At 41.0% G+C, this 60,948-nt stretch overlaps 6 protein-coding genes across 9 annotated transcripts in view; 3 read left to right on the top strand and 3 right to left on the bottom strand.

The window, feature by feature from the left end:
• The first annotated feature begins 214 nt into the window (after positions 1-214).
• On the top strand, positions 215-9,643 carry ddx19a (DEAD-box helicase 19a). The gene is made up of 13 exons (XM_053642881.1): positions 215-254; positions 344-572; positions 1,703-1,757; positions 1,885-1,932; positions 3,714-3,849; positions 4,427-4,519; positions 4,959-5,061; positions 6,440-6,554; positions 6,650-6,827; positions 6,952-7,189; positions 7,279-7,441; positions 8,155-8,346; positions 8,424-9,643. The coding sequence occupies exons 2-13, from the start codon at positions 516-518 to the stop codon at positions 8,483-8,485; spliced, it is 1,440 nt and encodes a 479-aa protein (XP_053498856.1). The 5' UTR covers positions 215-254; positions 344-515; the 3' UTR covers positions 8,486-9,643.
• A 43-nt stretch (positions 9,644-9,686) lies between these two features.
• On the bottom strand, positions 9,687-12,394 carry ubxn10 (UBX domain protein 10). The gene is made up of 2 exons (XM_053642883.1): positions 12,246-12,394; positions 9,687-11,143 (listed from the first exon to the last, which is right to left on the bottom strand). The coding sequence occupies exon 2, from the start codon at positions 11,133-11,135 to the stop codon at positions 10,467-10,469; it is 669 nt and encodes a 222-aa protein (XP_053498858.1). The 5' UTR covers positions 11,136-11,143; positions 12,246-12,394; the 3' UTR covers positions 9,687-10,466.
• A 310-nt stretch (positions 12,395-12,704) lies between these two features.
• On the bottom strand, positions 12,705-15,135 carry cptp (ceramide-1-phosphate transfer protein). 2 transcript variants are annotated; one of them, XM_053642886.1, is made up of 2 exons: positions 14,995-15,135; positions 12,705-13,983 (listed from the first exon to the last, which is right to left on the bottom strand). In XM_053642886.1, the coding sequence occupies exon 2, from the start codon at positions 13,977-13,979 to the stop codon at positions 13,461-13,463; it is 519 nt and encodes a 172-aa protein (XP_053498861.1). In that variant the 5' UTR covers positions 13,980-13,983; positions 14,995-15,135; the 3' UTR covers positions 12,705-13,460. The 2 variants fall into 2 exon arrangements, with proteins under 2 accessions (XP_053498861.1, XP_053498859.1); XM_053642884.1 differs by lacking the exon at positions 14,995-15,135 and adding an exon at positions 14,690-14,970 and having other exon boundaries at positions 12,879-13,983.
• A 165-nt stretch (positions 15,136-15,300) lies between these two features.
• ints11 (integrator complex subunit 11) lies at positions 15,301-26,886 on the top strand. The gene is made up of 17 exons (XM_053642880.1): positions 15,301-15,573; positions 15,989-16,086; positions 16,200-16,273; positions 17,768-17,996; positions 18,176-18,274; positions 18,800-18,834; positions 18,914-19,052; positions 19,159-19,223; positions 19,519-19,708; positions 20,698-20,781; positions 21,278-21,367; positions 21,724-21,886; positions 22,592-22,702; positions 22,936-22,997; positions 23,147-23,289; positions 24,363-24,492; positions 26,410-26,886. Exons 1-17 carry the CDS (start codon positions 15,546-15,548, stop codon positions 26,470-26,472), a joined length of 1,803 nt encoding a protein of 600 aa, XP_053498855.1. The 5' UTR covers positions 15,301-15,545; the 3' UTR covers positions 26,473-26,886.
• Positions 26,887-27,874: 988 nt separating this feature from the next.
• LOC128619040 (lysophosphatidic acid receptor 6) lies at positions 27,875-30,758 on the bottom strand. The gene is made up of 2 exons (XM_053642882.1): positions 29,836-30,758; positions 27,875-29,039 (listed from the first exon to the last, which is right to left on the bottom strand). Exon 2 carries the CDS (start codon positions 29,015-29,017, stop codon positions 28,052-28,054), a length of 966 nt encoding a protein of 321 aa, XP_053498857.1. The 5' UTR covers positions 29,018-29,039; positions 29,836-30,758; the 3' UTR covers positions 27,875-28,051.
• Positions 30,759-46,520: 15,762 nt separating this feature from the next.
• acap3a (ArfGAP with coiled-coil, ankyrin repeat and PH domains 3a) overlaps positions 46,521-60,948 on the top strand; it is a 62,267-nt gene continuing 47,839 nt past the window's right edge. For 2 of the 3 annotated variants that reach the window (XM_053642719.1, XM_053642721.1), the window contains exon 1: positions 46,521-47,523. In XM_053642719.1, the coding sequence (XP_053498694.1) occupies positions 47,216-47,523 (308 nt within the window). In that variant the 5' untranslated portion in view covers positions 46,521-47,215. The remainder of the gene's footprint in view (positions 47,524-60,948) is intronic. The other variant, XM_053642722.1, reaches the window with a different exon arrangement.

Below are 60,948 nucleotides of genomic sequence, written 5' to 3'. Positions count from 1 at the left end.
ACAAATAAAACGCTCAATACACGTGTGTAATAGAGTTTGATGTTTTTACATTATTTAAGAATTTTTATTTCATTATTTTGTCCTACACTGACAAATGAATTTGATTAATTTGTATTAATTCACAGCTCAGACATTAAATTGTGATTCAGATGCGAGAAGAATCGGTTCATATATGCGACTCGGTTCTATAAGGGGTATTCAGCTAAGAGAGCCGGCTCATTCACGAACGACACATCACCACTGCAGCAATTTATGTACGTTAATGCCTCAGTCTTTGTAAGCTACATGATATTTTCCAGATAAAATGAGCTTATAATTTACTGGCGCTGTTTTTGACCAGCAGGAACTAAAGTTTCGTTTTTTCGAAACCAGACCGGACAACTGAAGAAGAGACACAAAAACCGTTAGAAACAAGTGGACCTCAGCATAGCGGCAAAGCCGTGTTTTGGAAAAAGTTGCCTGAATTTATAAAAGCAGTATTAAATATATACATATATATTGTCAAGCAGAAGGAAATGGCTACCGACTCGTGGGCATTGTCTGTTGATCAACAAGAAGCAACAACCAAAATAGTAAGAAGTTGGTTATTTATTTATTTGTTTGTTTATTAAGAAGACTCGCCGCATCATCATGCTGCACGTGCTAACAGGTTAGCTAACTGAGACCGCAGTGTTTGGGTCGCGTGCGCTGCGGACACACCTGTTTATATTTCTATTTTTCGGATATTTATCCGTTTTTAATCACATTTATATATATAAAATAGCTTGAATGTTCTTCTAATATCCTCAAAATATTGGCTAAAATAATCAATTATTCATCAGTATAATGAAATAACGGTAATTAATCGCGGTTAATCAGGCAAACAAAATACTTTTATACTAAAAATACAAAATCTATTATACTTTCAATTATTTCAACAGAAATCAGACTTTTCCTTCCCAGTACAAGCCTGTATTCATTTAAATGAATAAAATTTAATCGTGATATAGTTTTATATGTGTGTGTGTATATATATATATATATATATATATATATATATATATATATATATATATATATATATGCATTTTTTACAAATAAACTTTTCAGAGATTTTTATCCAAAAAGGCAAAAAAAAAAAAAAACCCTTCATGTATTATTTTCACAAAATATTTGTAAATATTATTTTGAATTATTCATTATTTAGATTATTTTATTTGCTATATATTTAACATCAAATCATCTGCCTCCAATCAGTTTGTAGTTCAATTTCTAAAAGAAAATGTAAATGAATATCTCATAATCAAACATAATCATTACTTTATATCGTCATATTTCCCAGCTCTGTGTTTAATGTCCGTTATTTAATGTATGTCAAAGTTAGTCATTTTTTACTAATTTTGGAAGCCAAGAATAATTGTATTTTTTGTTATCACGGTTAAAGTGTAATTAACCGTATAGCCTCATGTTCAGTTCATCATCAGGAAATATTTAGATTAGTAAATTAAATTACAGTGTGAATCACAATCTTGTATTATTCTATACTGTACATATGTTCTGTACGGTATATTAGACTTTTCTTTCCTGTTATTATTTTCCTGATAAACCCCACCCAAATGTTTTTATTCCTTAGATAATGTATTTTTCATGTTAGTGTTAGCTGTGCAGTAACTATCCGCTGTTCTAGACTGTTTTTAATCCTGTGTTATTTTGCTCTGAACAGTTTGAAGTGCTGCGGATTAGAGAAAGTCGAGTCGTCCAGAATGCTGAACTGAAAGGTAGTTGTTTATTGCGTGCGAACACACACACACACACTTTGGATGAGTTTTATGTTCTTAATGAAAGGTCAGACAAAGTAGATCTGAACTGTAGTTTGTGTGTGTGTGTGTATTCTTTAATGTTCAGAAACAGAAAAACCTACAGATGGTGACACATTGGATGAAGAAGAAAAAGGTGAGTGCTTTCTCTTCGCCCGTGGTTAAAGTCAGACACCTGGTATTTGCAAAGCTTTATTGTTTGCAGTCAGATTTATATGGATAGCTGACCGTGACCGTCATGTGACAAGTGTTTCCCAACATTACAAATTGATTTTCCGGCCTATGCAGCGTGGAGAGAAGTCGGAATTGTAGCCAAAAATTTAGTTTCTCACACTTTCACAATTTTTTTCTATAAAGAGCAGTAAGCACCGTATAATCAGGGTCGGCTGCTCAGGCTCAGAATGCTATGGGTGAGCTGTATGGCAGGAATATTATATCATGACACTTATCAGTCCTTCCAGGATTTTGTGCGGCGGGACAGAGAAGTGAAACGAACAGATGAGAAACGAACGTAAAATCAAGCAAACTCGATAATATTCGGAGGAGCTTGCAATTTTTTGAAATTACCGCCGGTTTCGGATGAGATGCGTCACGTGACGTCATCAGCAATCACAAAAAACACTACGAAATCCCGTATGAGCTGGACTTATAATCCATAATACACAATATACCTATCTATTGATATTAGGGAAGCCAGTTCGCTAAATACCATTAAAAGAAAGTTAAAAACTTTTCTTTTTCAGTTAGCTTTTAACTGACTTTATTCTGAATGATTTTATCTTATCTTGTTATTAATATTTTGGTTTTATCCTCAATTTTCTGTGACTATGGTATTTGATCAATTTTTAGGTGTAGCACTCTGTGCGTGTAAATTCCTTATTGTGAAGCACTTTGAGTTGCTTTTTTTGTATGAGAGGTGCTATTCAAATAAAGATTATTATTATTATTATTATTATTATTATTATCACAATGTTTGAGTGTTCAAGTGACGTACGGCCAAATCCAGTAGTCCTAGATTTAAAAGCTGTTACGGGGGGAAAAATTCAGTGAGGAAGAGTTACTGTTACAACCCCAAAGTTAATTTTCAAATAAATGGTAAATGGTCTGCACTTATATAGCGCTTTTATCCAAAGCGCTTTACACTGTGTCTCATTCACCCATTCACTCACACACCAGTGGTAGCAGAGCTGCCATGCAAGGTGCTAGCTTGCCATCGGGAGCAACTTGGGGTTCAGTGTCTTGCCCAAGGACACTTCGGCATGTGGAGTCACGTGGGCCGAGAATCGAACCACCAACCCTACGATTAGTGAACAACCCGCTCTACCAACTGAGCCACAACCGCCAATAAGGGAACCCTTTATTAATTAAAGAAGAACGTGTCCTATTATTATAAACAGTCATTCGTTCCCTCACCAGCCTCTCTTACAGTTAATAAGATATCAATTTACAAAAGGCAGCTTGCCATGTCACCAACAAAAGCAGAAATCACAAAGTCATCTATGCTGAAGATTTTCCCGTCATGGGAAACAGTGCTGACACTGGAGACTCCTTCCATAAACGTTATAAAATAAAGTCTCCTTACGCCATATAAACCATTATTCTTTTGTTAAATGACAACACCTTTAAAAAAAAAATCCATTCATTATTAGTCTTAGATTATATGTAACATATAATGTAACAGAAATAATTTCATAGAATACCAGATTGTAATGCTTAATAATTTCTTTAGTGTTTTTTTATATATATGTATGTGTGTAATAGATGAGATTGTGTACCATGAGATTAGTGTACCATGACGTAATTCATCACAAGATCTAAATCATATCACCCTGGCTTGTGGGATCTTGTGGGAACTTCATATGAAGTTAAATTCGTGTGGTTTAAATGGATTCAGCTGTTGTGGGGTTTGTGTTCTAGAGGACCGAGCTGCACAGTCTCTTCTTAATAAATTAATCAGGAACAGTCTGGTCAACAACACGAACCAGGTGGAGGTGCTGCAGAGAGACCCGAATTCACCACTCTACTCGGTCAAGACATTTGAAGAGCTGCATCTGTAAGTAAATACACCTTAAAGACTAGCGGTGGAACACAATGCCACTGTCTCAGTATCTGTATTCAGACTGAAACACAGATATAGCAATCTACAGAGCTTAGCTTTATTCAGCTCCTGAACTTTCTACAGTTCCTCAGCCTCAGCTACTTCACCCGAGTTTATACTCGGTCTCAGTCAGACACCCAGTGGACACTTCTGGCAAACTTTCTAACGTAATCTAGTGTGAGTGATGATAGACCAAAAAAAACAAAACAAGTAATGTGTCTCGTATTTGTGTTTCTTTTAGAATATATTACCTGTTTATTCGGAGTAACGTATTGATATTTGGTTAGGTCTGTAGTAAAGATACTCGCAGTGACCGCAGTTTCCTGGAAATCAAACCCATACTGTGATTTTGTGTGGGACTGTATGATTGTATGACTGCCTGGGAAAATAATTGATTATATTATTGCATAATTCTTCGCTCTTGAAATGTCCTCCAACTTTGGCGTACTCGCCGTGTGTGTCGTGTGTAATGAAATCGAACTGGCTTGTCAGATGCCAGTCCCTCACGAATTCACACCCACTGTGTTTCCAGAAAACCTCAGCTGCTGCAGGGAGTCTACGCAATGGGCTTCAACAGACCTTCGAAAATCCAGGAGACCGCACTGCCGATGATGCTGGCAGAACCGTGAGCGCACCGTTTCTACCTACGCGTCTGAGCCAGCTACTGATCTGTGCTCAAAGGCGTTTCATTATGATGCACAGAGTCTAACTCTGACCCGAGGCATGCGTTTGAGTATTTTATTGTAGAAATGTTATGTAGCACGGAGCGAGAGAGAGAGAGAGAGAGAAGGGAACAGCTTTGGAGGATGGGAAGAGCAGACAGGGGAAACAGAGACAGACTTCCTGGTACACTTAATTAAACGCAAAAAGGTTTTAGATCAGACCCACCATCTTTTAAATCCAGTTAGAAATATTTCGAATCTCGGACTTTGAACTGTGTTGATTGTTTTGCCATAATATCTTTGGAAAACAACATATGGGACTTAATGATTTTAAGCTCTACTAAGCCTCTATTTGCCCAGTGTGTGTGTGTGTGTGTGTGTGTGCGTGCTGTGTGGTTGCAGACCTCAGAACCTGATCGCTCAGTCTCAGTCCGGGACGGGGAAAACCGCCGCCTTTGTACTGGCCATGCTGAGCCACGTCGACCCGGCGAACAAGTGGACTCAGGTGAGCAGGAGCGGTTTGTGTATATCCTCACGCCGCTGCTGAATACTCGATTCCGATTGGTCAGAACGTGCCGCTTAATTTTCCACTGGACTGCAAGGTTCGTAATAATTGGCTCCTTCTGATGTTATAATTTCTAGGAAAGTCTTGATGACTTTGCACTGTAACTATATGTATTACATAATTACCTCGATTTAACTAGAAACATGGCATGTGCATGTTGTTTTTGAATAAACAGAAATCATCCGCACTAGCAGATAGCTGTGGTATAAGAGGAATAAAACACTCCCGGACATGCTGTGGTAACAGTAACTCCACTTCATGGCAATGTTTAACCACTGTTTATTATTTTCCTCTAACAGTGTTTTATTCCTTACTCATTTAGATCTCTAATGATAGCCAGACAATGCTATAAATGCGTTCTTATTTTATTGTAAAGCTGATGGACGTACTCACAGTTTTAACCGATCCAGGTGAACCAGTACTCTGGAAATCAAGCTCGGTCTTGCATTCAATTTGTGCTGTTTAGTGTGTCGTTAAAATTTAGTCGCTGCTTCCAGGTTACAAATCTGTTAAAGCATGGAATCGAGGTGGTAAAACAGCCGGTTGGTGCCGGGAGCTCAATAACGATTGGATCTGCTCGGCTTTGGTTGGATTCCTCTTCCGCTGTCGATTACTAGATAATGACAAGTGTCTCTTTGATTAGATTAGAGGTCGACCGATTGATCGGTTTTGACGATTAATCGGCACCGATAACCGATTGCTAGAACTATCGGTTATCTGCAAAAATCCACACCGATAGGTTTTCCCGGCTGAGAAGAGTCCGCTGTCGTTATACAGTACGAGAGCGGCCTCTAGAGGCGAAATAAAAACTACATCTGACATCTACTTTTGATTGTGTTATTTGAAGTGGGGTTTTTTTTAATTAATTTTGAATGTCTCTATTTTTATTTGTTTATTTGGAGTGTTACTTTTTGGTTCACTTTAATATTTATTAATAGTTAATATATATTCATATTTATCTATTTATTTCATTTTTAAAAAAGTACAGTACATGTTCATGGTACAGTAAGTACTGTTTATTTTTGTAATAAAGTTATTACAAAAATATTTTAATCTGAGTGTTTCAGTTTTAAAAACTTAATCGGTTAATTAAACGGTTATCAGGACGTACCTGTCGATCGGTAATCCGTCGACCTCTAGATTAGGTATACAGAATAGGACATTTTGGTGCTCTCCTCTTAGCATGTTGAGCTGCCCTCAGACGTTGCCTGAGTGATGATGGGACCGGTTTTCGAAAACTGGGAAATCGGTATCACTGCATGTATCGTGTGTAAATGAGTAAATTGTACATTTTGGTGTCGTGTTGTGTCCCCTGCAGTGTCTGTGCCTGTCTCCAACCTATGAGCTCGCCCTACAGACAGGTAAAGTCGTGGAGCAGATGGGCAAGTTCTACCCTGAGGTGAAATTGGCATACGCCATTCGAGGCAATAGAAGTAAGAGAACCCCGTCCTACCATCCATTGTGCAGTGACTAATTTGAATAATGGAATTTAGCGGGAGTGTGTATAACTTCCTGTGCCGTTCCTCAGTGGACGGTGGGAGTAAAATCCAGGAGCAGATCGTGATCGGCACCCCAGGCACCATGTCTGACTGGTTAACCAAAAAAAAGGTGATCGACCCCAAGAAGGTTCGGGTGTTCGTACTGGACGAGGCCGACGTCATGATCGGCATGCAGGGTCACCAAGACCAGAGCATCCGCATCCAGAGGTGAGTGACGTGACCAGCAGGTGACACAAATAATCAATAACAGCTTTGTACGTTTTTTAAAATGGAAGCAGTAAATACGCATCAATGCTCACCAAGTCACGTGACCCGTTCCTCTGTCGCGCAGGAAGCTGCCCGAAGACTGTCAGATGCTGCTCTTCTCTGCAACTTTCGAGGACACAGTGTGGCAGTTTGCCGAGCGCGTCGTCCCCGATCCCAACGTTATCCGACTGAAGCGAGAGGAGGAGACCCTGGACACCATCAAGCAGTATTACGTGCTCTGCAGAGACAGACAGGACAAGTTTAACGCGCTGTGTAACATCTACGGCGCAATCACAATCGCACAAGCCATGATCTTTTGCCATGTAAGTGCTACCAATGAGCTCATATAATCCATGACCTCGATGTGTCGAAGGGGAAAGATGTTTGTTCACGTCATGTCTCCTTGCTGCAGACTCGCAGGACAGCAGCCTGGCTGTCAGCAAAGATGGCAGCAGACGGTCACCAGGTGGCGCTGCTGAGCGGAGAACTGGCCGTCGAACAAAGAGCGGCAATCATTGAGCGCTTCAGAGAAGGCAAAGAGAAAGTGCTGATAACCACTAACGTGTGTGCGAGAGGCGAGTACTAGGACATGTTTACTATGTTTGCTATGTCATCATGAGAAATATTTACAGCGACTTTATTTACACATTAAAGGATTTTCATCAGTTTTAATAAATGTTTAGTCTAAACTCTGAATTTGTTCCAAAGTGTTGAACAATGCGCCAATAATTACTTTTTTTTTTTTAATGTCCTACAATTGATCAGTTTATATTTCCAGTTAATGTTGTGACACGAAACAGTCATTCCCTCACCTGCATCTCTTTCTTCTTTCTCTTGACCTTGAAACGACTAAGAAATAAAAGCGCAAAATCGTCTGTGGCAGAAAACTTACTGTTACAAAGAGCTGACACTGGAGACTCCTTCATTAAAATGCTAAATAAACATCTCCATACAGAAACCTTAGTTAAATAGAAACGCTTTCTAAAATCCGTTTACGTAAGTCCTCGTGAATTAGCCGTTAACGTAGAAACGATAACGTATGAGAACGAGCACACTGACGTCACTCGGATTACGGTTGGAAACTACTGTCCGAGGTGCTGTTACAGAACGTTAATGAACACCTTCCAACCAATCAGATTGAAGAACTCCGCCACGCCTGTGGTACAAGTCGATCACTCCATCGCTCACTCGTCTGTTCTAAACAGAACACTGCATAGAACAATGAGAGTTCAGATGCTGACCCACTACACAGTAAATACAAACCCAACTTGTGATTTGTGCTCAGTAGGTATCGACGTAGAGCAGGTTTCCGTGGTGATCAACTTTGACCTCCCCCTGGACAAAGATGGCAACCCAGACAACGAGACCTACCTGCACAGGATCGGCAGGACGGGGCGCTTCGGCAAGCGAGGCCTGGCCATCAACATGGTGGACAGCAGGCGGAGCCTGGCCGTGCTCCGAGCCATCGAGGAACACTTCAGTAAGTCCGTTAGTTCTTGCTGAAATTCCACAGAAAAGTTCGGTTTGGAATTTGAACAATTTATTTGTCTTTTGTAGATAAGAAAATCGTGAAGCTGGACACGGGGGACCTTGACGAAATGGAAAAGATTGCACACTGATTGAGGTGATTAAGAAGAGTTAACTGCACTACATAACATAACATCCGGCTTGAATTGAGTTTACTCTGAGCTAAGGACGTGTTTACATTTCCACTTACCTCGCCTTACCTTTAAAGAAAACATTTTAAACTTGAACCTTTGCCTTTGACTTTATCCTTAGCTGATAGTTAATAAGTTTTGAGGTTGTTTTGTTTCGGTTGATGCGCTTTCTGTTTTCATTAACAGGTCAGTGACACTGCTCACTACATTAAGCTAATTAATTACTGAGGGGTTTTTTTGTGTGTGTGGTTTTTTTTTTTTTTTTTTTGGCCAGACTAATTACATGCGATCGTAGCTGTATTCTGTTGTCGTTTTCTACTGTGAAACGAACACCATTCGGTGTCTCTAAAGGACTATATGCATTTTGATGTGATGTGGAAAGCACACGGGTCCAAAAACCAACCAAAGGAAGTATTAGTCTTATCAATATGACACTAATGTTGCACTTTGACTCTCATTTTGAGGATCAGGATTTGAAGAATGTAAAAAAAAAAACAAAAAAAACCTCCTTCCTAAAAAATACATATAGGCATTCCTAGTCATTTAAAGCACTCCTTTAAGTGAAAGACTGTTACCACCCATCTGTTCCGGTGAGACGTTTATCCCTTGCGATGACGTGAGGAGTAAAATAAAAAATAAAAACAGTTTCATTTTTGGATCTAAGATCATATCATTATGATAGGTTTTTTGTTCGTGTGTTTACCGACGTATTCCTGGATGATTAGAGATGGTTCCGTTTGTGTGATTTCTTTAAGATGACGGAACGGCTGATTTAATATTTTTTGCTTTGTTACTTGAAGAAGTATGCACTTTGGTTTGGTTTGTGAACGCTGTGTTTGCGTTCGAGCGAACTCGGTTACAGACGTGCCGTACGATTTTATTTGCGGCACTCGCTTTGTTTTTTTGTTTGTTTGTTTGTTTTTCCTGTTCTGCAGGATTCAGCTGTTTAGAGTTGTTTACTGATTTGTTGAATAAAAAAAAAAAATCCTGCCTACTGGAACTACTCTCGTAGTATTTTATTTACTTCCTAATTTGCGTGTATTTAGTGTTTATATATACCATACATGGAGTTGATGTTATTACTACCCTCACTGGTTCTACATGAATTGGCCATTTTATCATGTCATTAACATTTTAAAATAATAAGAATAATAAAACACTGTTACAGGAAAATCAACAATGTCAGGGTGGTGCGAAGCAGAATTTCTTTTACCACCCTAAAGTTCATTATTTTATTTATTATTATAACAGAACAGAATACTTATACTACAGAAATTTGCCACCAGTTACAATGGGGTTTTTTATTTATTTAAAAACAAAAAAACATCAACTTATAGTTACATTTAATGTGGTGGAACATCTGTGAATCAAGAAATGAAAAGCCACCTATCCACAAGGTTCTCCCGTGTTTGAAAAACATAAAGAAAACATCTTTACCTCTTACTTTTATAAAGCACTGACACTGGAGACTCCTTCCGTAAACGTTAAACAAATATCAACGTTTGCTCGTGACATTAATCCATTTATGCCCCCAAGTGAGTGTCCACTACACAAGTTCCTGTGACAGGATATCAGAATGAGCATGTTCATACACGACGGTGATTTGATTGACAGCCGGCACGACGGTCACAGCTGCTGTTGTAGGAGATTTGAGAATTCAACAGCGCCGTGGTGTTACTGAAATGATTATCTCGGTGACGGATCGTTCTCGGGACGTCCCGCTGAAGCATGTTCCTCTTTCGCAATGTAAAAAAACCAAACATTTTTAACTGTTTTAATAAATAACTGAAATCCAGGAGTGACCCTGTTATAAAAAATGTTGAAAAACTTTGACACGTTGTAAGCAGATGGTGTGATGTAGTGCAAGCAAATGTGCATTAAACCAATATTCTCCACTATTTATTATTAAAGACAAATTGTTTATAGGAACCATTTTGAAACGTTAAGGAGCGTCTTTGAAGCTGATGCATAAGACGGATTTATTAACGACGCCACACTGAGACAGAGTCATGTTCAGATTGGAGAAGCTCCTCCGAGGAACCTCCATGGTCTCGATCAGAACGTGTTTGTACCGTTTCCCGGATTTCTCCTCCGCTGTAGAAACGACATCCCGGAGTGTGTCTGTGGGTCGGAACTGGCACATCAGCCTCTGACCGCACGGAGTCCGGACAGCGAGCAGAACCCCTGTCTCGCTCTCCTGGCACCGAGATGTCGTCCTGACAGTCCCGCCAGACGCCCTCTCCGTCTCCTGATCACTCCTGAAGAAGTGACGGGTATGGAGCCTAGACCTTGAGGACTTTTCCTCCCTGTCAGCGCTGGACGCCGCCTCTTCTGATCTTTTCTCAATAGACGGGAGGACTTTGTATTTGTTTAGCGACAGCAGTGAGATGTCGAGGGTGTTCTCGACCGCTGAACTCGGATTATTGTGCCTAAAGAAAGCGCGTGGGGATGGAGATGAGTTCAATCTGTGGCTTGGCGTGGGTGGAGGATGAGAAGGAGGGTATGGGGGAAACGGACAATTCTCATGTAGTAGCTCGTCATCTGCGGTACGGGCCTCGGTCGCTTTGGGTCTGGTGCGTCCTTTGGCGGATTTTGGTCTGATCACATGCATGTTTCCTTCTAGAAAATGATAAGATAATACTTTATTAATCCCCAGATGGAGAAATTAGGGAAACAGCACTTCAAAATGCTTGTTTAAAAAAAAAAAAAACACTCTTTTTGAGTTGTACAGCTCTAAGTGCTGGAGATGCACACTATCGGTAAGGAATAAACACTTGTGGGTGTGCAGTTAGATGAAAATAATCAACGACGTGGTTGGTGTTTGGGTCTGAAACGAAGCGGCGTTACGGTCACCACCCCAAAGATGATTATTTTCCAATACCAGCACATCTTGACGCGTTTTATTTCTCTTGTACCACGATTATATTTTACAATAAACACATTTTTTTAGCGCAACTTTTACATAAGGTGCAAGCATTCACTGATGCTCAAGAAGGTAACACGATACATTAAGAGCCAGGGGCATGTAAAATAACAATTTACACTGATCATCCTGTTCAAAAGTTTACACCCCCCTGACTCTTAATGTATCGTGTTGTCTTCTGGAGCATCAGTGAATGTTTGCACCTTATGTAATAGCTGTGTACGAGTCGCTCAGTTGTCCTCAGTGTGAAAAGACGGATCTCAACATCATATAGCTGCACTTAAAAAGAAAGGGCTCAAATATGCAGAAGATACTGGAAAAGCGAAGAATGTGCAGGACCTGGAGGATTTTTCTGAAGAACAGTGGGCAGTTTAACTGCTCAGGACGAACAAGAGACTCATGAACAACTCTCACAAAACATAAACACAGTCGTCGATCCTCCAGGTAACGACACACAGTATTAATAATCAAGCGTGTGTAAACTTTTGAACAGGGTAATTCGTATTAATTCATCTATTATCTTGTCATGTGGACTATATGTAAACATGTGAAATAGCTTATTCTGGGCAGGACTAAATTTTTAAAAAACAACAACATGGGATTTTTATGATCCTCTTATTTTGTAAACAGTATTAAGATTTAACCGATTGTGCAAGGGGTGTGCAAACTTTTTGGCACAACTGTATACATTAAATATATATATAGTCGACTTTAACAGGAGGGATTATTTAATGGCGTTCAGCTTTACTATAAATAATAAACATATAGAAAGTATATAGATAAAGACTGTAACTTTACCTTAAGCTTTATTCTGTCGCGGAGTACTAAAATTTCGCACGCGGACATTTTCGGAGGCGTCATTCACGTTGCCAACACAGTAATGGCTCCTTGGCAACGACTCACGTGCGTCAAATGCACGCTAGACGTTTTTTGTTTTTTTTTTAGGACGCCGCGTTAGCCTTTATTGCTAACTAACCGCGATACGACAACGCGTCCGCCATATTGGAAAGGGCCAAATCTATACAAGTGTACAGAGAAATACTGACCTGACCTAGTTAGAATTAGCTGTGACTCGCTTTATATGAAACGGTATGTTATAGACGTGCGATATTGGCTGACGCTCTAAATACAACTTCATTCAATGAGTTCTTTTATTGGATTTGTTTTAATGGTGGTGCTGTTGACCTGTCTCTACACTCGTTTTCATATCTATGACGTGAACATCCAACATTAAACAACAGAACTAACGAGACTGTGACTGGTTCTGGTGGGATTTATTTTCATTTGCTTTCTATTTGGTTCGTTAAGACGTGCAAATATCTACAACGTCCACTGTTTTCAACTTTGATTACATACAGAACAAATGAATAATAATAATAATAATAATAATAATAATAATAATAATAATAATAATGAAACACGAATAATGATGTAGAATAAGTGATGTCATTTACGAGTGAGTCGGACTATTCACCTAAAAGAGTCGACTCAAATAGTGTGGCATATACAGGTTCATCTCAAAAAATTTGAATATCGTGGAAAAGTTCATTTTTTCCCGTAATTTAATTCAAAAAGTGGAACTTTCGTATATTCTAGATTCATTGCACATAAAGTGAAATATTTCAAGCCTTTTTTGTTTTAATCTTGATGATTACGGCTTTGAATGAGTCGACTCTTATTGGTGAGATGAGTCAAATTATCTGACTCATTAAAACGATTCATATCACTGGTGTACAGGCATGAAGCAGCAATAAAATAATGTACATTAAGGTACATAACATTTCAAATATGTATAATGTACTTTATTTCATAACTGTGTTGACTATGTCACAGAATAGTGTTAAGGTACATTCGATATATCCCTTTTAACCAATAAATATGTGATCTAATTTATTATTTTTTTAAAATAATAAACTGATCATATCCCAGTGTATTTAGAAAGTTACAGGAATAGCAGGAATATCACAATAACATCAAGTAAACACAGAATGCGTCAAGTAGTGCAGAGCCTATCTATGGTAATTCGAGCAGATTGTTTTTTGCATACAGGTCCTCTGTGATCTGATAAACTTCTGAGATGAGAGGTAAAGCTTCACCCAACAGTGTGACCACCTCCTGGTGGCTGCCTGCGTTCAACACCTCGAAGAACGTGTCACGGCCTGGAAGAGCGCAAAACGCCACTCCGGTTGCTGTCCGGATGAACCACGAGTGGTGCTGCGCCAGCGACGCATTATAGGCGTCGGAGCACATGACGGAGGTCTTACTGTCCTCAGTGCTGGTGCGCAGGCTCTCCAAGAAGAGCTGCAGCCAGCGCAGGGCACGGTGCAGACGCAGTAATGTGCGGCAGCCCGACTCTGGGTGGCTGCCTCGTTTGGTAAGATCCACCAGCTCGTTGTCCAACTCGTACTTCACCATGGACTGGACGGTGAGGTAATGCGTCCCGTTCTCGCCTGTCAGAAAGTTCTCCAGGATCTGGATTTTGTTGACTGCATCCTTGGAGATGAAGGCGAAGACGCTTCCCAGGCTGTTCATAAAGCTGTTGGGGGGGGAGAAGAACACAGAGACTTCTGACTATAATACTTAAGCAAGTGTCTCATTTTTTTTTTTCAGTTTGAGAGCAAAATGCAGAGATGACATCCCTCCAACATGTATATAAAACGGTGTTCTGTGATGGACTGGTTTCCTGTCTAAGGTGCATTCCTGCTTTGCACCCAGTGTCCCCAGGATGAAGTGGTTACTGAAGTTGAATGAATGAACTATTGTTGGTTTCAAAACATTTGCTTCAGTATTTTTTGAAAGCATCTTGGCTTTATTTAATTTCTTTACAAGACTGGCTCGGTACTTTATAAACAAATGTACAGTATCACAGTATGGAATGAGCAATATCTTCATCCATCTTCAGTAACCGCTTCATCCTGGTCAGGGTTGTGGTGGATCCACAGCCTAATCGACATGAGACAGGAATACACCCTGGCACAAAGTGTGATATATTTGGTGGAAACCCACAGTGAAGTATGGTGATGGTAGCTTCATGTTGTGGGGATGCGTTTCATCAGCAGGGACTATGAAACTGGTCAGGGCTTAGAGCAAATGCTTTTTCTTGTATAAGTATACGAACACTTACAATCCAAACAAAACTTTATAGTTCAAACACTGAGATGTATGAAGGCCAACATGCTCTACAACTGAATATAACATGGTACTAATGCACAGGAGCAAACAAATCGGTGAACACCACATACCTCACAAGCTCTCGCCATCCTGATATATAGTACTTTAAACAGACTTCCTTATTATCACTGAGACATGACTTGAAGTTGTCCAGAACATTCTGTAGACTGAAAGAATCTGCCATTTCTAGTTATTCTAGTTGTCTAGTTAATCCTGTTTTAACGAGTCAGAATCCAAAAACACTTAACACTATTATTTACAATCAAGCAGTCAGAAACAAACAAACAAAAAAACCTAAACAAAATCATTCAGATCAGTTAAAAAACTAAGCAGCTACTCTAATAACGCTGTATAAAACATGGATTACTTTCCTTACCGGTATTCCGTTTCCTCCTTCGGGTTGACAATGTTTCACTCCGCTGATTGGCCTGTTTTTTTATTTGATCTATACACTGTCCAACTAGTATCTGCGTTTCAGAGAAGAAGGCGGGATAAGTCAGAATACAGGTGTACAAGAAAGCACACATCCCGAATCTGTTGTACAGTATACATTCTTCCGGGTTTTGAGAGCTATGCACCAATTAAAGTGAGCCGCGGTGTCACGTGTTTGAATCAACCAATCGGATTGTTTTTGACGGTCGCAGCATTTGTACATCATGTCCGCTGATTTTTTTTGTGCGTGTGAGGTTGTTTTCATGCTTTGTACGCATGTTGTGTTAAAGTAATTGCTATTTTATGAAGAAGTTACATGAGAGGAGTTGTGTATAACTGAAAAGGTTTGAGGTTAAGTGATAAATGTAGTTGAGGGGAGTGTTGGTGCAGCAAGCACTTTCATTATCAGCTAACCAACTCACCCAGAAAGACATACTGAGCTTTCAAATAAAGTCATTCAGAATATATCAACTATATATATATGTTATTTGTAAGATGCCGGACATCAAAGTGACGCCACTGGGTAAGAACCGTCCGTTTCTAATGTTATACAGTGTCACATTACAGTAGTGTAATATGTCTCTGTAAATGTATAGTGAGGAATAAAACATTTGGATAGCGTGCTATAATAGAAAAATAATCAACGACAGAGCGGTGGGATGCGGACCGAGTTGCAACAAGTGTTTTATTCCTCTTATACAACAGCAATATCCCAATATTACAATCTTTTATCAAATACATAACCACACATAGATAGAAAATGAATCAACACCTTCTGACCAATCAGATTCGAGAATTCAACAGCGCTGTGGTGTACTTCATAAATCAATTGTTTGCCTGAATAAAGGCTTCTTGTCGTAATTTGTTGTTCATTTGTTAGAGCATGGAGTTGTCGAGGATCCGGCCTTGAACTGTTTCGCTGGTGTTTTGTTTTGTAGGTGCTGGACAGGATGTCGGACGCAGCTGCATTCTGCTCTCTATAGGAGGCAAGAACATAATGCTGGATTGTGGGATGCATATGGGATATAACGATGACGTAAGTTACTGAACAGCAGAACAATGTCAGTATGATCTGCTCATGTTGGAGAAAAATGTCTCGGTAGTGCAGAATGTCTAAACTGAGTCTGATTTCTTCCTTTCCCTTATTAGAGACGCTTTCCAGACTTCTCTTACATCACTCAGAATGGCCGCCTCACAGACTTTTTGGACTGTGTTATAATAAGGTTTGTTTATTATTATTATTATTATTATTATTATTAAACTTAAAGTGAACCTATTACCTTTTAAAACATTACTCCCCATGTAGTGTGTTCTAGAGCTGTTTGTGGATGTAAAAACATCTGCAAAGTTTAAAAGATCAAAGCGCATGACAAACGGAGTTATCGATTCCCAGAAGAAGGAAGCGATTCTGAACAGCTGAAACGAGTCGTTAGTGATTCCAGACTTTACTTCCTGTACTAACCTACGTAGGTTTGTAACAAAAAGCCCCGCCTCCTGTCTTCATCGGCTGCTCGCTGACAGGCGGAGCTGAAAATCGTTATGTAGGGGGCGTTTCCTTTTTGAAACGCGCTGACAGCGGTAGACCAATCACAACAGACTGGGACGTCTGACCAATCAGAGCAGAGCATGCTCTCTGTCAGGAGGAGTATAGAACGAATCCTTTAGAACGGATCATTTAACGAGTCGTTTGTGACACTGGGGAAAAAGATAATGTTGCAGTTTAAATTATGAGCAGGTTAAAGTGTTTTTTTGTTGTTGTTCTTTTACCTTGGATGCATGTAAATCTATTGTATGAGAGCTTTAAAACAAAATTATGCACGTTTCAAAACCATTATAGATGCGCTTTAACAGTTGTACTTGCCCCACGATGGAGTACTGGTCATAATTAAGTATAATAAGGTCAAAAACCAGCATAAGATCATTGGTTCACAATCTTACACAGTAGCTGCTGTAGGTTTAACAGAATAGCCAACAAGCCCAAGATTAAAACCAGGAACGTTGCTACAGGAACACAGTACCCATCATTAGTATTCCTCTTTTACCAGAATTGAAAAGAATCGAGTGTTTCTGCTCATCCAAGATTTTATATTTTGAGCATTTTTGCACATTTTGAATAGCCGTGCTCCTATTATAGGGCAAAATAAAGTTACTTTTACCACCGCAAAGTTGATTATTTTCCTGTAAATGCATGGCTGAGAAGCGTCAGCGTGTAACCCAGCAATTCCGTTTTTGATTATTTAAGGAATGACACATTTACGTTACGTTTCATGTTGTGGAATTTCTGCAAAACAAGTCAGTTCCTGTTCTCGCTTATATCACCAACACTACCAGCTATAAACAATCGTTCGATCGCGGAGATCTCCGTTATGAAGCGTGTCAGACTTTCCTGTGGTGGAAAACTATACCTCTATAAGCACTTATTACAAAGCGCTGACACTGGAGACTCCTTCAGACAAAAAAATGATATGTAAACATCTCTTCAGAGAAAACGTCAACAAGTCCTTGCGCATGTTGTTATGGACACGTATTCGAACGAGCGCATTATTGAAAACTTTGCAGTCGGAGACCACTGTCAGAAACAATTCTGCCCAGTGTCTTCGATGAATCAAGAATTCAACAAAGCTGTGGTATCTTATGTTGGATATTTAGTGCCTAAATATCGGTTCAGTTCTCTGTAATTAGATTAGCTCTAAATTCCTCTCGCCTCATACCTTCAGCCATTTCCATCTGGACCACTGCGGCGCTCTTCCCTACATGAGCGAGATGGTGGGATATGAGGGACCGATCTACATGACCCACCCCACCAAAGCCATCTGCCCCATCCTGCTGGAGGACTTCCGCAAGATCACGGTGGACAAAAAGGGCGAGACCAACTTCTTCACCTCACAGATGATCAAAGATTGCATGAAGAAAGTAGTGCCGCTGAATCTGCACCAGACCGTTCAAGTGGGTACCAAAAAAAAAAACCCCTGTGTGGGTCACGTTACACCTCGTTTCCGAATATATTTATGATTTGTAACACAATCAAGGACTACTTGAGGCATCATCACGTACAGCATCAGTCAGTGCGTTACCAATACTGCAAGTGTTACTCGTACTTGTTTTGTAAACGTTCTCTCTTATAGGTGGATGATGAGCTCGAGATCAAAGCGTACTATGCAGGACACGTCCTCGGGGCAGCGATGGTGCTAATTAAAGTCGGCTCCGAGTCCGTCGTCTACACGGTGAGCGCTACACGCCTGGTTTATAATGTTATGTTTATTTATTCATCTATGAATCAGCATAGAATAGTGCATCAGAGTGATGTTCACCAAACGTTTGGTAACTTACAGCTGGTTGGCTTTTATCAAAATACGCACGCGAGCCTGAACAAATCAGCGTTCCCAAAACGTTCTCCTTCGGTTCGGTTTACGAAAACATTTACACACAGTATACTAAACGATTAATAACTGAGGTCTGCAAACCTGTCTGTTAAGTGAGGAACAAAACGCACTGTTCGAGGAAAATAATCACTGACGGGGTGGTGCGATGAATCATGGACTCCTCTCCGATTCTAATAATTCATCTTCAGTGTGGACTCGGAGCAACTTGGTCATATACTTCTAAATAACCTTTCCAATATCATGATCGATCATCTCAGACATACGCAGTATATCACACACACACGACACACAGTACGTGGAATCTTTCTGGCTTTTCAGGCTGTGCCTGGTTGCACTAAGTGTAAGTTTTGACTTGTCTTTATGCAGGGTGATTACAACATGACACCAGACAGACACTTAGGGTGAGTATTTATTCATTCGTACTAGCGGTGGAAAGTTCTAAATCGCACCCGCCGTAACCTCGTAATCATTTTTCTCCAGCGCGGCCTGGATCGATAAATGTCGTCCGGATATTCTGATCAGCGAGTCGACCTACGCCACCACGATCCGCGACTCGAAGCGCTGCAGAGAGAGAGACTTCTTAAAGAAAGTCCACGAGACCATCGAGAGAGGAGGAAAGGTCCGAACAACAACGTAAATACACGAGCAATGGCATGTTGGTCAGTTTATACACATGTGCTTTAATATTTGTATTTGTTTGGGGGTTTTTTTATATGATTTGACAGGTCCTCATTCCGGTGTTTGCTTTGGGAAGAGCGCAGGAGCTGTGCATCCTTCTGGAAACGTTCTGGTGAGCATCGAAGCAGTCCGGCTTTATACCCACACGTAATTGTGAAATGTCCGAATGCAGGAATCCCTCTAAAACCCCTACCGGTTTCATTTTTAAACGAATGGGAGTAGTATGTGGGTAGCTTTAGCCGATCCTTAACGAGAGAGACATTTCTGTTAATTACATAAAATGTATATTTATTCATCTGGATAATTTAAATAACCCTTGTTTTGTTTCGTTTTTTGTTTTTGCTGTAAATATCTGACCTCCGAAGCTATTTCTAATCCGAATAAGCAGCATGTGTTTGCTTAAACAGGGAGAGAATGAATCTGAAAGCACCCATCTACTTCTCGACGGGGATGACGGAGAAAGCAAACCACTACTACAAGCTCTTCATCACGTGGACCAATCAGAAGATTCGCAAAACCTTCGTGCAGAGGAACATGTTCGAGTTCAAACACATCAAAGCCTTCGATCGCTCCTACGCAGACAATCCCGGACCTATGGTACGATTTTATTAGTATTCAGTCCCCTCCGAAACTATCGGAACGGCAAGGCCGGTTCATTTGTTTGTGCTGCAGAGCCAAAGACATTTGGGTTTGAGACCGAAAGATGGATATGAGACGAGAGGTTAGGATTTCAGCTTTTATTTCCTGGTGTTTGCACCTAGATGTGTTAAATAACATAAAACATAGGACCTTTTGTATTAGACCACCTGAGCAAAAGTATAGGAACAGATCAGTCTTGAAGTAAATGAAACTAAATAACACTTAATATTTGGTTGCATATTTTTGGCTTGCAGTAACTGTGACTCAGTGACTTCACTGAATTGTCGGTTTGATCTTATCTTTTGTGATGCTTTTCCAGGCTTTTACCGCAGCCTCTTTCAGTTGTTGTTTTTTTCAGGAGGGGTGGATTACGTGGGGGGTTTCAGTCTCCTCTTTAGGAGGTGAAATGCTGCTAAATTGGGTTAAAGTCTGGTGATTGACCTGACAGGTCGAAAACATTCCACTTTTTTCCCCTCCTCCTTTGTCCAACAAAGTCCTTGTGTGTTTTTCTCCCATAGACGGCTCTCTGATCTTCATGTTGGCTTATCTTTCCAACAACAAATGCAGCCTTCACGAGCGAAACTGAAGGCTAAAACCAAGACTAGCGGTTCACAGCTTTTTATTGTTTAAACGTTCAATCTAACAGGACACACCAGGGTAACACCTGTCAGTCACGTGTTCCAATATTTTTTTTCTAGCCTACAGATTGAGTGATCCGACACAAAATGTGCTATGTCCTAAGCCGTTTAACACGTTTACATAGAAATAAAAGCTGAAATTCTAAACCGTCTTCTCACGTTCATCTTTTGAACTCAAACCCAAATGTCTTCAGTCTACAGCCAAAACGAAACGAATTGGCCTTGCCGTCCCGATAGTTTCAGAGCGGACTGTATATAGAATGAAAGAGTCTTTGTGCTGATCCGTAACTCCGGGTCCGTATGTTTCAGGTGGTGTTCGCTACTCCGGGGATGTTGCACGCCGGCCAGTCATTACAGATATTCAAGAAATGGGCCGGCAACGAAAAGAACATGGTGAGAGATTATAGTGACGTAGGGCTACGCAATATGGTAATTGTTATCGCGATATTTGGGTTTTGCAGTGCTTATACTATATATCGTGTGTGTTTACGATATACGCAGCTCATTTTCACTCCCTTTGTTTCTCAGCACTTAAGGCCGATATATATTGTCAGTACTTAAGTGGGGAAAGTTATGCGTATTCAGAGTCTAGTTATGCACGTGCTTAAGTCACATGTAGTTCATACGTTCGAGGTTGCCAGGGTTTTTTTTTTTTTTTCAAGAATAGAGGAGTTTGGGCTTTACAGTTTCAATGACAAGCTGCATGTTTTCATTTTATTACATGCAAGAGAGGAATAAACAAACCGGTGACGAGACGACACCACACCACTGTGACACTTATTAGTTTCCTGTTTTATCTACCGTAGGATATCTAGTCCGTTTCTGTAAACTGGCTTCAGGAGGTAAATCTTGTCTGATTTTGTCAAATTAATGAATGCATTTCTGGCAGGTCATTATGCCAGGGTACTGCGTGCAGGGAACAGTCGGACACAAGATTCTGAACGGCCAGAAGAAGCTGGAGATGGAGGGAAGAGCCACGGTAATGACGCGATTATCCTCTGAGCTCTGCTTCATGCTTTAGCTGATGACTTTTCACTTGCTCGTGACCCAGCAGCTGCTCTGCACGTGACATTAATACACACACAGGCACGCAACATCTGATCGTACATATCACAGGACACTCTAGTGTACATACGGATGTACATGTACACGCAAATACACATACGTTACCAAGTTTTGGCCGGTAGTGTATATACATAAATACATACTCGTGTTTTGTCTGCACTCACTTTACTCCTATACGCAATGTTATATTATCTGTATAGGCTCTTTATCGTTCTTGGGTGGGTGTGTGTGTGTGTGTGTGTGTGTGTGTGTGTACATGTGTGGTAACAGCTGGAGGTGAAGCTGCAGGTGGAGTACATGTCATTCAGCGCTCACGCCGACGCTAAAGGCATCATGCAGCTGATCCGCATGGCCGAACCTCGCAACATCCTGCTAGTTCACGGCGAGGCCAAGAAGATGGAGTTCCTCAAGGACAAGATCGAGCAGGAGTTCAGTGAGTGCAGCACACACAACGCAACCTTACATTAACACACCTGTTTTATCAGCTAATATTAACCGAAAAAATGGAAATGAACTATGAGCACCCCATGCCATCATTGGCATCCGATGAGAATGACTCGACGACATAGTGGTATAGTCTGCGGTGTATGTTTACACAGGTGTACTGGTATTTTTCATCACGAAATGTCAAAAACCTCCGACTTTTAAAGAAAGAGGCCATTTGTCAACCACAAACTTTTTCCCTGAACCCACTGGCAAATTTATGAAATTCTCTTTTACTCACCACTAAGCTTCAAACAAGACTAACGTTTAAAGACAGGATGCCATGAATTTTGATTTGTTTTGTTTGTTTATTTGTTTTTCAATTCAGTGACAAAGCAAGCCTTTTTGGGGTAAAATAGAGTCAAGATTCTGAAGCTTATGACCAGAAAAGTGTACAAAAAATATCAGACGCTTCATGGACCACATCTGAGGCTGTATTTGGACAAATGATAAAACTGATACCTTGACCTCTAGAAGACACATATTAGTCATCGCTGGCTCAGATTTATTTATTTATTTTGTTTGAATCCTTTGTTAAGGTGAAAAAAAAGCTTCGGCCTCAGGAGTTAATCACTCAGTCATTTCTTGCCGCTTTGCTCTGCCTCGCTCGTCGATAAAATCGTTCTCATCCACGTTCCTGTTTCTCTCACTGCAGATATCAGCTGCTTCATGCCGGCTAACGGAGAGACCACCACAGTGACGACCAACCCGAGCGTACCGGTGGACATCTCGCTCAACCTGCTGAAGAGAGAGATCGCCCTGGGAGGTGTTCACTTAACACGCCACAAGCTAGCACACTCACTCCAAAAGCAATCACCGAGATTAAACTGAAACGAGTCCAGCATTACTAGCCAAGCGAAGCCATCGTACTTATTCCAACACCTAACTAAACTAAAACAGTAACTTAACTCCAGCAGCAACACCAACAGGATCTCGGAAATGCCTTTAACGGCATCAAACGTTTAACAGTTTTTTATTTTTTTCCCCCACCCGTGCCAGGTCCTTTACCCGACCCTAAGAAGCCGCGCACCATGCATGGAACTCTGATCATGAAGGACAATGTACGTCGATTACATTATTATTACGATCACTTTACCTAGTGACCTTTGCTTATATGTTCCATTCTGACTATTGATTTTTGAAATGGTGGTTGTTTCTCGTTCCGTGCGTGTGTGTGTGTGTGTGTGTGTGTGTGTGTGTGTGTGTGTAGACTCTGAGGCTGGTTTCCCCAGAGCAGGCTTTAAAGGAGTTGGGACTTTCTGAACACCAGCTGCGTTTTACGTGCCGCGTGCACCTGCAGGACCCTCACAGCGACGCAGACACACTCGCCCGCATCTACAGCCATCTCAAGAGGTCTCACACACACTCACACACACACACACACACACACACACACACACACCAACCTGTTGTCTTTAAGAAGCTCTAGAGGCTCCATATTGATTGTCATGGTTACCTTCTGTGCAAAAGCAGATGGATCAAATGAGCCACATTGGCAGAAATGTGAAGAGGTGGGTGGGAGCACTATTTAAATTGTAAATATCTTTGCTGCCAACACACAGTGAAGTTAAATCCAAAATCGGTTTTCTTCACTACATAGGGTGTAACAGAATAATGTCGTAGAGAATGCCAAATCACATCTACAGACTCCTGTCATAGGTTTCTGTAACTTCTTACATGCAGGAGGATTGTTTTTTTTTTTTATGCTTAATATGTAAAGAAAATATACAGTGCCTTGCATAAGTATTCACCCCTAAACCAATACCAACAACAGTAGAATTTTACATTCTAAATGTAAAATTCAATATAGTTAGAAAAATCATTTGCGAATTAAATTTTTTAAATAGTTGTTGTTGTTTTTTTTTTAAACAAATATGTGAAATTAGTTCTGGCGCAAACCGTTGGCGTCAGAATTTCCATAATTAGCCGGATGCAATGAAAGTGTCATACGAATACAATGTAAGTACACCTGTAACACTACAAAACGTGGAGAAGTTGAAGAGGGTGAATACGTGGAAATAAGACGTGCCAGAAACGGCATTCGCTTATTCACGCCCGAGCCCCTTTTCCTACATTTTAGTCTTGGAATAAGTAAATACGTTATTTATTTATTTATTTATTTATTTATTATTATTATTATAACTATTTGAAACGTATTGAAACAATGACGTTCATTCCGTCAACATTGTGTTTTTTATCCGGAGTGTGTGTGAAGTTGTTTTTTTTAGCATAAACAAAGGGGGCTTTTTTTTTTTTCCATCCTCTAAATGAAAATGTCGTGGTTTACTCGGTGACTCATTTCCTCCCACACGTCGTGATGCCTTTCCAGTTTTTAAATGTCATTACAGCGTACTGAAGTACAGTGTGTTTGTTTTGTGGTTCTACCCTGACCTTAATCGTAACCCTTTTTCCTCGCGCCGTATTAGCATGCTCAGAGGTTACACCGTGCAGCACCTTCCCGACGGCACCGTTATCGTCGAGTCCATCGTCCTCAAAGTGTCTTCGTCCAGCGACGAACCCAATCTTAAAGTTATCCTGCTTTCCTGGAGCTATCAGGTAAATGTCGTTGTGAAGCACTGATACACACTCAAACATACCCATACGGAAGGTATGCTCCGGCGTATTCATATAGGTGAACAAGGTGAGTACTCGGAGCGAAGTTTACTCGTGTCCCACTACATGAGAAATCACCAAAACGAAACAAAAGGCTTATAAAAGGTGTCGTCGTGACCGTCTTGATCTACAGAACGGCTCTGAAATAGGAAGCGAATTGAAATTGGAGAATTCAGAAGTTGAGGATATGAAAGAGGCAGTTGTGAAAGGAAGAAGTGAGCGTAAACATCGTTAAGGAATACTTACATCCCATTCAGAAAGGGAGATTCAAGCTTTTGCATTTTTTGTTCCCGCTATACACTTGCCACTTTATTAGGAACACCTGCGCATCCATGCAGTTATCCGTCGGCCAGACGTGTGGCAGCAGAACAATACATAAAATCATGTCTCAGGTCAAGAGAATCAGATTGACATCAGAACGGGGGCAGTGTGATCTCCGTGGCCATTTTTGTTAATGCCAGATGAGCTGGTTTGAGGATTTCAGAAAGTGCTGATCTCCTGGGATTTTCACACATTTCAAACAGTCTCTAGAGTTTGTATGTTTGTGTGTGTATGTGTACATTCATACACACACATATATACACACACACACACACACACACACTGCCGGTCAAAAGTTTGTGGACACTCGACTGAAATGTTTCTCATGATGTAAAAAATCTTTTGATCTGAAGGTGTGTGATTAAATGTTTGAAATCGGTGTTGTCGGTAAAAAACATAATCGTGCCGACATATTTATTTCTTTCATTAGAAAACTAACATTTTATTTACAAAAAAAATTTTTTTAACCGACGACTCGGAGCGAATTATTCCGAAAAGCAGCCCATAAGAGTCCAGTGCCGGTGTGAACTCCTTTAATACTGTTTAAGAATCATCTCGGGGAAATTCCTCAAGAAATCGGGTGAGAAAACGCCAAGAATTCATTTCTGGAAATTCTAGGTAAAAAGGGCGTCTACTTTGAAGATGCTAATATATTCAATTATTTTGATTTATTTTTGATTTTTTTTTTTATCACAACATAATTCCCATAGTTCCATTTGTGTTACTCCAGAGTTTTGATGACTTTATTATTATTATTATTATTATTATTATTATTATTATTATAAAATGTGGGTGAAAAAATCAATACAGAAAGAATGTATTGACTGGTAGTGTGTGTGTGTGTGAGAGTGAGAGAGAGAATAATACCAGCACAAATGTTCCACATGGTGGGTGTGTGTGTGTGTGAGAGTGAGAGAGAGAATAATACCAGCACAAATGTTCCACGTGGTTAAATCTCCAGCGTAACCCTTCACCCCAGCGGAATTTACCGTGTAATCACTTAACAAACTGTTTAACACTCAGAGCCCAAGTTTAGGACCAGCTTTAAATCTGAAATAACTCATCTACCTCGTTTTTTTTTATTGATATTTTTTTTCTCATTTTACCAGCATAAATGTCACATACCAGCGTTAATTCACACACATGTCTTTATTTAGCTGCAAAAGCAATTACAGTACAGTTGAACAATCATTTATTAGCGCTAAAGGCAAAACAATAGGAGTGAAAATCTCTGAAAAACTATCTGCAGGAATAAACAATAGCTTATTAAACGGATTAAAAAAATGTACTCTGAATAATTCTTAATAAGTTTCATTATTATCGTTGTGAGCACACGTTTTAATATAATAATAATAATTTAAAGTAATAAAATGATACATGACTTAGTTATTCTAGAATAAATATAGTTAATGAATATATAAAATGTATAATGTTATGATTAATATATGTGTTAGAACAGAACTGTCTTACCACCTGCGCTGCTGATTTTTCTTATGTTGTAATGATTATTATTTTATGTCATTCTATTTATATTTTTAGGACGAAGAGCTCGGCAGTTTTCTTTCTAATCTGCTGAAGAAAGGACTTCCTTCCGGATTGTGAGTGTCTACTAATATTGTTCAAAATGAATGAATTAAACCTTTTGTAAAAAAAAAAAAAAAAAAAAAGACGATGATAAATAAATAAATAAATAAATAAATACCACCAAAAAAAAAAAGAAAAAATCACTTCCCCAGAATGTGTTGCTCTTCAAAAACATAAGTATGTACACCCTCTCTACACTGCAAGACGCTCCACACAGTACAGGTTACTTTTAGGATCTGAAACTTCTACAGTGCTGTGTGTGTGTGTGTGTGTTTATATGCAAGTATATATAAAAGCTGTAGAGCTTTATTATAAAACTGTGTGTATTTACACACCTACTAAGATAATTAGCATAAAATGTTGCAGTAAATCTATATTACACTATACAGACAATATATTCAGTATTCAAATGTCACATTGTCTTTGACACTTTCACTGCTCACTTTGTTTTCTTTTTATTGATATATATATATATATATACAGCTATGGTTTGCTGTGGTAACTATGGCAACAGAAATGCCCACCTGGTGAGAGTTTAGGCACAGCGTCCAATGCATTTTTATTTTGCACCCACAGAGATCGGATTAAACAAAGTTTCTAGATAAACACGAATTCCACCGTTTCATTTTATACACAACTTCAGTGATTTAGAGTCGCTGATTAAAACCTAAGCATCTAATTTAAGCCTTAAGATTGCGCAGCATGATGGCTAAAAAAAAGAATAATAATAATAATAAAACAACAACTAAAACACATCTTTTCAGTTCTGTCATCATCCATAACTCTTCCTTTACGTCGACTAGCGTATAAATGTTTCCACTGAGGAATAAACTCGGCAGCCATTTTGGAAATTGACTAAATGAACTCCTAATTAAAGTTTTCATGGTTGCTATGATGTCACAGTTTGATTGGTTTGCCACGGCGTATGATTGGATGGTAACCCAAGGCTGACTTTTTCAAAGTACTGATTAAAAACGCATTTCTGTCTATAAGCATCTGCCCAGTGAAGTTCCTTACTCCAGTGGTTCTCATCCCTCGGATTTCACAACCATTCTCCCTGGGCATAAATGCTCCTAGAGCAACCCTTTTAACTGTTGTAAACATGTTACATTGCTACCTCTGCTGCCACTCCTAGCATGTTTCGAACTGTAACGTACACAGTGGTCAAACGCACAGAACACTACAACATTACCCAGAAGTAAACCATTCAACCAAACAACTATTTTTGGCTAAGCAGCGCTGCACAATGCTGCTCTAGTTACTTTTTTTTCTTTCCTCTTTCCTTTCACTCACTCTCTTTCAACTTCCAACAGCAACAAGATAAATACAGACAAGATTGTATGCAAAAGTCATTGGATTTGAGCTTTTGTTTCCTTTTGTTTGGTTTTTGTTCTATATACACACAAGAGTTATGTACAAAGATTTCAAAATGAAAAATACATTTTTTCCTTCAATTTTCAGCCCCAGGTCAATCAATTATCATTTCAAACAGTAGAATATTTCAAGAGAAAAATCCTTCCAAGGCACTCGTAGGCTGTATGAGTCACATAGACGCCCCTCCTCATCTCGACAAATGGAGATTGTTTCTTCGTTGAGCTTATAAACTCTCCGAGATGGCGTAGATGCCTCTTTTCTTCTTTGGCTTCAGCTTCTTGAAGTTCCATTTGCAGGTCCACTTGCAGTGGCTGGTGGCGAAGTAATACAGCACAGGGTCGAGTAGGCTATTCATGCTGACCAGCGCCATGGTAACACGCCTCGCTTTGTAGATAACGTCAGCTAGCATGCAGTTATGGATGACCTGAGTTCGCCACAGCACGTGCAGAAAGTACACTAGGTGGTAGGGCAAGAAGCAGAGGACTGTGATGGCCAGGATGGTGTAGATGATCCTCAGGGCATTGCGCGCTGTTCGCGTCTTGATCCGTGCGATCCGACGCGCCACCACCGGGTAGAGCACCAAGATGATGATTGAGGGAAGCAAGGCGCCGAATACCAGGCTGTAGGCGCTGTACGGAGCCAGATTCGTCTTCCATTCGTCCTCTGAAAAGTTCTCGAAGCAGCTCACCTGCCCCCCGGTCGTATGCATATCCGGAGATGTGAACATGAAGGTTAAAATGGTCGTCCCTCCGAGCACCCAGAGGCAGGCGGAGACAGCTGCAGCACAGTGCGTGTTACGGAGCCGCAGGTACGTGTGGGGATGGACGGTGGCAAGGTAGCGGTCCACACAAATGCAGCTCATGAAGGCGATGCTGATGTAGACGTTGGAGAAGAAGAGCGTACCGGTCAGGCGACACGCCGTGTTTCCGAAGGTCCAGTTGTTGCCGTTGAGGTGGTAGTGAATGCGGAAGGGGAGGACACACAGGAAAACGGTGTCCGCCACTGCAAGGCTGATGACGTAAACGCTGGAGGGGGACTTGTGCTCTGTTTTGAAGATGAAGACGTAAAGAGCTCCCAGATTCCCCAGCAGACCGAACACCATCACGAGGATGTAGGTGATGGGGAACAGGTAGAACTGGAAATCGGCACTCCACTCGCCGTCGCACGAGATGTTGCTGGAGGTGTTCATCTTCAGAGGGTTTTTCTGGTTTCTTTCGTAAAATAAAGGTAAAAACATGTATGTAGTCAGTTTCACGTTTGATCTGGAAAAATTTTTAACATCAAACTCATAAAAATACAGCTTCCAATTGCAGCCGAAAAGGCTTTTTCAGTCTGATGCCTTAGGAGAACCCTATTAAGTTGCGAAAGAACCTTTCACTCTCAAGTTCTCTAGAGAACCATCTATTTACTGGTGCGTTAAAGATCCCAGAAATGGTTCTTCACAACAGTGCCAAAAGGAACCATGTTATCATAAGTTCTCTAAAAAAAAAAACTAAAAAAAACCCCTTAGTTAGTGCTTTAAATAACCAAAATAAGGTTCTTAAGAGTGATGCTAGGAGAACCTTTTCCAGTCCTACAAAGAGCCTTGTAAGGTTCACTTTAACCTGGAAAGGGATAGTACCTTGAAGAACCAATCCAAAAACATAAAGAACTTCTTTAATCTCAAAAGAACCATATAGCTCAACTCAAGAACCAGATACCAGGAAAAAATGGTTCATGACGAGAAGAAAAACCGATGAACTTTACAGAACCGATGGTGCTGTAAAGAACCGTTGAAGAACCCTTATTGTTAAGAGTGCATGTCTCTTATTAATTCATTGTATCGCGATGAACCGATACGCCATCTTCTTTCTGTTTGACTCCCGCCTCTAACATCAGATCTAAGATCGCTGCTATACGATAATCACAACATCCAATTTTAGATCCTTATTCTTAGAACACTAAAGCTTAAAATCAACAAAACTGTCTTAAAATATAAAATCCACAGAAGATGACGAAACATCTTACCACGTCTTTTGGAGTTTGGGTGTAAATCAGTCCTCGATAGAGCGATCTCCTGACATGTGCCTTTTTTTTTTCCGTGCGTCTCGTCAGCCACCTCGCTCAGACACTGGTGGAAAACATTTCTTTCACCTCCGTGGTTCACACTCGACATAAAAAAAATAAAACAAAAACACATGCAGACAGGAAGTCATGTGGCGAATGTTCTTCCCCCAACCTCCGCTCTGTAAGTCACACTCGGAAATAAAGTTGCTATAATGATGTTTGGACCGGTGAGCTTCACCCACAGGGGCTCTGCTGTACATTTAATACGTAAATCATTTCTATTTATTCACCCCTGAGTTGTGTATAGCGCTCTGTGGGCTTGTGTTTGTGGTCAGCCCTCAAGCTGACACAATTAGATTAGGTGCAATTAGATTAGACTACATTAAATTATTCACATCACCCCAAGCTAAAATATGCAAAGAAAAGAATCTACAGCGCCTTTCAAAAAGATTGCCAGCTTTCTTTAAAAAAAAAAAAAGATGCAAATGTGATTGTATGAAATGAACATTACACACAATGATTCAAGTTTTCCACTCAAGCAATAAGAGACATTATTTATCTTTGTTTTTGTTTTAAATTGTCATTATAACTTTTTTTTTTTTTTTTTAAATAATCATATTTTCTCTGAAAAACATGTAGAACTGAAACGTCACCATGCGACATTAGAACTACAGATGGCATTGTGTGTTGTGGACAGATCAGACTTTTTTGGTTCAAAATAGAGTCAGCAAGTTTACTGATTTTAAACAGTTATAGCCTACAAGGATATACAGTACATATCTGATCAACCATAACATTAAAACCACCTGCCTAATATTGTGTAGGTCCCCCTTGTGGACTCCACAAGACCTCCGAAGGTGTGCTGTGGTATCTGGCACCAAGATGTTCGCAGCAGGTCCTTTAAGTCGTGTAAGTTGTGAGGTGGGGCCTCTATGGATCGGAGTTGTTTGTCCAGTACGTCCCGCAGATTCTCGATCGGATTGAGATCTGTGGAGTTTGGAGGCCGAGTCAACACCTTGGACTCTGTCATGTTCCTGAACAATTTTTGCAGTGTAGCAGGGCGCATTATCCTGGGGAAAGTGGGCACAGCCATTAAAGAATACCGTACATGAATGGGGTGTACTTGGTCTGCGACGCTGTTTAGGTAGGTGATACGTGTCAAAGTAACATCCACATGAATGCCCAAGGACCCAAGGTTTCCCAGCAGAACGTCGCCCAGAGAATCACACTGCCTCCGACGAATTGTCTTCTTCCATTAGTGTATGCCCAAGGCATCACTGAGCCTTGAGCGACAATGACCGGTTGTCCTTCCTTGGACCACTTTTGGTAGGTACTAACCACTGCACACCGGGAACACCCCACAAGACCTGCCGTTTTGGAGATGCTCTGACCCGGTCATCTAGCCATCACAATCTGCTCCTTGTCAAAGTCGCTCAGATCCTCACACTCGCCCATTTTTCCCTCTTCCAACACATTGAAATCGAGAACTGACTGTTTACTCGCTGCCTAATACAGCATATCCCAGCCTTCATAGGTTCCAGTGTAAAAAGATAATCAATGTTATTCACATCACCTGTCAGTGGTTTTAATGTTATGGCTGATGGGTGTATAGGATTATAGAACTGCTAAACGAAAACACACCATATTAATGTTTAGACGACGGCATAATGCAACGACAGCACGCTTTGTACCTCGAGTTGTCGAATCAAATCAAAGACGACGTGCGTCCAGAACTCTTCACATCATTAACGCGTTATTCAAGAAGCACTTTTAATAGGAAGTCTTTTCTACAGGCTGATACTCAGCTTGGAGTCAGGTTTTATTGTTTTTAATAATTTGTGCTTCCAGAGAGTTGCAGTGAGGAACTGAAACAAGCTGCTGAATTGAATAAGCCTGCAGCCTCTCTTGACCTACTTTGTGCCCCCCCCCCCCCCCCCCAAAAAAAAACCCATCAGAAGTGCTCCTGAAGATGCAAACCTCATAAGAGAATATGAAAACGCGTCTGTTCTTATTACCTTATCATCCATTTTATGAAATCATATACTATTGTTTTGGGGTTTTTTTTTTATCTGTTTATCTTGTGTTATCAACTTATTAAAACGTGTCATGTTTTCTAATATGCAACCTTGTATTATGAATCGTTTCTGCTGATACAGTGTGCACTTCGCTGATGGATTTATCACAAAGCGAGGCATGAGAGTTCTACAGTGGATGTTTTTCAGCTCTGGATTTTACAGACTCTTCTTCTTTTTTCTTTTTTTTTAAAGATGATTTAATCTGACATTGTAGCATCTGTTGCACAATCTGACATTATCTGTATCTGCGAAGACCTAAACCAGAAGGATTTTTTTTTTTACTCTCAGAAATAGAACTAATGTGAACTGTCTCTGACAATTCCTCAACCTCAGCTACATCACTCAGGTCCATCACTGGTTTCAGCTCGGGGCTGTATTTGTTTGTTTGTTTGTTTGTTTGTTTTGGTTTTGTTTACACTTACCTGCAGTTTTTTCCAACAAATTTATCTAGTTTTATTTCCCAGCATATTAATAAATTAGTAGCCTGATTGAAACCCTCCTCAACCCTGACCAGGCATTTACTAAGGATGCTGTAAGTGGTTCATGTTCAGGTACATGGTCTTTCTTTGTCCCACAAGCTTCTTATCTGACCACTCATGAAAGTAAAAACCTCTCACTCATGCCTTTTGTTGTTGTTGTTGTTGTTGTTGTTGTTTTTGGATCGTCCAGAATCCCAGTCTTGATGCATACCTTTCTTGCACAGCTTTCCAATAATACAATGATGATGCGTACTCTATTTGGATCTGTATTCGTATATATATTTCGAATACATTTTTTCCTTGTACATCAAATAATTTTTTGTATTCAGTTCCATCCCTAAAGCACAGTTTGCCTTACCTAATGCGTTCAACCTTGATATGCAAAACTGCAGGAAATGCCACATCTTTCCTCATCAGGTGATTTTATTACACAAGCAGTACACCAGATGGCGCTGTTCATTTGAGTTCTTTATTTCGTATTCATTTTCTCTCTGGATTTTTTGGATTACATAGCTCTGCTTTCATTTTAACCTTACTCACGTCTCTTATATAATGAAATATGCATCGGATTTTAAAAGAGAGAGAGAGAGAGAGAGATGGAGAGAAAGAGACAGAGTGAGAGAGATAGAGAGAGAGACAGCGAGAGAGAGAGAAAAGTCCAGAGGCCAAATGTTCCATTAGTGAATCCTAGCACATAATCTGTTGATGGAAAGGGCAGTCAGGGACATAAAGTTGGATTTGAGTCGATAAAAACAAAGCATGTAGAAAACTATACACAGAAGATGTTTGCAGCGAAGATTCCAGTGAAGGTTTACGGGATGAACGAGGCATTGTGCACTCTGACCTTTAACTTCGCGTCATGTCTGTTGACTCCTCGGCACTTCAGAGGCGTCCTACACTTCCTCTGTGGACGTAGCTGGCATTCTGTTTGGAAAATGATTCAGTACGTGTCCATTATTTCTAATCTCACCTCTTTAATTGTCTGGGGTTTTTATTCCCCCCTTTACAATGCTGAGGACTCAGATAGTCAAAGAATCCTGGAGGAACCGTTTTTTTCCTGAGAGTGATGGTCTGGAAGTTCTTATATTGACTGTTGACCACTTTTACGTTTATTCTCGTTGATAATTCCCCCCACAGTGATGTACTGATGACTTGTGAAACAGGCATATTGTTGTGCATTTGAGAATCAAGGGCCTGGGATTGGGATTTCTGATCGATAGTAAAAAAGCCGTAACATCTGAACTCTTTCCTCCTTTCTTGTACATCTTCAACTTTTATAATGCTAATGAGTCTTTATTGATCACGCATACATTACAGCACAGTGAAATTCTTTTCTTCGCTTACCCCAGCATGTCAGGAAGTTGGGGTCAGAGCGTAGGGTCAGCCATGATGCAGCACCCCTGGAGCAGAGAGGATTAAGGGCCTTGCTCAAGGGCCCAACAGTGGCAGCCCTTGACCTTCTGATCAGTAACGCAGCGCCTTAACTGCCAAGCCACCACTGTCCCCGTGAGGTGTGTGTCTTTGTCACCCTTCCAACTCTGACCCTGATATGCTCCTCTTGGCTTCAGACTGACTGTGACCTCATTCTGGGTAAAGCCTGAAAAAGCCTGTTTGGACTTGAGAGTTTACAGCGTCTATATTCTTTATATGGCATTCTGAGCCTGCTTATGTGATTAGGCTCGCTCTAATGCGATTAAGACAGATTCGCATAAAGGTCAAGGAAATGATCAAGCGACAGCTCAATTTTTGTGATCTCATCCGGAGGTCCAGGGTAAATTTCTGCACATCAGCACTTTTTAGCGTGACCGACCGTGTTATACTTTGTTATAACTTTGTATAGATTAAGTTTTAATTGAATTCTGAACAGGTGACAGTTGTAAATCGGCTCGGCTCGATCCAACCTGCTCCTGGACTAGAACTTTACGTATCCGATACCCGTCATAACGGTTTGTTTATAAATGACAGCTCGTTTAAACATTTCGCCAAAGTCCAAATGGTACGCACAATCAGACAAAACTGATTAATCGACTAACTAAATTTCTTCCCTGCTGATTAGCATTAACGGAGACTGCAGCCTTCCTGAAGCTAAAAAAAAAAAAAATACAAACATCTGGGACACCAAGGACCTGACTCTATGAATCAAGGTCAGATTTCAAATGTTTCCAGACAAGCCCTCACCTAGAATCCCCAAGGCAAGCGGAAAAGAGGCCAACCGTGCAACACTTGGTGCTGAGACCCGGAGGTGGACATCAAAAGACCGGGCTACTCCTGTAAAGGAGGGCACAGGACAGGAATGTCCCAGGAAGACACATGCCCCAGGAAGTGTATGACAAATGAATGAATAAGCCTGAATAAATCAGCCTTTAGCAAGCTAGCTAAATGTCTCAGATTTTTTGAGCACCAATGTCAAGTCAGTCCTTCTCTATGGTGCAGAGGCATGGTGGACAACTAACAAAAAGATCCAGACCTTCATCAAAAAAAAGCAGGTGCCCAAAACAGACAAAGAAAGCATAAGAAGATCCTGCGGATGGGTTGGACACATGCTTCAAAAATACTCCAGTAAATGTTTCCAGACAAGCCCTCACCTAGACTCCCTAAAGGCAAGTGGAAAAGAGGACAACCGTGCAGTTCTTGATGCCGAGACCTGTAGGTGGACATCAAGAGACTGGGCTACTCATGTAAAGGAAAACGCATTATGTTGAATGCCTCAGGAAGACAATTTAGCAAGCTCACTAAGTGCCTCTAGCAGTAGTCATCCCCATCATCATTTGTATATAGAGGCTAATTGATGTCCTGCTTCTCTGGGAACACAAGGTCATTGCAAACGACGCAACCGAATGTGTTTGTGTGGTGCAAGGATTCAGCAGCAGGGCTCTGAAGTTCCACACAGTATCGTGCCTTCCCTGAAGAGGACACACCTGATTCTCCTGGTTTGGTAGGTAAATGTAATTCTGCCCAACTCGATGACTTTTTCCGCATGTCCCAGCTGCATTTATCCTTCAACCTGGTCATGAAGTATCCCTTGGTGAGAAGCAAAGCTTAAAGCATTTTTTTCCCATGACCAAATCTCTATCTACAACATCTGTAGTGTATTTGTGATTGCAACATATTTCCCTGTACTGACCAAAAAAAAAATTGTAGAAATCCTAAACTCACTTCTCGAAGAAGTCTAAGACCAGATGTTGGAGCGTCGGTGAACATTTCCGATAAAAGAATTAGGAAATTAAGCTCTAAATCAGCCGATCATTTATTCTGGGTCCAGATTAGTAGACAGAATGACTTTTTATTTTTTTGCTCTCATACATAAAGGACCTGTTTTATTAAGACTTTTTCTTGTGTATATCTCATCCCAAGATTTTACTGTTACATTCTTAGGTATAAATATTTAAATTGAGCTCTGGTCCGATGACAGATTCATTAGAGGTTCTACATAGAACCCTACAACAGTATTAAAAGTGTTCCATGTAGTACCCCTATGCCAAGAACCCTTAACTATGCAAAGAATCCTGTGTAGATTAGGTAGTTTTGAAATGAACAGCTGCCAGTAGACGTCCATTATAAGTGAGCTCAGGTTTTCCTTTCTGTTCTTTTCCCAGTACAGGGAAACATGTCAGAGTTATTATCTGTGGTAATCTCACACACACACACACACACACACACACACACACACACACACACTTCAGATGCATTAGATAAAGATAAGAGTAAAAAAAATAATAAGCTGAGTATGAATTTAAACTCAGAGCTGGTACTGTTAAGGCTGTTTAATTTTCCATAAGAATGGTGTATATGCACAGAGTCAGCCAAAAGCTCTTTTCTGGGTTTACGTCATCTGAAACCTTGTTTTCGCCACATAATCCGCCTGAAATTATTGACCAAAGCAGACGCCGCAGAAACTGGGATTTACCGGATATGCGTTTATATAACACAGTCTCCGACGGAAACCTTAGCCTTAGCTATAAGTGCTGAGAGGGTCTCACCATCTCAGATCCGTTTAGCAATCCAGTCCATCTAAATGTGTTTGGGTGTCTGAGGCAAGACGAGACGTCGTGGACCTCCGAGATCAGGGAATCGAGCGCGTAAATGACTCGGCGTCAATCGAATGAGTTCGATAATGAATCTATAGTCAGGATGAAAATTCAAGGATGCAGAAGTATAAGTTAGAATATTAGCATGGATTCTTTTTTTGAAAGGTCACTCTGGATTAAAATGAGGTGGGGAAAACCTGACAGCAACGACTAGTGGACTTAATATATATTAATATTGACACTACAGATAAATCATGGATCAGATAGAGAAAGACAGAGAGAGCAGATTTTCCATTGAAACACTGAGTGAGAAGAGTCTGGTCTGATCCACACCGTGGTTTTTGGTTGGATCTCGCACCTGCAGTCTGAATAATGTTAAACGCTGAGTGTTCAGGGGTGCAGAGCAGATCTTGGCTTCCTCCGACAGACCAGAAGGAGAGAGACTGGGAGGGGGAACGAGGAGAAATGGAGAGAGGAAAGGGAGTGAAAGTAGGTCATCGTCGCCGAGCCTCGCTTCACATCTCTCTCTAAACTGAACCTCTAAGCTGCTCCACTGCATGTGTCTGCCATAAGAGGGAGATAAAAAACAAAATGTGAACTGAGCTGACAGACAGGAAACCCCTCATTGTCCACACACACAAGCTTCTTCTTTTTTTTTTTCTCCTTTTTTTTTTTATCAGACTGCAGTATCATTCATGCTCTATATGCTGATGGTAATATCAATAGCAAAAATGTATCCAAAACCAATTCAATTTGATTTGTATAGCGCTTTTAACAATGGATACTGTCTCAAAGCAGCTTTACAGAAACATATAAACACAGGATACAGATTTTAAGTGTGTGAATTTATCCATATTGAGCGAGACGGTGGTGACGGTGGTGAGGAAAAACTCCCTAAGATGATACGAGGAAGAAACCTTGAGAGGAACCAGACTCAGAAGGGAACCCGTCCTCATCTGGGTAACAGTGGATAGCGTGAAAGTAAAGGGAAGTTCATTATGATTTTATATGAAGTCTGTTTGTTGAACTAGTCCGCTGTTCAATAAAGGAGACCTGAGTGCAAGATTGTATGTGGTGATTGCAGTCCCAAGGCCATCGCAGCAACCATAGTCCCAGCAACAACAGCGAGAATGTCCATGTGGAATTGACGTCCAAAACCATTTCATGGTTCTTCAAGCGGCACCATCCTCAGCAGTCTCCAGGCTGCACTGCTTGGGGTCGTCCTCAGTGGAAGATTGTAGCCTCCAGGTGGTGAGAGCTCCATCCAGAGGTAGGGCATCAGGATGGATCAGGCAGGTGTGATTCTTTCCTTTCTTACCCTATGTCTCATTACACCACCTTATCTGTTGAATTCTCGATTCTGATTGGTCAGAAGGTGTCGATTAATTAGATATAATTTCATGGCTTGGATAGTAGTTCCAGCAGCAAGGTATATATTAACATCCTCATTCTGATATGTTCTGAAATGTTCAAAAATGTGCTTTTATATGGCGATGTTTTCCATGAGGAGTCGATTATTAGTATTTTTTTATGATGATGATGATGGAGTTTGCATTGTTCTCCCCGTGCTGCGGGGGTTTCCTCCGGGTACTCCAGTTTCCTCCCCCAGTGCAAAGACAAGAAGGGTAGGCTGATTGGCATGTCCAAAGTGTCTGTAGTGTATGAATGGGTGTGTGAATGTGTATGGATTGGTACCCCGTCCAGGGTGTACCCCGCCCTGTGCCCCATGCTCCCCGGGATAGGCTCCAGGTTGGTCAGGGGTGAGAAGTTTACAAAAATATATATAAAATTGTTAGTGTTGGCGAAAAACATTGCGCTGTTATTGAAGAATAATCAATCTCTGCCATTTCCAATCTTCTAACTTTACTGCGCTTTGATTTAAAGCATATTTTGCTTCTTCTTTTTTTGCCATAAAAGCTAAAAAGAAAGCTCGGGTTAGTAGGAGATCTGTTACTGATTAGAGAACATAGCATGTGAGTTAAGCAGATGGTCGGATTTCCATACAGGATCCACGCTGTTGATCACGGACAGTGATAAATTGCTGTCATTTTGCAGGTGATCATATTTGACTCGCTGTATACAGCTGGCATGGCTTCTGCCTGCCTATTCATGAGCAAGCTCAAATCAAAAGGCTCCCTTACTTCGTTTCCAGTTGAGGCTGCTGACTCAGCAGAGAGAGAAGAAGGAAGAAAGGAAGGACAAGAAAGGTTGCTGTTTTTAGCTAGCTGAGACAGAGGAAGTGAAGGAAGAGAGGTGGGAAGCGTGAGAAATCGCAGTGGATTTGAGCTTGGCTAATTTTAGTCCCTGAACACGGTGGAGGAGGTTTACATAAGAGACACGGGAATGTGAGTGAAGAAACAGAAACAAGGAGAAACTTCTAGCACTCTGGTGCTGGTAGAACCGCAGGATTCCAGAGCAGAGCAGCCCCGAGTCCAGTCATGCTGAGATCTGGATGCTGTTTCGGTGTTTATGCATGAGAAATAATTTTCCATATCAAACTGGAGTGAAGAAGGATTACAGGAAGTAGCTCTAAGCATGCCGGTGTGTAAGTCGGGTGGGTGTTAGGTTTACCAGTGCAGTACTTGTTATATTTTAAAGATGCGGTTTGTAAGTAAGGAGCAAAACGCTTGGGACATGCATATCTGGGAAAATAATGAACAACTAATTACTGTTTCCACTGTGAAGTTGATTATTTTCCATTAACTGCATGTACAGAAGTGTTTCCGTCCTCTTACACCACAATTTTTATTGATCAAAGAATGACACGTCTTACTTTTTATCCATTTAATGTTGCGATTAGTGTTGTCCAGGAAATAAATAACCTCCTGTTCAGTCGTTCTCTCACCAGCCTCTTTTTTTTTTCTCGTTCTCTTGAAGTTAATGAGACAAAAATCCCAGCTTGTCATGTTATAGAGAAGCCACAAAGTGCAAAGTGCTCTGTCCTGAAGACTTTCCACTGGCGGAAAACGTAGTTACAGCTGACACTAGAGACAGTTACATTTATATAGAAGTGCTTTACATAGTATTGGGGAGGGGGTGAATCTCCTCAACCACCAGTAGTGTGTAGCATCCACCTGGATGTTGCTATGGTAGTCATAGTGCACCAGAACGCCCACCACACACCAGCTATTACTGGAGAGGAGAGAAGAGTGATGTAGCCAATTCAGAGATGGGGATTAGTAGGGGGCCATGATAGAGAAGGGTCAATGGGGGAATTTGTGTCCTGGGATTTTTAACGACCTCAGTTTAACGTCTCATCCGGAAGACCTTGCTGTTTTTACAGTATAGTGTCCCTGTCATTATACTGGGTTGTTAGGCCCCACACACCCTCTGCTGGCCTCACTAATACCACTTCCAGCAGCAACATCAGTTTTCTCAAGGTCTCCCATCCAGGTACTGGCCAGACTCAACCCTGCTTAACTTCAGTGGGAAACCAGGCGAGAGCTGCACAAAGATATGGCTCTGGCGAGATATGGATATGGCTTGTGAGACTCCTTCCATAAATGTTAAATAAACGTCTCCTTACAGAAAACGTCATCGTGTCAGTAATTGCACATATTTATTTGAATCCTTTTTCTGTGAGCGACCACCGTACAGGTTCCTCTATAAGTAGTTAGTAGTTAGTACTTGTAAGTAGTAGAAATTACATCGAAACAACTACGGAATTACGGCGGAAACCTTATAGCTTATTGGAACTACTGTCAGAGCCGCTGCTGTAGAAAATTTATCAACACCTTCTGACCAATCAGAATTGGGAATTCAACACGGGATCTCATTAGTTCCTTTATTCCAGGTACTTGGCGCCATTACAAATTGCTGATTTAATCGTTATACATCAGTACATATGACTGAATTGTTTTTCAAATCTTTTTGACACACTCCAATCGGTATCCATTTATTGGATTGATCAGAGCAGTTGGATTGCAAATGTGTTAATTAATAAATAAATAAATAAATAAATAAAGACGCAGGTGTAAAGAGGAATGAATCAGTAATACAGTTTTTCACCATGCTCAGTAAGAAACCCTGTTTTCAGATTCCCGTGAAAAGGCTTTTCCTTCTTATTTTGTGAACACACTCCCCAAACCCCCTTCACAAAACCCCGCTTGGACACTCCTCTACCCCTCAAAAGGGCAGAATGAGATCACTGCTAATCAGTAGCTCAGGCTCCCTACGTGAGGTGCCTCGCAACAATAGCACACTCTGACAGCCTGTATTGAAACGCTCAGCCGCCCTCCCCCGGGTTGTTCCACTTCCTGTGAATTAATAACATCTTCTATTTCTGGCCGCGGCTAGGAAAAGCAAGCACTTGAAATAATCGTTTTAGTCTGTGCCATTCAAACTGACGGTGCTGGTTTAATGCATCTACCTGCATTAAGGCTCTTACAATGAGAGCAGCACTCAGGAGTCGAATAAACTCTCATACGTTGTGCTTATTAAATTTGGGACAGTTTTCAGTCTGGCAAATAAATAACCATTTGCAGCCATATGGTCAAGGCCACAACAGAGATTACACCAGCAAAGTGCTCGGTTACTCCTCACAGATCAGATACAAACTTCATTTTCAACACAGCATGTCTCATCTGTGTGTGTACAGTGTCTTTGCAAAATATTAGGGGAAAATTTAATTTTTGTATATATATATATTTCTAATACTATGTAATACTATGTGAGTGTCCTCTATGTAAAGTGAAATGCACCACCTGTATGTTGATATGAATGCTTAATTACTTAAATAATAAGCTCTCAGGGTAAGTAGCAGATATAAAAAGATTAAACATGATACATCAGCAATTTGACAACAATTATAAATCTGATTTAATATGGCACATTTCCCTCGCACCTCTGGGGTTCGATTCCCGCCTCTGACCTGTGTGCTTCGGGGGTTTCCTCCGGGTCCTCTGGTTTCCTCGCCAGTCTAAAGAGATGCGTTGTCGGCTGATTGGCATAACCAAATTGTCCCTAGTGTGCGAATGGATGTGTGTGTGTGTGTGTGATTGTGCCCTGTGATGGGTTGGCAACTCGTCCATGGTGTGTCCTGCTTTGTGGCCCGAGTCCCCTGGGATAAGCTCAAGGCTCTCTGCGACTCTGTGTACGATAAGTGGTATGGAAAATGCATGGATGGATGGATGGATGGATGGATATTTTATCCTTTTCTAGTTACATTCAATGTTGGTGAACGTCTTATTATCACTTAACAGCTGTAAACAGTTAATAAGACAAAAAATACAGTTTGTTTGTAATTAATTGCCACGTCTTCCATCCCGAAGACTTTCCCATGGTGGAAAACTACAGCTTTACCTCTGATGTTTACAAAACTCTAACACTGGAGACTCCTTCCATGATAAATAAACATCTACATGCAGAAAACTTCACTACATCGACGACTGTACATCGCTCTTCGTTAAAAGCAGCACGTTTAATCTGTTTACTAACAGTCTTAGAGTACATGACGTGTCTGTCGTACACGTTCCTGTGAAGCCGCGGTTACTATAGAAACAATAATCTACTAGAACGAGTGCGTTAATATAAATTTGCCTTGCAGTTGGCACTACTGCACCTTAACACCTTCTGACCAATCAGAAGAAAGAAAATCAAAAGTGTCGACAGCATTGTGGAATAAAGCAACATTAACAAAATAATTCATGACTCTAGAGTTTTATCATAGATTCTTTCACCCGAAACAGTGTTTCTCTTCATCTCACCAGAGATCACATGTTTCTAAGACTGCAGAAAACAAAGGTCTGGTTGATAAGTGCACGCTGGAGAAACAAAACCGAGAAAGAGAACTCACTTTTTGTGGGGAGAAAAAAAAAAAGTGTTGATGATTGTTAAGGTATGATTTCTGGCACTGCGAGCACGACCTGTCGAGAAAAGAGGAGTGTGATTTATTTCAGCCTTTGGACCGGAATGAGTTTCTCCACCTGCTCCTCTACACTGTGATATTTCTGCTCAAACTAATGTAACAAAATGCCAGACCTTCCTCTCTAGTCGGCATAAATCTCACAACTCAACCCAACAACCATCAACCAAACCCAGACGCCGAGGTCTGAGTGGAGAAAAAGACTTATACAATACGAGTCATTGTACTTCTCTAATATAATTAAATATGCTTTTGATTTATTTATACTTTACTGGAATTACTTACTTAATTACATTTCCGGGAACACAATTTCTTCTCTCTTCCAACCAATGACAGTACACTATAAATCAACAGAATGGGTCCAGTCATTTCGGATGGCCATCCAATCGAGTTCATGAGTGTGGAAGAAAACTATCAATAATCATACCAATTTGTCATCTGTCGTGACGTTCTCATGATACGCAATGCAGTTAATGATATCTGTGTGTGTCTGAATGTGTATAAGCCACCAGATTATAGTGTTGCCTCACTAAAATGTTTCAATATGCTGGAGTACGCAAAGACTCGTATAGAACATTTCCTTTGCCTCATTAGAAGGCATGTTGAGGTAACTTTAGCTAATTTGCTAACATTAACTGGCTATATTTAACTAAGATGGTCTGTTTTCTTGCTAACGCCAGGATAAACTAGCATCGAATTCCAGTAAAATAGTCTGGCTAGTCGGTCTCTTCGGGATTTTGCAATCGCAGGAATGAACGCCAAACCAAGGAAACGCCACAATATTCGCAGGAGCGTGCGATTTCTCAAAATTACTGCAGATTTTCTGTAGATTTGTTCCAAAGCACATCATCAGAACGCGCGTTCATCCGAAGCCCTCTTCGATTAACGTGCGCCGAACATGAGTGCAGCTAAAAGGTCTCATTTACCAGGAAACATCACTGCAAAAAAAAAAACAAATTTTGTGCAGTCGCGCAATTCGAGTAGTTTTCCGCTAAAAAAGGGAAAAGCGCAAATTTTGAAAAATTCCGCAGCAAAATCAATTCGACAAAAAACTCTGCGAAAGTAGATGATGGAGATGTAGATTTATATCCGTAATGAATAGGCCAGAAGTGAGAGTCATGAGGAAAAACTCCATGAGACAACCTGAGGAGAAAAACCTTCAGGGGAACCAGACTTAAAAGGATTTAGCGTCTAAAAGACGAAACCTAAAGTTAAAAAAAAAAAAAACAACCTGACAGTTTTGCTGTTAATATAATGTACGTTAAGGGTGAACAGCATACGATTTTGTGACACAAAAAAAATAATAAGAAACGAAACTGAAACGATTCAAACTGCTCTGAATAATAGGTGAATATTGAAGGCATTTCTGATGAATTGTTTACTCCTATGAAATGTTCCCCATTCAGTTTCAGGTGCTGTTTTGCTCTGATCAAAAAGGAACCTAAAACCAAGTTCTCCAAATAACAGCGGTCACATCAGGGCTCCAAGAAATAAGCATTTATATGATTTACCTGATCACGGGTTACTGCCTGCGTGGAGTTTTGTGTTTTCCTCATGTCTGTGTGGGTTTCCTCTGGGTTTTCCAGTTTCCTCACACCTCCCAAAAACGTTCCAGTAGGTGGCTTGGCTATGATAAATTGCCCCTAGGTGTGAACTAGTGTCACGAATGTGTATGTACGTGCACATGGTCGGACGTACTCTGTATTCAGGACATATTCCCACCTCAACCTCAGGATCCGTGGGATCTGGATCCACGTCACAGTAATACACTGCAGTGAACGGACGATACGTTTGTAAGATGCTGAGAATTTGAAGGGTTACACAGTGCGGCCAGATGAAACATGGCTTCGTCTGCAATATACAGTGTGTAGGACTGGTCAATAATACACTAATCAATAATACACACTAGGAGGCATGAATAAGAATGATCATTTACAACATAGATACTGTATGATTTCAAACGTTTTATTTATTGTATCATATTGTGTCACACGTTTTAATTATAGGAAAGCAACCATTAGATGATTGCGTCACATTTTTAAAAAGAAATTACATTATTACGTAGAAATTACGTGAATCGTTTAATTAAGTCGGTGTAGTAAACTGAATTCTTCAGGCCATAAACTATCATAGGAGCACAGTGATCTGCTCTGAGGCTTTTCTACATGCTTTAAGTAGGTTTTGTTATTCAATCGGTGCACTGTAGCAGAAAACAAGGCCCGAGAAGCAAGTGTCATATGTTGAGTTTACAGGACTGTAATCTCATTTTAGCTGCGTCCATGAACATGGTTACTGTGAATTTTGGTGCAAAAAAAAAAAAAAAGAACAACAACCGAATTAGCTCCTCTTTCTAATTATGTCAATTCCATGTCATTACGAGAGCAGGGTACATTTTGTTTATGGCGTGCTTTTAATTTAACTAGGGATAATCTAGTCACGTGGCCTAACTGTGGCCTAGAGCTTGTCATTAACATAAGTGTAAGTGGCCCTTTACACGGTACTGCTCTAATTACGGCTCGAAACACTCTTCTCCTGTACCTTTCGTGTAATTATGTTATTTAGTGTAAGCTGCTCAGACAAATTTGATACACACTGCTCTGATCAGAGGTACATGCAATTCTTTGCTGTAATTTTACTATACAAGTAGAAACATTTTTGCAGCCAATAATTTTACCATACAAGTAGTATCTCTCTCTCTCTCTCTCTATATATATATATATAGAGAGAGAGAGAGAGAGAGAGAGATAGAGAGATCGAGAGAGATGTGTGTGTATGTGTGTGTATATATATATATGTATACATATATATGTAGATATGTAGACCGACCCTGAAGGTGTGAGGCGAACGTGCTAACAACTAAGCCACCGTGCACCCCTATATATATACAATTTTATTAAACAGAATTAAAAGGAAGATTTTAATTGTAAATATAAAAGTTTCTTGCAGTTTATTTGGATTTTTAAGCACACACATAACCTGAAATAGAGAGGAATATGGGCAGGAGTGTGTGGCGGGTGTGTAGTGAGGTCATTTAGGGACTGTCCTAAAAGAGTTTTCTTTTACATTTGTATACAATGACATGGAATGCATTTGGATAACCCTTAATATGGAAACAGCAGTTGCCTGACTATTTACTGCTTTACTGCACAGTGGTTCTAGACATTGTCAGACAGAAATGGTTATGGTTATGTGTATGTAATTATAACACACGTATGTTGGGATTGTAATGAGTTTACCTCGTTTGAACTTTTCTTGACTTAAATAAAGTTTAACGTAGACATGTGCTGAGAGTTAGATTCTTAATGTAGCACGTGCAAATTAATTAACTAGTGTTTAGCAATGGGGATGAAATCTTTTCAGCTTTCTAATACAGAACTGTTAAGAGTCTCGATTTCTGGAATATTCAGGCCACTGTTTTGTGCATTTTATTACATTGTTTTTCAGCCTGAAACCAATGCACACAAGTGAATTTACCATAAATCACCTGATAAATCAACACTTGTACCTCTATAAGTAATAAAACAGATACCTGCAGTAAGTACGTAAGCAGATGAGATAACAGAAGAAGCTATGCAAAGGAGTTGCTTTCGTTTATGCTGTTTAAGCCACAAGACTCCACAGAATGATATGTTTGTGCACTAGAAGTGCAGCTGAGGGTTATCAGTTCGGCGAAATGATTGAGTATTTTACTGCTAGGGCAATGATGTAGACGATCAGGCGGTCCTTTGTTGCTGTCCGGGACGTATCGAGACACATTCACGGTCACAGTACAAATTTGATGTGGCCATATGCATCAAAGACCAACTCCGAATGTGGGTTGAGTGATTGAACCGCAATGCGTCTTTGAGATGCATTAGACCCCGTTCACACCTGTACTTATTAGGGTTGTCACAATACCATAAACATATCTCACGACACTATACCAGCTGAAGTATCACGATACCAAGTAGTATCATGATACCACACAATATTGTGTTCATTAAAATTCAAGTGTACAAAATGAACCAAATTTACAGAAATACATAGATATAAATGAAAACAGACAAACCAGATTTTCCTCCCAATACTTCAGTAATGAGAATGAATAACTGGCTGTTGGAAAAACTCAAGAACAATCATACAGTTAGCAAGCGACTAATTCAATGGGTCACATATTTCATCTATTGTTCCCTAGAGCAATGAAATCATGCAAATGGAAATTGTCCTCAGAGAACTAAGAATGAACAGGACATTAGGAATAAATAACTGAATTTGGAAAGTAAATTTTAAAAATCATAAAATTGGGAACGCTCGCTTACTAGCAAACACAGCTAATTTGAGTATTTACATACCGCGGTCAGCATAACGCTAGTTCGCTTTGGATAATCTTAGTACTTACACACAGTGGTTAACATAACGTTAGCTCACTTACTAGCAAACGGGAAATCTTTAAAGATTAAGGTAAAGAATTGAAATGCCGCAACCTTTGTGTATTCTGCAAAAGCAGTGAGACGTGTCGTTTTAGTGAAAACAGTATTCGCTACCGTACATACAACATTACTTACGGTACTACCGTATTGACGATACTAGCGTATAGAGTGGCATCGGTGGTATTTTAAAGCTTTAGTATCACGACACTACTGTAGTACCGTGCAATCCTAGTACGTGTAGTACATGTTCTCTGCGTGGATTATTGTGGATTTCAGAGCGTCTCGGTAGGTGGATTGGTTACAGCAAATTTTCCCTGGGTGTGAATGTGTTTGAGCGTGGTAGCCTCATCCAGGATGTATTCCCACCTCACAGACAGAGCTCCCAGGATAGACTACAGGATAGAGCGCTTACTGAAAATAAATGAACGAATGACTATAAAGGCTAAATGGCACCCAAATCATGGAATCACATTTATATTGATAGTTAATGTTTTTAAAAAATTGTACACCCCTTTTCTTTTTGACGTTTTCTTACACAGCCGACACTTTAGCGACGCTCCCTGACTCTCACACCGAGCCTGTAAAGCCGCTAAGCTCCAGTCTTGCAGTGACACTCCTCTTCTGTGGACGAGTTCATACGGACTCACTCAGGATTGCTCATATTCATTTCCACTCTCTCTCTCTGTCTGCCTGCGATGAAATTTTTGCTTTAAACAGAAAAAAGGAGGACCAAATTCGCCCCTGCAAAATGACGGTGGATTTTGAAGACTGCCTGAAAGATTCACCTCGCTTTAGGTAAATTACATGCTGGTTTTCCTCTCTTATATTATAACCATTTTACCTCACCCCCTTGTTTTTCTTTTCTTTTCATTATTAGCCTGAAATGAACGTTTGTTCGTTAACATTAGTGAGACCTGACCTTATAATAGTAGCTTGTTTTCTTTAATGTTGCCGTTATTTTGTTTCCATTCTTGTGAATGTAGCCATCCCGCCTAAGATGCAATTCTGGAGGATATTCACTGTTCACTGTAATGTTTAACAGCTTCACGGGCTTCTGAGTCCACTATCTTTTACTTTAGCATCATACCTTGGAATAGTATCTTCTCTTCTTTATGTTTTAATCCCCAAATGAAAGAAATTGAATGGGGAAAACACTGCAACTCTGTGCTCTGTGCCGTGTTCAACAACCTGTAGTCCGTTATGGACAATTACAGTGAACGAGTGTTAACATTTGATATGATTCCCGCGCTCTTGAACGCGCGGGAATCAGATAAGCATTATGTATGTATGTATGTATTTATTTATTTATTTAAAGCATGTAATCCGACGTGAATTGGCTGAACAAGCTTTAAAAACACATCTTTTCTGTCAGGAAAAGGTTTATTGAAGCACTACTGGAAGCAAAGAGTCGTTTTTATGCCCTTGTTTCATGGTCAGGTTGAGACATTACATCAGCAGTTCCATCCATATTTAATCTATAGCCTGTGGTAGGCGTTTATAACCTGTTTGGTATAACGTTATAACACCCATATGAGTCATGGCAGAGCTGTTATTAATGCTGCAGTTCCTGTCAGGGGATTAAAAAGAGAGAAGGACGAATGAGACGATGACGGGGAAACCCAGGCAGAGTTGGGAGACCTTCTGTTCATTCTGATTCACTCAGTAAGAGAAGTGGCACGATGATGATGATGATGATGATGATGATGAAGTGGTTCCTCAATGTAGGGTTGTTCTGTATGGACGTAACATCATGCTTCCTTAGTATGAGAGCATATTTAGAATACAAAATGCTTCAAACCCATTAAAACCCCCCAAAATCCCAAGATCAAGCATCTTAAGTATCTTAACTCGGGTGTCTTGAGTGTCTTCAAGATGATCCGAGCACTCAAGGAAACATTCATTGATTCAATCATTCATTCATTCATTCATTCGTGTTCCGCATGCTTTTCTTCTTGGTGTTCGTGGTGGAAACAGGCTGCGAAGGTCAGCTCAGACTTCCCTATTCCCAGCCATGGATTCCAGCTCTTCTTGGGAGATCCCCAGATGGTCCTGTGAGATATAATCTCTCCAGCGGGGTTCTGGGTCTGCCCTGGAGTCTCTGTCCAGCAGCATGTGCTTGATACAGCTGTTGCGCAAGCTGACCATGGGGGCATCCTTGTAAAGTGTCCAAACCAGCTCTGAAGAAAGCATTGGTTTTCGTGGATAACATTTGGATATAAAATAATAATTAGTGTAGATATCGAATAGATTACCACTAAAGGTGAAAGAGTCTAGGGACTCTCAGATTCAATACTGCGCATTTGTATGGGGCCAATACTGGCCTAAAATTCTGATATTTTCTGTTTTGATCCACTGTCCTGTTTAATGCTGTGGACGGATGTGACGCTGACCGACCCGACCCTGTCTTACGCGTAGTACAAGCCATCTTTACGCCTCTGACTTGGCAACAGAAGCTCGCAGAAAGACGGCTCAGCTACAGCGTGGACCTCCATATTGTGTCAGTGTCACGTATCAGATGTTCTCAGAGATCCGATATTGGAATCATATTGAAAATGGAGGAAGTGTCGTGGACAAACCGATGCACAATTCAGCCCTCATTGAACTGAGAAATTTGTGAATTCCTTGCTAACAAGCCATTCAGTCATGTTTAAACATTCTGTATGTCAAACCCTTTCAAATCTTTCCTTTCGTGATGAGTTGCCTTCAGGTAAATACTGCATCTCGAGTGCTTGGCTCAGATCTCTGAAATCCTGTGCGGAAAGACCGTTGGCCGTTTATGATTCAGGCGCTTGATCGTTTGCTTTTGTAGCTTTCGTTGCTGTAGATTTCGCCTCAGATTGATGGGTTCCGTGTAGTTCGATCCCAACCTTGTGGCACACTGGAAACACATCTGGGAAAATTTCGCATGTGGAATATATAGATGTGCGTTTCCTCTTGTAACGAAAATGGAACATTTGGCAGGAACGGCATGCAGAGTTTTGTCGGCGGGAATCCCGTTCACTGAGAGAGCACCGTGCTGTGTTAAAGGAGAAGCTTCGATTTACACAGCAGCACGGTCACTGCAAGAAGGTTACTCCATGTCTGTGAGGGCTTTAAGTCTGCCTGATTCATTTGTTTTTGATGTGTAAATCTTTAGACTCAAGACGTCCACTCTTGGGCTTTAAGTTACACAGGACCGACACTTAATGGTCCTCTTTATTGTATTTTTACTGTCTTGGAAAAATCCCTACATTTATGAGAGCATGGCCTTTTTGAGGGACGTTTTATGAGGAACCGGATCGTTTGAAAAGCAGTGTGTCTGATGCACATGTGTAGCCCAAATGCTGAACCAAATTACCCCGTTCCCATGCTAGTGCTCCACTGACACATAGAGGAGGAGATGGATATTTTGCAAAGGAACACGGGATGGGATGAAAGGTGGGAGTCTTACACACTGGCCCGACTCTACAGGTCGTGCTGCTGAGGTTAGACAAATAAAGGATGCATTCCATGGCAGCCACATCCCCTCCACACAACCAGCTCCCATTATCGTGTACATGTGTGTGTGTGTGTGTGAAGGAGATACAGCAAGAGTGAACGTTCTGCCATGAGACTGTGTGAGAGCAGACAGCAGATATGATCTCTGCTCCAAATCAAAGACTTCCAGACTCACTAGCAGTAATGGCTGCCATCTGGCTTTGTATCCGAGGTCTGTACAGCGAAAGGTATTTACAGGAACCTCCTCATGTTTATGTGTGAAAGAAGAAAGGTTCTCTTGTCAGTCTGTTAGTCTATGTTCATTTCTCAATCCCCTTTTAATGATAATGCTATCCATACACAACGTTTTTTTTTTTTTCTTCTTCTGTCCGAGCTTTTTTAATAGTTTGCAAGTGTTCTTCTTTGGTCCTGGAAGGGGATAAAATGAGGCCGGTTGACGCCCTGATTTTTATATGCAGCATTGTTTTGTTTTTTTTATTTAGTCTGGTCCTGAGTCGGTTTCAAGAACAGCCCATAACTTGAAGTCATGAAGTTTCATAACACTGTTGAAAAGGTTCCCAGACCAAAAGAGCAGCTTGAGAGGAGCCTGGTGCATTAGTGGGTTTTTTTGGGTTTTTTTTTTTTTTTGTGTGGAGGTAAAAGCAACAGAACTGTTACATAACATCCCAGGAGGTAGAGACGAACGAAAGGAAAGAAAGGCCTGGTTTTACGCCTTTTCTCTCAATCAGTACGGGAAATGTATTCCACTTCCGTCATATGATGGAGCATGCTGAGCGTGGTCACTGCGTGGGTGCTTTCACGCTCTACCTTGAATGAACTCTTCATTAGCGTTAGCTCGTCAGACTTATTTGAGCTTTGCCAGGTCCTGGCAAATATTTCTTTTCAAGCGGATGTCCAGCCTGGGTGCAGTTTCCCAAAGTAGAGAGAGTGTTCAATGTGATGCTCACTCTACCATTTAACAACCATCTTTTGTCCTGTGATGCCTTTGGGAAATTTTGCATGGTTACGTCGTTGCCTGGTAGACTGACCAGTTTTTTTTTTTTATGTGTACATCATTTTATGATAAAAAAAAAAAGTCATTTTTTGAGGATTTTAACCTCAATTCTGGGATAATCGTCAAATCTTAGTCTACACATGGCAGAGTTCCTCTGACTGTAATAACAACCTCCAGTATCCCCTAATGTTCCCTCTCTGGTCATAATTCTAGTGCTAAAAGATGTGGCGTCCAGCAGATTGGAGCCACCTGACCAAATATTATTCGTTAGTCTTCTTTTAAGACTGCTGTGTCACCCTGTGGTTCAAGCCCTCAAACATTCCTCTGAGTGAAATAGGAAATTACAGTTTGATTACATCAAGAGACTCGGTTTCAATATGAACTTCCCACGAGTCACATTTATCTCCGCTCGAAAGCAACTATGCATGAGCACATGAGATGTATTTAAATGGGCCACAATACAAGTACACATACTGATGAATACTGGATAGTACAAAGTAACAGCAAGCCATTATCTGGCATGTTTAAGAAGCAGTCTGAAAGAAACATGGCGTAGATATACAGTGTGCCACGTGCACTGATTTGTGGTTTTGCCTGAACTATTTTTGAATCATGTGACATGAGCCCGAGTTGTGGCTATATTCGCAGTACCAATATACCGCACACGCTGGCTCTTAGTGACAGCATACACTTAAAAGAACCTACTTGTGGTTAAAAACTCAAAATATAATAAGCGTTATGATTCTACAGCTGCGAAATCCATCAAGCTGAAATAAAAAGATCCAGTTCCAGTAGTGAATCATTCTTTAGCTGTTCGATTCTGCTGACTCAAGTCCGTGCGAGTTTGATACTCGCATACCATCTTGCTTAGTCATGAATTAAACCTCTGTTTCTTTATGAGCAAGTTCCATGGCATGAACATTGACCTTACAGAGACTCTTCCGTCTTCAGTCTTTCTTACATGGCCAGTTTGATTCCCATGCGTGTCTGTCCTACATCTCCTCTTGCAGAATGCGCTCATTGTTATGAATCTTCATGCTCTCTGCTTTCATACTGGCTCTTTTCACAGGCCCTAGTTTTTCTGGAGCAGCTGCCGGATGCGTGGAGGCCTCTTCGCCATGGGGCTCCTTACTGACTCAGGATCATGATGCTCTGAGATGGAGGACATGAGAGAACAAACATGAATGAACCTTCTCAAGGAAGTGTGGGTTTTTAAAAGATTTTTATGGTGACCTTGGTTATCTAATTGCCGATTGCTCTGAATTCCAAGACTCGAGTAATTGTTACGTTTCTCGACTCATGAGACACCCTGAGCTTGTGATGCAAAGCACAAGCTCACCAGATCACCTCTCGTTGGGTCGGTGAAGACAACACAACCTGAGCTTTCCAGCAATGGGCAGCTGTTTGTTTGATCTTCTATGGACGACTCCGTAATGAAGTTTTCTCATGTTTAGCCAGCTTGAATGAGCTAGATAAGTAAGTAAGGTGGGAATTTTCATGGACCTCAAGATTTGATTTGATTTCAGTTCAGGATGACACGAAATCACGTTTTGTTAATTTTTTTTTTTTTTACCACGTGATATGACACTATGATATAGATAAGTAAAAAGAGAAGAGCAGAGAAGGAAGTATAATTCAATTATGCTTCAATCTAAGCACCTGAAAAAACAACTGTTAGTCTACAGTGTAGACTCTACACAGAGTTCTTGCTCCAGTTCCAGTCTTAACTTAATTCAGCCCATCGCCTTGTTTCTGAATAAGGCTCTTGAAGTGTGACGTTGAGAAGAAGGAAGACCTTCTCATCTCATTATGTGTGCTGGTGAACTGGCCTGCCTCCAAGGATAACCACAGAAGGTGACAACAAACAACATAGATTAAAGTCAGCAGGTTGGATGCCTTGGCTAATCGTGCATTAGCCCACATCCTGTCTGTCTATATCCAATTCCAAAAGCATCAAGGTGTTTACACACTACGCTTCTAAAGGGGATTCTTTGAGTTGTCCCTCTGGGGGAATCCCTTAAAGTGTTGAAAACTGAGGATTTCCCTTTCAGAACAGGTTTCAAGTAGAACCTGTCTGGATAACTAGAAAGGAATTTACGTTCCACCTAAAGGAACTCTTTTTCTAAGTCAGTACCATTTCATTCATCTTTGGGTTGCAGTGGAGCCAGAGCCTATTCTGGGAGCACTGGGTGTAAGATGGGAATCGACCCTGGGTAGAATGCCAGCACATACCATGGGGCAATTTAAATAATCCATATTTTTGGTAGGTGTAAAGAAACCGGAGAACCTGGAGGAAAGTCATACGGACATGGGGAGAACCCGAGCTCACGTTTCAACCGTGGCAGTACTGCCCAATTGCATACATAATCTTACTTTTCAATCATTGTAAAATATCCCCCAGTTCCCTTAACCGCCACATTTCAGAGATTTTATCTTTCAGAATATAATATGCTGCTTCTTTGCCAGTTGGGACTCAAATTGCTGGTCTACCTTCCAGGGCACTGACTGGAGGATCCCTCTTACTTTAGGGGTCTGAAATGAAGCATTCCCAAGCTGCAGAGAGATTTGCAAGCCACAGGGATTGTGGGAGCGAGAGCAGGCTTTACAGTATGGCTGAGGATCCGAGAAAAGCTTTGAAATCCTCTCTCTCTCTTTTATATGGAGCTCCATGCATTTTTGAAGAAGATTATTTTAATGTGGGTAAAAATCTTAACTAAAGTCATATAGTAGCATTTCGTCTTTCTTGTGGCCGATCAGTTCTTAATTCCTCGTTTGAACCCATTTAGATAGAATTCAACACTCAAAGACACCAGAGTTACTTAAACATCTGAATCCTTATGTGACTCCTAAACTGTGGCGATGATGTCATCTATCTTAGCTCTTTTGTTGTCGGGGCACCATGTGAAGCCTGGCTGTCCTTCCTGTTTTTTTGGGGGGGGCTGAATAGTGGGTCTGATCGAACACAAAGCCGCCGGTGCAGACCACCACATTCTGAGCAGCCTGCTAATTTATCTCGATAGACCCTCCTGCAACATGACAAAGAGCCACTGAGGGGGAAAGTCAGCACAAACGGAGGCCCGAGGGCACCTTGGAGACGGGCTCATGAGTGTGTGCGAATGGTTTATTAAGTAAAAGGTAATCAGATTGTGACTCGTCATGTTACTCGGGTTGTCTTCCCGTGGAATCTCATTCCTGGGGTTTAAGTCACTACAGATTCCTCTTTTTTATGCCTAGCAAGCTCACATTTCTATGAATCAGTAGAAGGGTGAAGAACCATATTTCTATGAAAAATCGGTTTTCATTCTGAGGCTGTTCCAGCTCTTAGTTCATATTTAAGGTTTGGTTTTGCAACTAATCTCTAGTTTGATGAGCTCACCATCTGATCTCAATTGAATTGAGATATTGGATTTGTCTTGCTGTTAGAACCGACACCACTATCCCTCTAATCTGAATCAGAAAGTTCCTCAAAGTTAGGGAACTGCCAGGATTAGGGTTAGGGTTGTTCTGCCAGTTAGAGCGTATGACTTTTCCTTTGGTGTTTTTTTATGAACTACATCAGTAGATGCTTGATGAAATGCTATTGTTCCAGTGAACAAATCATATGAATCAATGAGTAATGTTATCTATAGTTGGCCCATCCCTAGTAAAAATAGGAGGAACTTCGAGATGTTCCTGAAACTTGATTTCATCGTGTACCATTTTCCTTTGCTCTTTGTGGAGATTTATTGGTTTTACACGAGAGCCACGCCTCCACGTTCTCAGTCTCACGCACAGTATCAAGATGACCTTGATGGGTAGGGTAGTGTTCTCCAACTACAGGTCAAGCTCAGCTCTTTCCTCACTGTCCTTCCATGGAGAACCTTAGTATTTTCTGTAGCGTGACTCCACATGTGAATTATACCCTTTTGAATAAATCTGGATTTCTATCAGAATGGCTTCTAATGGTGCAGTCTGATCCTGACGTGATAGCTACATCGCTGTTACTTAATGGAAGAGGTTATATTGCTATACCTTTATGGCTTTGTGTGTGCTTTCTCAACCAGTGGAGGATGTGATGCCAGAGTGAGTGATAAAAATGTATTCGTTTTTGGTTGTGTTTCTGTACATGGAACACTTTTCCTCTCAAACAGTTCTCACTGACCAGATGTAGGGCTGTGGCCTGTCTGAATGAGTCAGCTTGCTGGTAAATGGTCTGTACTCGTGTTAGGGTGGTTCTTGTGGATTTTGACTGTTATTTTACCCTTCCACAGCTTCCCTAACTGCCATTATACCGTAGTGATGTTTCAATTCTTGATTCTGACTGGTCAGAAGGTGTTTACAGCAGCACGGAGAGCAGGTTTATGTTAACGTGCTCGTTCTAAAGCATTACTTTTCTATAGTAACAGCTCGTTTACAGAGATTTATATGACAGACACTCAACGTAATCTTGTAATAATAAGAAACAGAATCATAATGGTGAAATTTTGTGCAAGGAGTGATTAGTGTCACTGTGATTGACATGGAAGAGAGGAACACCATCCCTCTCACCTGGAGAGTATGGTCAATTTGTTCCTTTGTCCACATTTGACTACATTTGACTCGATTTGACTTCATTTGCAATCACAAGTATAATAGGATGGGCTGCCCAGACCAGCATGCAATAATTGTTGCCTTGCCATTACAGATGAAGTACAATGCGAAAATAGGCTTTGGAAATCACAGCTGCCAAATTTGCATAGTATCCCCAGACGTTTCCAAGCCAACTCTGAGATATAATCTGTCCTGTGGGTTCTGGGTCTGCCCCAGGATCTCTGTCCATTATGATGTGCCTGCTACAGTTCTACCAGGAGCCAAACACGAGGCATCCTTGTAAGATGACTAAACCACTTCAACTGGCTCCTCTCAATTCAGAGGAGCAGCTACCCCAAGGTTTTTTTTATGGATTGTCAAGATCCTCACCCTGTCACGGAGAGTAAGCTCAGCAACCCTGAGTAGGGACCTAGTTTCCACCACCTGTACTTCTTTCAGTCACTAACCACAGCTCGTGACGATAAGGGCTCACCACCTGCAAGGTCTATGGTGGGGCTCGGGTGCAATGCCAGTTGGGCGGCAAGTATGAGATGCTCAGACCTACAGTATGACTGCCCACCATTGGTCTGCTTATTCATAATTATTGGGTATATTATTTTTAGCCATATTATTTTGTATATGTACCATTATTGTTATTATTGTTATTGTTATTATTATTATTATAGAAACTACTCTTGGTATTCAAGCCTGAGTTATTGTGGCCTTCACTGATATTTAGTAGGATTTGACTAGTGGTACCTTTTGAGATCAGGATGTCTTCACTTTTAGTCCATTTTAAATATAAACTCCAAGTTATCCAGAGAAGTCTCCCTAACCATATTTTTGTCGGTTTGGAGAAATCTTCGGTCGCATTCATTCCATGATTCAGTGCAGCTGTCTAATGCAACCGGGTGAAATCGTTCCCTCAGCAACCATGACCAACGTCAGAATGAAGCCTTCTACAGAGCACATTGGGAATTTTCCAGGTGCATAAACACAGCCTGAGCAGCACCATCCACACATCCCATTCCCCCCAAATTTATCACGTGGATCCCCCTTGATCAGGAAGTGGAGAACTCCCTGATGTACTAGAGATCACAAGCCCACGCTTCTTGTCTGTCTCTGTTCGCTCGCTCTGGAAAGGCACCAAATCCGAATGTGTTCGCTGGTCACGCAATCCAAAAAATGTCTATTGACTTAATTTATCTATGAAGGGAAGTAGCAACACCGAGCAAATAAAGTTGTCTTTATAGTTACGTCCGTGTCTTTGTTCTGTAGTTCTTCTTCCATGTTTTGTTCCCTGTTTAGCAGAAGTGAGACCGAATCATGCGGTTCAGTCATTAGCCGAGCGATGCCGGTGCCTAGATGTTTGCTGACTCACATCTGCAGCTCATCTGGTTCTGATTTTTTTTTAAACCCAGCCTGCGCACTAATCTCCCAGCATGCTCTGGAGCGGTTCTCCGGCTCACCAACAGGAAACGTTCTAGGCAGACGGCGGCCCACTGAAATATTAACACAGGCCCAGTGCCGTGACTAGGAAGGAAGGGTGTGTTTGGACGGGACTGACCTCACCATCTCTCCCAGGACTGAATCAACCCTCAGCGCTTTTTACACTGAAGTGAATCAGGTCTTATTCATAAGTAATGCTAAACGACTATTAACGAAGGTGGTGGTCATATTGAATTAACCACATGATTAATGAAGGGTGGTGCTGATTTCCATCCAGACGCTGACTCAATGCTACAGTAACATGGCCATTTAAGAGGCACCGCCAGGCACAGTGCCAGCCCTCACCTCCGCCGGTGGTATTGCCGGAGCTGCAGTGTTGTTACTGCAGCAGTCTCAGGAGGCTCTGTGGTTTGTATTGGTGCTCACTGAGGCATGACAGGAGCTCCTTAGACGTGACGGTGGTCTGTTTGTGTGGCGTAGACCAGCTGTCCACCCGAACACCACCTACTCTCAGATGTTAAATATGCGAATGGTATTCTCTCTTTGCAACACACACACACACACACACACACGTATTTTTAATAGGCAAATTCTTTATACAGTCTTTATCCATTGTTTTCATTTTATTATGACTTGGGTTAAATGTGTGGACGATTAAATAGCATCCAATCTTCCAATACAGCTGGAACTATAGTCTGAGCTGCGGTTATAGAAAACCGCTTAAAAACACTACAAAGCAGTTAAAGTTCACTACAAAGGCAACATTACGCTATATCCTCTGCAATATATTTATGTGTTTGGGCTCCATAGGATGCGAAAACTCACTCTCTAATAATGCAATGTACGTCACATAGGGGTCTATTTCCTACCCAAACTTTATCTCTCTGCCCATCTCGTGGGACTTTGTTAAAGCCACAAGAGTGAGGTCATCGGCGTCCTGGCACAAACCCATACGATGACGTCAAGAGAGCCACAGTGAAAATGAGCTGACGGAAACACCTGGAGAGGAGAAAAGGATAGATGGATATAACCTATAGCCCTTCAGTCTCGCTGCCTCCCTTTCTCTCTCTTTGTCGATGTTTATTTTTGTCAGTCCATTGTTGTTTTTCAGTCACAAAGCTTGTTTATGGCAAAGAGTCACGTCTGATTTCATAGATTTCATAGCATACAGGCTCAGTTTGGACATTTGGCCATCAAGACGATGTTAATAGTCGATCGCAAAAATTTGAAAAAAGAAATGTCATTTATACTATACTATACGATACTATAAACGGGACTAATGTGTTGGGTTTCGGAGACGTTCCTTCATTAAGACAATCTGGGTCAACTCGAACATTGTGGCAGTGGCAGTGGTAGCTTAGTGGTTAAGGCTTTGGACTTCTGACTAGAAGGTCATGCGATCAAAGCCCAGCACCACCAAGATGCTCCTCTTGGGCCCTTGAGCAAGGCCCTTGACCATCAGCTCAGTTGTGCAAATGAGATATATACATGTCGCTCTGGATAAGGGCATCTACCAAATGCTGTAAATGCAATGCATAAACATCTCCCTTTCTGAATGTGATATAAATATTTACAGTATTAATATCTTCATGTACGGCCACACTTTGCCTTTATAAATGCCCCTCCTAACTCTTTCATATCCTCTGCTTAGTTTTTAGATCCTTTTGGTACTGTATTGTATACGTTGCTGTAGTAACAACTAACTCACAGGGAGTTGTACTGTACGGTCGGACGTACCACGTATCCTAATAATATCTAATAATAAATAGATTTCCGATGATAGATAATTGTTGATATGCTGAATGTTTATTTTATGTTTATGGAAGGAGTCTCCAGTGTCACACAGCATCAGCTGGAGATGCTGTCATGTGTTGTTTTTTTTTTCTTTTCTGTATTATCTTTTCTAACTATGCCAGATATCAAGGCAAAACTTAAAATATGTATATACTGTTTGTTGATTTTAGCGTTGTGATTGTTGGAATGTCATCATTTTGAGAATTAGTAGATACTTTCTAAACTAGAGGTATTATCTGTCCATTCATTCCAAAAACCATGAACCATTGGTGATGAAAAATCTGGGGACAGTCAGACCCATTTCATCATGTGCTGAAGTACAATTACTCAATCGATTGGACAGATGTGCGACTCTATTAAGTACCTTTCGCTTGACGATGTTTGGAAGCACTGGCAGGATGGAGCACCATGGTACGTTTTTTTTTGCACGTGTATGTGTCGCCCACAAACATGCCGGAGATCTCCTGGTGCTTTAAACATGATGGAATACTGCAAATACACTACCTACAGCATGGCGCGATCGTTCCCTCATTCGTCTTGGAGAGCGAGAGGCAGTTGACAATGGAGTATTGTGAGCGATGGTTCTCCCAGCCTGCGTGTGTATGTGTGTGTGTGTGTGCTTCACTTCCCTTTTGAATATCCACTCACATTTTTGTACGCTGTCGTCATGATGGACCACCCCGTACTAAATTCTACACGAGTCGTCTCATGTGCTGTACACTCACTGTCGGGTCTCCACATACAGATTGTTAAACACTAAACATCCAGCACTTGGCTTGGATGTCATACGAACAACTTTTCTACATCAGCTCCATTTACTTGCTTTACCCTGCTTATCAAGAACATCACACTGACTGACCACCATGTAGGGGCAGCGGTGGGTTTGGTGGTTACTGATCGGAAGGTCGGGGGTTCAAGCCCCAGCTCTGCCAAGCTGCCAATGTTGAGCCCTTGAGCAAGGCCCTTATATCCTTCTCTGCTCCAGGGGTGCTGCATCATGGCTGACCCTGCACTCTGACCCCAGCTTCCTGACAGGCTGGGGTATGCGAAGAAAAGAATTTCACTGTGCTGTAATGTATACGTGATCAATAAAGACTCATTATCACCAGTTCACACAAAGGTGAAATTAGGTTTCGAATACTACATGTTGTCCACCGAGGTTAGCTCTTGTCTCAAAATGTAGCAGAAACGAGAAAAAACTGCCGGAATGCACTACTGCTCAGACATTTAAAACATACGAAGGCGCTTCTTGTGACTTAATGCTCCAGAGTCTTTAAGAAAACAACACCTAACGTTGACGAAGAAGGTGAGGCGACTCGGGAAAACCCGTCGGATATCGCCAAGCAAAGGCGAGATCATATTTCCTGCTGTAATCTTCGAATTCAACAGCAACGTTATACATGCAGAGGTAGGCGGGGCATCTTTCAGCTAGGATTCGGCACGGGATAGAATTTTCTCCTTTAAAATGCTAGGTGTTTACTTTTGACTGAGAAACGTGCACAGGGGAAAGAATTTTCATAAATATATACTGTAGTCCAAATTTGAGCATTTTCAAAATATGACTCTAATCGACATCCACCGTATTTACGGATAATGACAGACAAAAACCCTCACACACACGTTCGGGGGTCCTGATTTGCCTCCTGACTTACAGTAATATGAAAATGCAAGGCTTGAGGCCAGTTTTAATCATGTGCTCGTACTGTGGAGAAACGCAATGCTATGCTGTGTGCTGGGTTTGGCGTTAAGCACGGCATTGTTATTCGAGGAAGTATTTATTTACGTGCAGGGAAGTATTGCTCAATAGGAACTGACAGAATGAAATCATAGTGCGCTTTGAGTGACCTGAAAGAGTTAATCTCACCACATCCTCCTCATGCCAGCCTTTGTTGGACCACCATTCTGTCTGCCAGTGTGTGTGTGTGTGTGTGTGTGTGTGTGTGTGTGTGTGAAGTGTT

The sequence above is a fragment of the Ictalurus furcatus genome, chromosome 15 (genome assembly GCF_023375685.1).
Source record: "Ictalurus furcatus strain D&B chromosome 15, Billie_1.0, whole genome shotgun sequence".
NCBI classification, from domain to species: domain Eukaryota; kingdom Metazoa; phylum Chordata; class Actinopteri; order Siluriformes; family Ictaluridae; genus Ictalurus; species Ictalurus furcatus.
This window is presented reverse-complemented; position numbering and strand designations above follow the sequence as displayed.

Coding starts and splice junctions, on each gene's coding strand:
- ubxn10 (XM_053642883.1), bottom strand. CDS start 11,135: ATGCATGTGATCAGACCAAAATCCGCCAAAGGACGCACCAGACCCAAA.
- LOC128619040 (XM_053642882.1), bottom strand. CDS start 29,017: ATGAACACCTCCAGCAACATCTCGTGCGACGGCGAGTGGAGTGCCGAT.
- cptp (XM_053642884.1), bottom strand. CDS start 14,802: ATGGCAGATTCTTTCAGTCTACAGAATGTTCTGGACAACTTCAAGTCA. Junction 13,984..14,689: donor GGATGGCGAGAGCTTGTGAG/GTATGTGGTGTT, acceptor CCCCCCCAACAG/CTTTATGAACAGCCTGGGAA.
- ddx19a (XM_053642881.1), top strand. CDS start 516: ATGGCTACCGACTCGTGGGCATTGTCTGTTGATCAACAAGAAGCAACA. Junction 4,520..4,958: donor CCGATGATGCTGGCAGAACC/GTGAGCGCACCG, acceptor GTGTGGTTGCAG/ACCTCAGAACCTGATCGCTC. Junction 6,555..6,649: donor CGCCATTCGAGGCAATAGAA/GTAAGAGAACCC, acceptor GCCGTTCCTCAG/TGGACGGTGGGAGTAAAATC.
- ints11 (XM_053642880.1), top strand. CDS start 15,546: ATGCCGGACATCAAAGTGACGCCACTGG. Junction 18,835..18,913: donor ACACCAGACAGACACTTAGG/GTGAGTATTTAT, acceptor ATTTTTCTCCAG/CGCGGCCTGGATCGATAAAT. Junction 19,224..19,518: donor ATCCTTCTGGAAACGTTCTG/GTGAGCATCGAA, acceptor TTGCTTAAACAG/GGAGAGAATGAATCTGAAAG.